This window comes from Somniosus microcephalus, chromosome 5 (genome assembly GCF_052327205.1).
Source record: "Somniosus microcephalus isolate GS21.2 chromosome 5, FLI_Smic_1.0, whole genome shotgun sequence".
Classification (NCBI taxonomy): domain Eukaryota; kingdom Metazoa; phylum Chordata; class Chondrichthyes; order Squaliformes; family Somniosidae; genus Somniosus; species Somniosus microcephalus.
Window position 1 is genome coordinate 283,909,522 of NC_140991.1, and position 72,089 is coordinate 283,981,610.

Genomic DNA, 72,089 nt, shown 5'->3' on the forward strand with positions numbered 1-72,089 from the left:
GCTGGAAGGCCTGGGCCGCATTTTTGAGGCCGAAGGGCATTCGGAGGAACTCGAATAGCCCAAAAGGGGTGATTATGGCCGTCTTGGGGATGTCCGTGGGGTGGACTGGCACCTGATGGTAACCGCGCACCAGGTCGACTTTGGAGGAGACTGAGCGGCCGGCCAGTCTAGCCGAGAAGTCTTGAATGTGCGGTATGGGGTACTGATCCGGCGTGGTGGCGTTGTTTAGGCGCCAGTAGTCCCCGCAGGGGCGCCATCCCCCATCAGGTTTGGTGACGATGTGGAATGGGGAGGCCCAGGGGCTGTTGGAGCGGCGGATGATGCCGAGCTGTTCCATTGTGGCGAACTCAGCCCGCGCGATCTCCAGCTTGGCCGGGTCCAGCCTGTGGGCGTGGGCATACACCGGTGGGCCTGTGGTGGGAATGAAGTGTTCTACCCCGTGCTTAGCAACTTTCGCGGAGAAGGTCGGGTTGGTGAGGGCTGGGAACTCAGCCAGGAGTGCTGAGTAGTCGTCCGTTGAGCGGGCGTGGCACTGCCACGCCATTTCGGCGGGTTGTGGGGGGGCCATGGCGCCCGGGATAGGTGACATGGTGTTCATGTCCACGAGGCGGCGCCGAGGCATGTCGACCAACAGGCCGTGGGTGCACAGGAAATCTGCACCAAGGAGCGGGGAGAGCACCTTAGTGGTGATAAACTCCCAGTGGTAGCGGCAGCCTGTGAGGTAGATGGCGACGGTGCGGGTGCCGTACGTCCGGATGTCGGTGCCGTTGGCGGCAGCCAGCGCAGGGCCGCGGCCGCCTCGCTGGATCTCAAGGGCGGACGCGGGGATGATGCTGTACTGCGCGCCCGTGTCGCATAGGAAACGGCGTCCGGAGGCACTGTCCGTAACATATAGCAGCGCACCTGCTTGCCCCACGGCCATCGTGTAGGCCGGTGTGGGGGCGGTTGGAAATGTGCAGGGATGGCTGCAGCGGCGTGCCCGTGCACCGAACCGGGTATGGAAGTAGCAGTAGCCCTGGGTCGGAGGGCTTGGGGGATGTGGGGGCCTGGGGGGCCTCGTGGCCGAGCTGTGTGGCCGCGCGATAGAGGGTGGAGCGCGCGCCGACGCTGCGGAGGCCAGGTCGGGGGTGACGGCGTGGCTGGAGCCGGCGGACAGGAGCTTATCGGCTTCGTCGGCCAGGTCCTCGAGGTCCGTGAGGCTGGACGCCACGATCGCCGGGCGGATGCTGGGGGGTAGTTGGCGGATAAAGAGCGTGCGGAAGAGGGAGCCGGGCGGTTTCTCGTCGGTCAGAGCAAGCATGTGTGAGAGCAAGTCTGACGGCGTGGAGTCACTGAGGCCCGGGAGGTCGAGGAGGTGGCAGTTGCGCACGAATTGGGAGGCTGTGAATTTTTTAAGGAGCGCGGCCTTGAGATGTGCGTACTTGCCTTCCTCCGAAGGGTTTTGTAGTGTTGTCCAGACTTTCGTGATTGTGGAGCTGCCCAGGGAGGCGAGGAGGTGGTCATACATCATTGCATCGGCGGTGATGCCGCGGAGTCGGAATTGCGATTCGGCTTGAAGGAACCAGGCGGTGGCTAGGTTCTCCCAGAACTCCAGCAGCTTCACAGAAACTGCGTTTGTGTCAGCCATGGTTACGCTTAGGAGTCGTCCTGAGCGTCGGGGTCACCAATGTAGGAGTCTACGTACTCCTAACAAAATATACTGAACTCGGAGAGGTTCAACAGAAAAGGTTTAATTGTTGAGACCGCATGTTGAACACAAAAATGGCGTCAGAGACTACACCAAGTCCGACTGTCTTTCATCAGTCCACAGCTTCAACTGCTCCTCCCCCGCTCTGGGCTTAACTATGTTGCAGATCGAGTTTCTTAAAGGTGTGATCCTTCTTAAAGGCATGACACCTGATTTATAGTCTACGGACCGAAAAGCGGATTGTGTCCTTTCTGTGATCGATACGCCACAGGGGTGAGGATGATGAAAGGTTTGCAAGTGACAAAGAAACAACAGGGAGGGGTGGATATAAGGGACTCGGAGACAATAGAGGGGCACTGGGGAAGCAAAATAATGTGGCACTCAGGAAGCATATGTACGACAAGGTATTAGAGCTCCATCCTCTTCACCCCGTGTCATAACCAAATCCCTCCCCTTATCCACAACCCAAAATCTGCTGCAATCCTTGTCACATCCCATCCAGTTCCACGAGCCAAACGTCAGCCTGCAGCCCTTGAACGAGTCCTCCCTGAGATATCTCCAGCTACCTGCGGCCCGAAAGTTGTCCTACCGCCCTCCACCTTAAAGCAAAGCTACAACTCTGCCTACGTCCCTCCATCACCACCCATACCCTCTGGCCTGTACCCTGGCTGCATCCCCCCCCCCCCTTCACACCTGCCACCTCAAAATGTGCCCTGCGGCCTCCATTGGCGCTCTCCCCTGCCCAAGCAGCGTTCTGCACCCGTCGCCAAAAAACAGGGTCTGTGACCACCTGAGGCTTATCCCGTGTCAAGCCCCCCGCCATCTCACACCCATGGAGAAAGACGAAGAGGGAAGAACATCGCACAGGAAGCACAAAAACAACGAGATGAGGAGACGGAGATGAGCAAAAACAGAACAGAACCAGAGAAGCAAAAACATGACACAGATAGACACAAATGAATAGCAGCCTGAAAACGACAGCCAGAGGAAAAGAAAGAAGAAAGACTTGCATTTATATAGCACCTTTCACGACCACCAGAATATAGAGGACTCACAATTGGGGACAGTGGAATATAGAGGAGACACAATGGGGGACAGCAGGACATAGAAAGAAAAGAAAGACTTGCATTTATATAGCACCTTTCACAACTACCGGACGTCACAAAGTGCTTTACAGCCAATTAAGTACTTTTTGAAGTGTAGTCACTGTTGCAATGTAGGAAACGTGGCAGCCAATTTGTGCACAGCAAGTTCCCACAAACAGCAATGTGATAATGACCAGGTCATCTGTTTTTTAGTGATGTTGATTGAGGGATAAATATTGTCCGGGACACCGGGGATAGCTCCCCTTCTCTTCTTCAAAATAGTGCCAGGGGATCATTTATGTCCACCTGAGAAAGCAGGTTTAACATCTCATCCAAAAGACGCCACCTCCAACAGTGCAGCACTCCCTCAGGAGTGCACTGGGAGTGTCATCCTAGATTTTTATGCTTAAGTCTCTGGTCTGAGACTTGAATCCAGGACCTTCTGACTCAGACGCAAGGGTGCTACCAACTGGGCCACAGCTAACAAGTTGCATCCTCCAACGTCCCATGAGCAACACCACAGGAGATCCGCTAGTAATGTATATAAAAAAAGCTGAAGCTCGATTTTAACCGCAACACTCGTTAAGTTTGGTGGGCGGATTCCGTTAAAAAGCAACTGCATTTTCACATTTCACAATGCAAAAATTGGACATAAACATGTTTGTGTTTTTTTTCATCCTCTTCGACTGATTTTTAAAAAAATACTGAGAATGCACAAAGAACTATAAATAATCAATATTATGCCAAGAGTGAAGCACAAGAACAGGATAACTTTGGTAGCAGTAAGTGCATAATGGGATGGTGAGCATGAAACACATCGACAGACAAATGGCATAGCATTGCAAACCTAAATATAGATTCATGTTTCTGCTGTAGTGACTTCGAACAGAGCTAGCCGTAGATTATTGATGGTGAAAATGTAACTTTTTAAAAAATGAGAGTTGCTGCTCTGAGCAGTTAGTTGTGCATGTGTTATTCTATCCGAAAACAACCAACTTACCAAAAATAAAGTATGTATTGCTGATGAGACAATTCGTCAATAATTCTGTAATTGGAAATAAAAAGTTCTAATTTATAATCATTATGAGTGATTTATGGGCAGAAATAGTACAGTGCCTCCTGGTGGTCAGACTGTGCAATACAGTGACGAGTTTACATAGGCAGTTTCCATTGTAAATATGGATATAGGAATTTATAATAGAAAAAACTGACGCAAAAGTGTGACAAAATTGTGATAACAGGAAGTAAGGTTCTGTAGACAGGAAGTATGTAAAAACATGTAATAAGCTATATACATGTATATTCTTTTTATAGAATGTACAGTATATTTTTTAATTTCTGAAATGTTAGCTTGACAAAGGTAGCACTTGCATACGTCAGATACATTCCACAATATTACAGCTATTAATTTTTAATCTTTTGAGTCGTTTGGTGTACGTTGTACCACATCGCACAGTATTTGCTAAGTTCTCTTCAGGCAGTATTGTAGATGAGGTAGCTCCTCAGTGCAGGTTGTCAGGACTACATCCCGCCCCAGCAGATGCAGTTCAGAACACAATCCGTTGCTCTGCCTTAAGAGCTGCAGCTTCCTCAATGGATATTTTATTGCTCTTCAGACTAATTTGGGACAAACACAAAAAATAAAACACTATGAGATGGCCATTTGTGAAATATTTTCAACCAATAATATTTGCATTCTCTTTCACAACCAGCCACAAACTATAGCCAATATGGAGGATAGGCCCTGTTTTCTCAACCCCCTGACCCTGCCACTCTGTGACTGACCACTGGGGGCGCACGAGAGCAGCCCTTTCCTATGTGTTTCCCTCGCTCAATACTAACTAAAGCACTGAGTGTGAATAATGATGGGAATTGAGTTATTGTACAAGCACCTATGTTGCTGATCTGATTCTGGGTGTGGTTAATGATTTGGGAGCTTAAGAGTTAAAAGGGTGTAGGTGAAGTTGTTTACAGAAGCAGATAGTGGTATGGAAAGTTGAAATACAATGCAGTGGGTGAGATAGAAAGAGAGGGCGTGTGTGAGCGTGTGAGGGATAGAGAATACGTGCAAGAAGGAGAATAAAAGAAAACTGAAGAGAGTATTATAGAGCTAAAATGTAACTGAAGACAAGACTTACTAGAAACTAATGTTGACCGAACATACTTGCTTTGAGAAGTCATGTGGTAAATAATAATGGGGGAGAAATTGGGTGAGTAGCGCCACCTGTTAGCGCCTAAAGAGGCAGTCAGTGGCTGTAGCGCCACTGGCTGCGTCTCCGGCGATATTCAGTAGGGGCGCTAATGGTGGCGTTAGGCATTTGCGCTGTGCCGCCACCGATGACATCATCGGTGTGCGCAGCGCCCCATTCGTGCCCCGTTCGCGATGTTTGGTAGCGAACGCCACAGTTGCGCTGCTCGCTACCCGCGCCCGGTTCACGGGGCCTTACTGTGCCGGCAGCGGCGCAAGTTAAGGTGGAGGTGCGGGGCGGCCGCTTTTTCGGCGGCCGCCTGCCAGAACCTCCGTCCCCGGCCTCCTAACCGCCCCCCCCCCCCGCGGCATTGCCGGCTGTTTCCCGAGAGCCCAGCACTTCTCCTTGGTGCCGGGCTCATTTGCCGGCACTTGCGATCGGGGATCGCGCTGTTGCAGGCACCTCCCCCTTAACAGTGGGAGGAAGGCCTGCAGTACCGCAGCGTGCCGTGCCGCAGCGTGTGGCGCTGCGGCACGTTGTGCTGCGATAATCAGTTTCAGCGCCCTAAGAGGGATGCGGAGTGCCTCGAGCCCCGCCCCGTCTCCCTCGAGGGGCACTGAAACTGAATTTCTGGCGATCGGTATCACTCCGATGGCTGCGCTAAATCCAGCGCTCAGGCAACTTTTGCGCCACTTTGGCGCCCCAACCCAATTTCTAGGCCAATAATGAGTTTTAAACAAATGATAAGGCCAGTTTAAGAGAGAAATAATGAGGCAAATTCATGTGCTGTTTGCCTGAATAAAACCTGGGGTAAACAAGAGACCCCATGTTGTGTGTGACATAAACCACTGCCAATGTACTTGCTGATTGCCAATCAGGACAGAAAATGGAAATTTTCATTAACTCAGAAAAAACCAATGCAGCAGATAGAAATACACTTGAGAAAATGAAGAGTTATTAAGAAAACCACAAGTTACATTTTAACTTGAGGGAGGTATTGAAATGATGTGGGGGGTTTTCTGTAAAAGTGTTTGACAGACTTTATTTTGTTCAGGGAAGGAGAATAATCATGTTCTTTTCGCCATGATGATGTTACACAAGCAATGTGATGATGCATTTGACTCCAATTTACGTCATCACTCTGCACATTTGGGAACAGATGGAGAACTTCTCCAAGCAGTTATTCCTTAAAGATGCTGCTCACTTAACCTGAATGTCACACCTGGTAATATTGTAGTGATGGTGTCACAGCAAGTTTCCCAATCCAACAGTTCAATGATGAGGCCTACAGCTTGTAGGATCAGTGCCGAGAGTGTCAAACTATCCAATCAGGATCTACTGTACATAGGATTACACAGGATATACAGCACAGAAACAGGCCATTCAGCCCAACCAGTCCATGACAGCGTTTATGCTCCACTCGAGCCTCCTCCCGTCTTTCCTCATCTAACTCTATCAGGATAACCCTCCAATCCTTTTGCTCTCATATGCTTATCTAGCCTCCCCTGAAATGCATCTATACTATTCGCTTCAACCACTCCCTGTGGTAGCGAGTTCCACATTCTCACCACTCTCTGGGTAAAGAAGTTTCTTCTGAATTCCCTATTGGATTTCTTGGTTACTATCATATTGATGGCCTTTAGTTTTCCTCTACCCACAAGTGGAAATACTCTCTCTGTGTCTACTCTATCAAAACCTCTCATAATTTGAAAGACCTCTATTAAGTCACCCCTCAGCCTTCTCTTTTCAAGAGAAACATGGCCCAGCTTGTTCATCCTTTCCTGATAGGTATACCCTCACATCTCCATGTCCCTTGATTCCCCTAGAGTCCAAAAATCTATCTATCTCAGCCTTGAATATACTCAAAGACTCAGCATTCACAATGCTCTGGGGCAGAGAATTCCAAAGATTCACAACCCTCTGAGTGAAGAAATTCCTCCTCATCTCAGTCTTAAATGGCCTACCCCTTATCCTGAAACTATGCCTCCTAGTTCTAGACACTCCAGCCAGGGGAAACAACCTCTCAGCATCTACCCTGTCAATCCCCTTCAGAATCTTGTATGTTTCAATGAGATCACCTCTCATTCTTCTAAACTCCAGAGAGTATAGGCCCATTCTACACAATCTCTCCTCATAGGACAGCCCTCTCATCCCAGGAATCAATCTAGTGAACCTTCATTGCACCGCCTCCAAGGCAAGTATATCCTTCCTTAGATAAGGAGACCAGAACTGTGCACAGTACTCCAGGTGTGGTCTCACCAAGGCCCTGTACAATTGTAGCAAGACTTCCTTACTCTTATACTCCAACCCCCTTGCAATAAAGGCCAACATGCCATTTGCCTTCCTTATTGCTTGCTGTTACCTGCATGCCAGCTTTCTGTGTTTCTTGCACGAGGACACCCAAATCTCTCTGAACACCAACATTTGAAAGTTTCTCACCATTTAAAAAATATTCTGTTTTTCAATTCTTCTTACCAAAGTGAATAACCTCACATTTCCCCACATTATACTCCATCTGCCACCTTATTCCCACTCACTTAACCTGTCTATATCCCTTTGCAGGCTCTTTGTGTTCTCCTCACAGCTTACTTTCCCACCTAGCTTTGTATCGGCAGCAAACTTGGATACATTACACTCGGTCCCTTCATCTAAGTCATTAATATAGATTGTAAATAGCTGAGGACCCAAGCACTGATCCCACTAGTTATAGCCTGCCAACCTGAAAAAGATCCGTTTATCCCTACTCTCTGTTTTATCCCATTAGTTTCTCTAGTACATTTTCTCTACTTATATTAATTATGTTAAGTTCCTCACCCTCATTAGACCCTTTATTCATAGAAACATAGAAGATAGGAGCAGGAGTAGGCCATTCAGCCCCTCGAGCCTGCTCCGCCATTCAATGAGATCATGGCTGATCATCCAAACTCAGTACCCTGTCCCTGCTTTCTCTCCATATCCCTTGATCCCTTTAGCCTTAAGAAATATATCTAACTCCTTCTTGAATATATTTAATGAATTGGCCTCAACTGCCTTCTGTGGTAGAGAATTCCACAGGTTCACCACTCTCTGGGTGAAGAAATTCCTCCTCATCTCAGTCCTAAATGCCTTACCCCTTATCCTTAGACTGTGACCCCTAGTTCTGGACTCCCCCACCATTTTTGTTATGCTTTTTGTGTCTTCTACTGTGAAGACAGTCTGCCATTTCCTTATTCCCCATAATAATTTCTTCTGTCTCAGCCTCTAAGGGACCAACGTTTACTTTTGCTACTCTTTTCCTTTTTATATACTTGTAGAAACTCTTACAATCTGTTTTTATATTTCTTGCTAGTTTTCTCTCATTCTGATTTTTCCCTTTTTATCAATTTTTTGGTCAACCTTTGCTGGTTTCTGAAACTCTCCCAATCCTCAGGCTTATTATTATTCTTTGCAACATTATCAGCTTCTTCTTTCAATCTAACGCTATTCTTAACTTCTTTAGTTAGCCACAGTTGGATCACTTTTCCCGTGGAGTTTTTGTTTCTCGATAGAATATATTTTTGTTGAGATTTATGAAATATTTCTTTAAATGCTAGCCATTGCTTATCTACCGTCATACCTTTTAATCTATTTTTCCAATCTACCTTAGCCAATTCACCCCTCATACCTATGTAATTGGCTTTATTTACATTTAAGACTCTAGTTTCGGACTTAGGCAAGTAATTCTCAAAATTAATGTAAAATTCTATCATATTATGATCACTCTGCCCCAGAGGATCCTTTACTATGAGATTGCTAATTAACCCAGTCTCATTACACAATACAAGATCTAAAATAACCTGTTCCCTGGTTGGTTTCATGACATATTGTTCTAGGAAACTGTCCCGAATGCATTCCATGATCTCGTCCTCCAGACTACCCTTGTCAATTTGATTTGTCCAGTCTATATGAAGATTAATGTCCCCAAGATTATTGCATTACCTTTGTTGCAAGCTCCTACTATTTCTTGATTAATATTCTGTCCAATGGTATAGCTACTGTTAGGGTGCCTATATATTACTCCTACCAGTGTTTTCTGCCCCTTGTTATTCCTTATCTCCACCCATACTGATTCTACTTCCTGATCTTCCGAGCTGAGATCCTTTCTCGCTACTGTCCTTATGTCATCCTTTATTACCAGCGCTACTCCCCCTCCTTTTCCATTCTGCCTGTCTTTTCAAAATGTCAAGTACCCTGGAACATTTAGTTCCCAACCTTGGCCACCTTGAAACCATGTCAATGTAATGGCAATTAGATCAAACCCATTTATCTCTATTTGTGCCATTAGTTCGACTATCCTGTTACGAATGCTTCGTGCATTTTGTTGTAATGTGAAGGTGAAATCTCAGTTGTGCATAGACTACAGACACATCATTGTGTCCATTATTGTAATTAAGGGGGAAACCTGCTTTGGAATTCCAGTGACATCATGAAGCTAAGAGTGTGGATTCTGGGTAGAACTCGCCAATCATGAGGTGAGAGGAGAAGGGCATTATGATGTCACAAGAGGAGGAAATTCTCCACAAAATGTCTGTTCCCAGGTTACCTCTAACCAATAGATCTAAATATAAATAATGGGATAACAAAACTGACTAAGAGAAGAACAGATATTTAAATTTAAAATATTTAGAATTATGGGCAATTCATTAGCCTATACTTCCCCTTACCTCTTTCTCCCCAAGTTACAGATTTTAAAATCTTGTCTAAAAAAAAAAAGTTTTCAGCTACAGAGGGAAAATAAAAATGTGCTTTTGATAACTGTCAGCCCCTTAGATAAATTCAGCCATGTGACTAATCTTAGTACAGAGAAAGGGGTAATTCAGCAGTGAAACTACTCGATTGCTTATCAGCATATAGCACAGCTTCTCAGGGCTGTTCTTACCAGATCTCACACATTGAGCTGTTTTCCCTCAATGCTTCAATGAAACTGTTTGCTCCGAGCACTGTAATATTGTTCTTAATCAACCTGAAATAAAACAGTCTTTTAATTTTGTTTTCCACCATTTGATGGTCTGTCTCCCTTGTGGTGGGCTTCACCCACCCACCTGGGCCACAGATTAGATCCTGCAGCTGCTGGCACTGTGATGAACAGGCAGGCAGTATACTGGATAATGTCAGTCATTTCCTTGCCTGAGGTATTCCACTTACGTGGAATTAACTGCAAATCCCACTGCCTCCCACTATGTAACTTTTATATCCCACTGTCACCTATTATAGATTCCCTGCATCCCATATCTTCATTGTGCATGCATTATGGCCCACTAGCCCCATTTTATTTCCTCTATATCCTATTGCCTCCCATTGTGTGACCTCGATATCCCATTGTCCCCAATTGAGTGACCTCGATATCCCACTGTCCCCAATTGTGTGTCCTCTATATCCTGCTGTCCTCCATTCTATAACCTCTATATCCCACTGTCTCATTATCTCTGTAGTCTGCTCCCCAATGTCCTCTCTCTATATCTCACTGCCTTTGGTTCTATACCCATTTTATCTTACTATCATCTAAAGCATATCCTCTAAATATCTTCTGCCCTACCTTACAACAGTGACTTGAATTCAAAAGTACAGTCCCCACCACTTAAAATGCCTATATTTAAATTGGGCAATCACTTAAATCAGCCAAAAAGTGCCACCATTATCAGTCTGTATTAAAATCAATTTTAAAGTTGCCGGTTATAGTGTGTTAAGTGCTCTGTGTATTTCGGGCAGAAACAGGTGGGTTTACTCTCTAGTCCACACCTCGATAAGGTGCACTGAATGCAAGAACAAGCGCAAGTAAATAGCACCTCATTAAGGTCCAATTACCTTTTGCATCTTGTGAACTTTATCCTCTCTAAGCACCATTACAGTTTGCACTAAACACTCCATTTTCTGCAATTCAATAGTGACCTACTACATTTGTGTTCAATAGTAGAGTACTGTAATAGCGCTACCCCTTTAAAGGGGTCAACTCTTTGACAAAGATTTTGACTCAAAACGTTGACTCTATTTCTCTCTCCACGGATGTTGCCTGGCCTGCTGAGTTTTTCCAGCATTTTCTGTTATTTCGGATTTCCAGCATCCGCAGTATTTTGCTATCATATAGCAGGCAAATCGCGTTAGCACGAACGCACTCGCTATAAGCAGTGGGGACTGTACTTCATTGACTGTGAAGCATTTTGGGATATTTGGAGGTCATGAAAGGTGTCACACAAATGCATGTCCTTTCTTGCTTTCCAATCAACAAGATCTCTTTCTCATAGTGCCGTTTTCACAAAAATACATAAAGACCCGACTTAAAGGTATCTGGAACACGTACCACAAAGAATGTAGGCTCCTGTTTACTTTGAGCACATCTGCAAAGCACCTCGCTGCTTCGTCATCCAATTCATTTTCTGTAAGCCTAATTTAGAAAAGTCACATTTCCAGAATATTACTGAACTCTACCATGGCTAGCTGATGTTTGACATTGAGAGTGCTCAAGGGGCTGTAAGCACAACTATTAGGTAAAGTTAGAGAATATTATTAGGAAAATACCATCCCTGAAAGGACAATTTATATTATTCTGCTGCATTTTCTTTCAAAAATATTTTCCCTCTTTTTTTTGTAGATATTCCATTACCAAACACACCTGGAGAAGGGAAAATAGGAACAGGAAGAGGCCATTCAGCCCTCGAGCCTGTTCCGCCATTCTTTTAGATCATTGGCTGATAGGTACCTCAAGTCGTATTTATCTGCCTTTGCTCCATATCTCTCGATACCCTTACCTAACAAAACTCTATGGGGGTAAAATTCGGTTGATTTGCACCTCCTGTTAGCGCCCTAAATGGGCGTTAACGGGGGGCGCAAAGCAACTAGCGCCCGGACATGGCGCCGCTAACGCCTCCTGCAAAATTCAGCGGGAGTTGAACGGCAGCGGTAACCATTAGCGCCCGGCGGCGCTGCGCCTCCGGCGATGACATCATCGCCTTGCGCAGCGCCCCGCTCGCACCCCGGCCTCGATCTTCGGTAGCACCCTCTAACTTATCACCAGACACTATGTCCGACAGGGTCAGGGGGGTGTACATGGGGCCGGGGCGACGCAAATTAAAGGGGTGGAGCTGGGCGGCCATTTTTGTTGTTGGCCACCTGCTAACACCTGCCCCCGCTGCTGTCTCTGGCCTCCTGTGAAGCACCCCCGCGGGGTGCCGGCTGCGCTCCTCTTGAGTGCCGGGCTCTTTTGCCGGCCCTCCGATCCCTGGTGGCCCAGCTGGGCCCCGGGTTGTGCTGCGCTAGGCCCCTCCCCTTTAATAAGGGGGAGGAAGACCTACGTGCCGCGATATTCACTCGCAGCACCCCACGAGGGAGGCGGCGCATTTCCAGTGCTACCCCAAAGGGGACTCGACCCAATTTTGCCCCCTGTCAATCTCAATCTTGAAAATGTCAATTGACCCCCACATCCACAGCCTTCTGGGGGAAGAGAGTTCCAGATTTCCACTAGCCTTTATGTGAAAAAGTGATTTCTGACTCAACTCCTGAATAGCCTAACTATTGTACTGCCTGGTGGAAAAGTACAAAACATAATACTGCAAGTTTGGAGACTCATGCTGTGGGAATTGAAGATGTAAATATTTGCACTCATCGCATCAATGATGTGAACACGCCTGTTGCGTGTTGTACGTGCCGTGACGACATCATGGATTTGATGCGCCCATATCACCGAACTACATTCTGGGAGAGGAACAGGGCAAAAGTTTGTTGTTGTTTTTTTTTAAATTAATAAAGAAATTGTTTTTTAACTACTCCAACATCAAAAAGACTAATCGAGGAATTTATGGTGAAAATTTTTAACTAACAATTTTAATGCTCCTTAAAAATACTGCCAGTCAGGTAAAGGACAGCCAGAGGTACAGTAGGAACATAAGAATAGGAGTAGGCCATTCAAGCCCTCGAGCCTGTTCCGCCATTCAATTAGATCATGACTGATCTACATCTTAACTCCATTTACCTGCCTTGGTTCCATATCTTTAATATCCTTAATACTCTTACCTAACAAAAATCTATCAATCTCAGTTTTGGGTGAATTCCTGATTTCCACTACCCTTTGGTGTGAAGGAAGTTCCTTCTGTTCTGCTCCAATTGCAAGCTTCAGGGCCGACTTCAGAACATCACCCGTTATTGCACCAGCGTGACTATCTTTCATTAGCCATTGAGTGAGACCGCCAACTTTGGGGTCAATTAATGCCAAATTAGTTTTGTGCTGTGGGTCCATGTCCATTAGGAACTAAATTGACACTTGCCCCAAATCATTTTACATAGGCCTCAGCTACCAGAAAGGACTTTCATTCCAGCTGAGCTGAGGGCTTAATCCCACAAAGTACAGAATTAAAACCAATACCAGAGTATCTTCAGGGAGCTGTTGTCTCGTAGTGCTGCAACTAAACTTTTACCTCCCTCTGTGGAAATGCCATTGGCTGCAAGACTGGGGAAAAAATGATGTTGTTAATTAAATGATAAATTGCAGATAATTCACAAAATTACATATCTGCTTTATAGGAGTGCTTTTTAGTCCCACCCAAAAATAGCGATTAAGTATACAGAAAATGTTCGGGTGAAGGTATAATGTGCTGTTGACTTTGTTTTAGCAAATTATTGTCTAAATGCCAGATAGTCGAGACTAGTGGAGCTTTGAGAGAAAATAGGAAGTAATAGGTGATATCTGAGAGAAGGAAGAGCCTTAGAAGACCAGTAGGGAGGGCCGAGGAAGGCGAGATCAGCAGGTAGGGTCAAGGAATGGGGGAACTGAGAGGGACAGGAGACCATCATTATTTTATGCACTGGTTTACACCATTGTATTTTTTAATTATGGTTGCCTAAATAACTTGAATTTCAAAGACTTTCAAACTACCTAAGTATTGTAGAATTCTCTCATTTCTTTATTTGTGGCCTGAGATCTGGACTTTGTGGATGAACTGAGATTTGTGTTGCTCATGTACAATGTCATACTGTGAATATTTATTTAAAAAACTGTTCCATTCCAAAGTCCTGTCAAACTGTACAAGAAATCTGATCGATAAAGGGTATTTTCACCCCTTGTAGATTCATTCGATTTAATTGTTTATAGGCATTGTACTTGCTTGGTTTTCGTCCACCTGTAAATAAATCTGATATTAGTTTAAGCCTGTATGTATTGGTCTGATGGCATGATATTTTCTGCTTTTTAAAGGAGTCAGGTGAACATACGGGCATCTCGTGCAGTCGACTCCAGAGTTAAGGGTAATTTTTAATTCTAGGAAGACTATCTCACTCAGAGCAGGTATAATGGTAACAGTGCAGGTTCCAGATAATAATAATAATAATAATCAACTTTATTGTCATTGTTAGTGCACAAGTGCAGTACAACGAAATGTAGGCTTGCTGATCTCAGGAGACTCGGCTTCTTCATGGAAAACACCTTTTCAGCATGAACATAAGACAGGACTATTGGGAAAAAAGCCCAAGCCGCAACTATACTAATATCACACAGTGCAATTTCTAAGCTTAGAATGTGAACAACACAACAACTTGCATTTATATAGCGCATTTAACGCAGTAAAACATCCCCAGGTGCTTCGCAGGAGCGAAATCAGGCAAAATTTGACACCAAGCCATATATGGTGATATTAGGTAGGATATTAGATATTAGGACAGGAGTTAGGTTTTAAGGAGTGTCTTAAAGAAGAATAAAGAGGTGAAGTGGCGGAAAGGTTTAGGGAGGAAATTGAAGCGTTCAGAAAGGGTCAGAATTTGTTGGAATTTATCAGAAGAGCTAAGTCGGAAAGATAGTGAATGTAAAAGAATACTAGTTAAATACAAACAAAGATGGTCTTCCGGTCTTTTGAGAGTTAATCACTATGGAGATATTAGCATTGATTCATTTTGAGACTTTGTCTGGTTTATGTGATCAAAACCCCCTGTGGAATGTGATTAACTGAGCTCTTTCAAACAAGGATGGTTTCTTAAAGCTTCAGCAAAGGCGACAGCACCCTAGTCTCCAATCTGATTTCCCCACATCCTGTAATTCAATTCAAGACTGACCATCACTGCAGATTCACCTAGAAAACCTTCATTAAGTAATATAAAATGGTCGGCAATTCATTACCTAACCCTGTACTTAAATGAGATACAACGGGTGTTGCATTTTTTTCTCTTTACTGCACTGGGAGTGTCAGCCTAGAATTTGTGCCTCTATATCCTTTTTATAATATGGCGACCAGAATTGTACACAGTACTCCAAGTGTGATCTAACCAAGGTTTGATACAAGTCAGGTTTCAATCCATGATCTGCTGATTCCGAGGCAAGAGTGCTACCACTGAGCCAAGGCTAACACCATTGGAGAATGACAGAAAAGTGCTACAATGAATTTTAGTGGTGGTACCACAGAGCCTTTCTCAGAATATCACCGCAGTTTTTAAAGAGAGGCTATAACACAAGATTTCTGTTTGGTAGTAGATCATTTTACATAGGATTACATAGGATGCACAGCACAGAAATAAGCCATTCGGCCCAACCAGTCCATGCCAGTGTTTAAGCTCCACTCGAGCCCCCTCCCGTCTTTCCTCATCTAACTCTATCAGCATAACCCTCTATTCACTTCTCTCTCATATGTTTATCTAGCCTCCCCTTAAATGCATCGATACTATTCACTTCAACCACTCCCTGTGGTAGCGAGTTCCATATTCTCACCACTCTCCGGGTAAAGAAGTTTCTTCTGAATTCCCTATTTGATTTCTTGGTGACTATCTTATATTGATGGCCTTTAGTTTTGCTCTTCCCCACAAGTGAAAACACTCTCTCTGTGTCTCTGTATCCACTCTATCAAAACCTTTCATAATTTTAAAGACCTCTCAGCCTTCTCTTTTCAAGAGAAAAGAGACCCAGCCTGTTCATCCTTTCCTGATAGGTACAACCTCGCATTTTTGGTATCATCCTTATAAATCTATTTTGCACTCTCTCCAGTGCCTCTATATCCTTTTTATAATATGATGATCAGAATTGTACACAGTACTCCAAGTGTAGTCTAACCAAGGTTTGATACAAGTTTAGTATAACTTCTCTACTTTTCAATTCTATCCCTCTAAAAATAAGCCCTAGTGCTTGGTTTGCTTTTTTTTATGGCCTTGCTAACCTGTGTCGCTACTTTTAGTGATTTGTGTATTTGTACTCCGAGATCCCTTTGCTCTTCGACCCCATTTAGATTCTTAGTTTTCCAAGTAATATATGACCTCCTTATTTTTCTTACCAAAATGTAATACCTCACATTAATCTGTGTTGAAATTCATTTGCCAATTATATGCCCATTCTGCAAGTTTATTAATGTCTTCTTTTAATTTGTTGCAGTCCTCCTCAGTATTGACTATCCCCCCTCCCCCCCCCAATTTTGTGTCATCCGCAAATTTAGAAATTGTGTTTTTGATTCCATAGTCTAAATCGTTAATATAAATTGTGAACAACAGTGGTGCCAGCACTGATCCTTGTGCCTTGTGGGACCCCACTTTCTACCTTCTGCCACTCTGATTAGCTACCCTTTACCCCTACCCTCTGCTTTCTGCCTTGAAGCCAGCTAGTTATCCATTCTGCTACTGGACTCCGCATTCTCTGACCTTGATGAATTGCGGGCAAATAGCTGAATGAAAAATATCTCCGCTAATAATTACACTTGCTTAAGGGTTCCTTCCATTAGATGACAAATAAAGTGGGTGTTAGCCTTGCCTCAGTGGTAGCACTCTCCCCTCTGCATCAGAAGGTCGTGGGTTCAAATCTCACTTCAGAGATTTGAGCACTTAATCCAGGCTGACTTTCCAGTGCAGTACCGAGGAAGTGCTCAGAGGTCCTATCTTTTAGACCATGGCTCCATTTGACCCCTCAGGTTGATATAAAAAATCCCATGGCACTCTTTGAAGAAGAGCAGGGGCGTTCTTCCCAGGGTCCTGGCCAATATTTATCCTTCAACCAACATCACTACAACAGATTATCTGGTCATTTATCTCATTGCTGTTTGTGGGTCCTTGCTGTGATCAAATTAGCTGTCGCGTTTCCTACATTACAACAGTGACTACACTTCAAAATTTATTTCATCAGCTGTAAAGCGCTTTGGGACGTCCTGAGGTGGTGAAAGTTCTTCCTTTCTAATGGCAATTTCAAGTCCAAATAGGTGCCAATTGATTGAGTTATCACTTGTGCAGCCTAACAGATTGCAGATGGGTTGTGTTTTTGCAGTCATGGTTGTATTTTGAGTGCTTTTATTTACACCAATATGTGTACGTAAAATACATTGCACAATTCTGCATTAATGGAGGAGCCTCAGAGCTCGTTGAACTTTTTTCGACATTGAATATGGGTCCTGGGCACCATGCTCCTGGAGGAGACGTGCTGAGCCACCTCCCTCCACACTCTTCTGTAGTTGCACAGCAAAGGCCTCCTGCCACTCTCAGGGTAGAGTATAGATCTTCTGCGCTCCACCGCGCCAACCAGAGCCTCCAAGGCCCACTCGCTGAAGCGCTGAGCTCGTTCTCTCACCCTCTCCATAGTCCTTGGCTGGAAGATTTAGGCACAGGTCTCTCCAGGCTGAGATTCAAGGCTGCAATGAGCAGGGTGTGGTTGGAGAGCAAGATCGGCCCTCCCCTTTAAGAACTGTCCGGCGCCAGTGTGTCTGTGTTCCATCGCTAACTGACATCACCTGCGCCCGCGCTCTGAGTTAGTGCCTCGCTCCTCGGTCTTTGCGCCTTAAGACAGGTGTGCAGCACCTGATTTAGCGCTCCAACCACCTCCAGGGGCGATAAAAGCCAAATTTGCAGTTGGAGGCGATAATTAGCGCCAGGCGCTAAACTTTGCGCATGGCTGATAATCGCGTCCCAAACGGGGCGATACTGAATTTTTCCCCCATAACATTTACTATTTAAGAAATTAAATATTTCAAACTCACTGCTGGTTAACTGTTCATGTTAACACTTGCAAAGGTTAAGTTTCTGGGAATTTCAGAAGTGTTAGATGCCTGTCGTGCATCCTTGGATTTAAATTTTTCCTATAGATCCTATACTCTTCCTGTGTTCTCATTCTGGGATTCTGAGATTCCAATCTCACCGTATCATCACTAGAAGGGGCTGCACAGCAGATAGCAGACACTTCCTGACAATGCAAAGACTAGAAGGCCAAGTTTATTTAGTGCACCTCGAGATATCTGTTTGAAAAGCTGGGGTGCAGCTATTTTGACTATACTCTTTACAAGGGGGAAGCATGCATCATTGCATCAAGTCTTCATATTTATGTTAGGACACAAGAATGACTACTCAGCACACCAATAACAAATCTTCACATGCTGCTTCCCTCTTTATGTAACATTCACTCACAGAGCATGTTTTGCCTTAGAATTCTGTTCCTTGTCTGTATAAATTTAGGCCTCACATTAATCGTCACTCACCAAATTGGGGTTGCTGGAGGCAGCACAATTTTATTGGAAACTTGATGTTCATTGGTAACCCACTTACACTTTCCCCAAGTCTTTCTGTGCTCCCAACACCCACAGTGTCTACTTGTAAGACACCTTTCCATGTCACGTTAGTCTATGAAAATAGGAGGTTATACAACCTGATCTCCGACTATGTGAATAATGTGAGCGCAGACTGATATTTGAAAGTATGCGTGAGTTTCCAAAGTCAGTTTGCTTACGCCAATTTTATGAGACTTGGACATTCATCGATCAGTGTTGAAACATACTGGGCACCAACGTCAGTAATCTGATTCTTGTACAAGCTGGAAAAACAAATACAAATAAAAAAAGTCACACAATAGAAACACTGGAGTCTCACACAGAGAAAATATAGCAGTAACTAGACCATCTGAATCATTGATCGTTTCATGCTCTGTAACTGCAGAAAGAGCAACCTATCTCTGCACCTCCTCCAACCCTCCGAGAACTCTGCATTCCTCCAATTCTGGTCTCTTGTGCATTTCCCACTTCCTTCGCCCTACCATTGATGGCCATGCCTTAAGCTGTCTAGGTCCTAAGCTCTGGAATTCCCTTCCTTAACCTCTTACAACCCCCCCCCCCCCCCCGCACACCACCTTTCTCTCCTTTAAGACGCTCCTTAAAAACGACCTCTTTGGCCAAGAGTTTGGTCAGCTGTCCTAATATCTCTTTATGTGGCTCGGTGTCAAATTTTGTTTGATAATACTCCTGTGAAGCACCTTGGGACGTTTTACTATGTTAAAGGCATTATATAAACACAAGTTGTTGTTAGTTACATCATGACTGTTTCATTTGAACTACATCCCATTGTATATTCATGGCACGTTGCATTGAGCTAGTAATGAGATAATAAACTGAAGGCAGATCTTCTAACAGAGTGAAGACTGAAAAATGTCTCTTAAGGAAATACAAAGCTTTGTGAAAATACATTTGTTTCAAACATATTGTAAACAACATAAGTTGTGTCTACTTGCTGTCACCATAGCAATAATTATTCACGGCTATATTCCTCCCCAGAGAGCTGGCACGGGTTCGACGGGCCGAATGGCCCCCTTCTGTGCTGTAACCATTCTATGATCCTATGATTCAAGTTAACAGAGGTTTTCCAAAAATGTTTTCATGAAGACAGTACCCCTTTAATGATGGTTAACCAGGCAATCAAGAGCTTCTATCATATCTGTGTTATTCTAACAAAAAAAAGCCTCAATTTTAAAGTCTTTCTTCATATTTATATTTCCTTATACTGTACCAGACAGCCTCACAGTGAATCGGCATGGTACCCGCTCCAAAGCCTCAATATCCTTCCTATATTGTGGAGCCCAGTACTCTAATTGAGGTCTTACTAGTATTTTATAAAGGCTCAACCGTACCTATTGGCTTTTACATTCTATACCTCTTGTGGTAAAACCCAGAATTCTATTATTTTTGTTTACAGCCTTATCAATCTGAGGTGCTGCCTTTAATGTCCTGTGAACCTGTACCCACAAATCACTCTGCTCTTCCACAGCACCGAGCCTACTCCCATTCACAGTAAAATTAGTGCCGTTATTTTTTTAACCAAAATATACTACCTCACACTTACTGACATTGAAATCCATCTCGCACTTTTTAGACCATTTCTCCATTTTATCAGTATTCATTTGCTCTTCGGAAGAATTTTTTCTTCTTCCTATTTTGGTGTCGACTGTAAATTTCAATATTACTCCCTCTAGGTCTCCATTTAAATCATTGATTATATATAGCGAATAGAAATATATTATAAAATAAAACATCCATGTCACATGCATCCATATATACACTACATAATGAAATGTAAACATCTTTTATTGAAACACTTGTTACACATTGATAATATCTATACACAGTAAACAATAAATTATCCATCTGTCTCAGTACTTCCTAAGATTCAAGGGAAGAATAGAATCTGTAGTACGTTTTTATCTTGCTAACTTACCCAAGAAATTGAACAATTTTGTACTTTTTAAGTTCTTCAGTTAGCACTTGAACACCATCATCTGTGATTTGGTTTGCATTCAACCTGAATAAAGTCACAATAGGAGATATTAGAATGATTGAGGTAAAGCGAGACCTCGTCTGCCCTCTCAGATGAACGTAAAATATCCCATGACACTATTTCAAAGAAGAGCAGGGGAGCTGTCCATGGTATTCTGGCCAATACTTAGCCCACAAACAACATCATTAAAACAGATTATCTGGTTATTTATCTCATTGCTGTTCGTGGGACCTTGCTGTGCACAAATTGGCTGCCACATTACAACAGTGCCTACCCTTCAAAAGTAATTCATTGGCTGCAAAGTGCTTCAGGACATCCTGAGGCCGTGAAAGGCCCTATATAAATGCAAGTTTTTTCTTTTGTAGAGCTAAGAAGACGATTCAGATAGTTTGAGGATACTGCAAAGAAGCTTTGAAGAAATTCCGCTGTTCACCAGATAAAGCCGGATAAGCCAAATGGCAGGTTCACACTAAGTACAGAATTCAACCAAATTCCAGAATGTGTTATGGCACTTTCTGACTGCACTGGGGTTCAAGGTTAACCTGAGTCTTTATCACTCACGAGGGTCTCTGCGGCTTCCTCCCACAAAAGAAATTACACCTAAAAACTCTTAATCCAAGTGACCAAGAAAGTGGGGAGCAAATTTCAAATGCTGCTTGACCCCTTTCCGTTGAAAACTCACCCACCTGTTGGCCGCCTGATGCGATTTTCAGGTGAGCTGGCAAATGGGTAGCTAGTAATCCCACCCAAAACCTACTTGACTTTGCAAATCAGTGTCATCTGCCGATTGTAGGATCTGTTTGCAATACCAGTTCGAGGAGCAGGTGACGTCTACGCTCCACCCACATATCCTCCCCATAATTAAGACCGCCTATTTCCACCTCCATAACATCGCCCGTCTCCGCCCCTGCCTCAGCTCATCTGCTGCTGAAACCCTCATCCATGCCTTTGTTACCTCTAGACTTGACTATTCCAATGTTCTCCTGGCCGGCCTCCCACGTTCTACCCTATGTAAATTTGAGGTCCTCCTAACTCGCACCAAGTCCCGTTCACCCATCACCCCTGTGCTCACTGGCCTACATTGGCTCCCGATTAAGCAACGCCTCGATTTTAAAATTCTCATCTTTGTTTTCAAATCCCTGCATGGCCTCGCCCCTCCCTATCTCTGTAATCTCCTTCAGCTCCACAACCCCTCAAGATATCTGCGCTCCTCTAATTCTGGCTTTTTGAGCATCCCTGATTTTAATCGCTCAACCATTGGTGGCTGTGCCTTAGCTGTTAAGGCCCTGAGCTCAGGAAATCCCTCCCTAAACCTCTCCATCTCACTACCTCTCTTTCCTCCTTTAAGACACTTCTTGAAACCTACATCTTTGACCAAGCATTTGGTCATCTACCCTAATTTCTCCTCATGTGGCTCGGTGTCAAATTTTGTTTTATTACACTCCTGTGAAGTGCCTTGGGACGTTTTACTACGTTAAAGACGCTATATAAATACAAGTTGTTGTTGGTACTCAGGCTTGGGTGGTCTATCCGGTGGTCCTTTAAGGGATCAATGGAGGCCGCTCACAAAATGGTCATTAAACATTTTTCTGTGTATTTTTGTGGGGCCTGGGGAGTATTGTTAGTCAGAGTTAATCATCTTCCGAATATTAGGCTGGCATATCACAAGGGGCATAAAATCGATGCAGATCTACTTTGACAGTACAGATCCTTTCATCAGAGAAAGCTTATTATCTTTTTTCTAAATTAATTCTCGGGATATGGATGTCACTGGCAAAGCCGACATTTATTACCCATCACGAGCTTGATACAACTAGATGGCTTGCTTGGTATGTAAAAAGAAAAAGAAAAAGATTAGTGAAGACAAATGTAGGTCCCTTACAATCAGAAACGGGATAATTTATAATGGGGAACAAGGAAATGGCAAAGCAATTAAACAAATACTTTGGTTCTGTCTTCACGGAAGAGGACACAAATAACTTCCCAGAAATGCTAGAGAACCAACGGGGAAAAATTTAGTATCGCCCCATTTGAGGCACCATTATCAGCCATGTGCAAAGTTTAGTGCCTGGCGCTAATTATCGCCTCTGACGGCAAACTTGGCTTTTATCGTGATTGGAGCGCTAAATCAGGCACTTCACACCTGTCTTAAGGCACAAAGGCCAAGGAGCGAGGCGCTACCTCAGAGCGCTGGCAAAGCAAGGAAGGGCAAATCAAAATGAACCTGCAAAGTGCTGCTCAGTACCCAAAACTCCTTCACTCAGTGTTGAATCTCTCCAGAAGTCTCTCTCTCACTCAGAATGCATGGTGCAAAAATGTCACCAACAAAAAAAGGCAGGAAGCAGTCGCCTTTAAATAGCGCTCCCCCAGTCCCTTTCTGACTGCAAAACGCTTCCCTCAACCTGTTGTTGCTAGTGGCAGGCGGTAAGGCAGGGGGCACCACTCAATATCCGGTCCTGGGCGTGACTGGGGCGTTGCGCACTCGACTGACGTCACAATCTGCCGGCGCAGGAGATCGTGGCGGTAGTGTTTAGCGCCGCCACAAAACGTCTAGTTAATTTTGCGAGTGGCGCAAACATCGCTACACCTGGGTGCTAGTTGCTTTGTGCCCCATTAGCGCCCTCTTAAGGCGCTAACGGGAGGTGCAAACAACTGAATTTTTCCCCCCCAATGGTCTAGTGAGAAGGAGGAATTAAAGGAAATTAGTATTAGTAAAAAAATAGTGCTGGAGAAATTAATGGGACTGAAAGCTGATAAATACCCAGGGCCTGATAATCTGCATCCCAGAGTACTAAAAGAGGTAGCCATGGAAATAGTGGATGCATTGGCTGTCATCTTCCAAAATTCTATAGATTATGGAACAGTTCCTGTAAATTGGAGGGTGGCAAATGTAACCCCACTATTTAAAAAAGGAGTGAGAGAGAAAACAGGGAACTACAGACCAGTTAGCCTAACATCAGTAGTAGGGAAAATGCTAGAGACTATTATAAAGAATGTGATAACAGGACACTTAGAAAATATCAACGGGATTAGACAAAATCAACATGGATTTATGAAAGGGAAATTGTGTTTGACAAACCTACTGGAGTTTTTTTGAGGATGTAACTGGTAGAATAGATAAGGGAGAACAAGTGTATGTGGTGTATTTGGATTTTCAGAAGGCCTTTGATAAAGTCCCACATAAGAGGTTAGTGTGCAAAATTAAAGCACATGGGATTGGGGGTAATATATTGGCATGGATTGAGAATTGGTTAACAGACAGGAAACAGAGAGTAGGAATAAATGGGTCTTTTTCGGGGTGGCAGGCGGTGACTAGTGGGGTACCGCAGGGATCAGTGCTTGGGCCCCAGCTATTCACAATGGCCCGGATATTCCGATCTCTACGGGAGGGTACACACCCATAGGGACATCAGAAATGCCAGTTTCAGGCATGCACAGCACATGCGCTGAAAACCAGCATTTCCAATCTGTCAATAATGCTCTTGACAGATCGGACGCCTGTCCTGGAGAAGGGCCTCTGCGGGCGGATAGTTATGCTTTCTGGAGAACCTTTGCCTGCAGAAAACCCTTAGAAATCTTATGCCTGGTAAAAGCAGGGGTAAGGCCTGCTTTTACCAGGATAAGAATTGAAAAACGTTTAAAAAAAAATTTCAGTCATTTATCATTTAAAAATACTTTAAAAAAGGTAAGTTTATTTTTAGCCTTGTAAAAAATTTTAATTATTTTTTTCAAAAAATTAAATTTTTGTTTAAAATATTTAATTTATTGTAATTTCAACTAATTTTAAAAATGTGATTAAAAAAAAAAAATATTTAATGTTTTGAAGTGTTTTTGGGGTGATCTCCATCCATATATTTGACAGGTCTATCTGTCAAGTGTATGAAGGGAGATTCCCTTCTTTGATTGGCTCCCCATGGCCCACGTGATCCCAGGGACGCTTGTGAACCGCATGCACCCCTGGGATACGTAGGCCCTGCGCATTTGGAGTTCGAGATCCCAGCATCAGAACTGTACGCATCTCGGGAGCCCTCAGGTAAGTGCGTAGATTCTTTCCAGATCGGAGGCTTCCACACGCGGGAAGCCTCCAATCGGAAAATATGGCCCAATATATATCAATGATTTGGATGAGGGAACCAAATGTAATATTTCCAAGTTTGCTGACGACACGAAACTAGGTGGGATTGTGAGTTGTGAGGAGGACACAAAGAGGCTTCAAGGCGATTTAGACAAGTTGAGTGAGTGGGCAAATACATGGCAGATGCAGTATAACGTGGATAAATGTGAAGTTATCCACTTTGGTAGGAAAAACAGAGAGGTAGAGTATTATTTAAATGGTAATAGATTGGGAAATGTTGATATACAAAGGGACCTGGGTGTCCTTGTACACCAGTCACTGAAAGCAAACATGCAGGTGCAGCAAGCAGTTAGGAAGGCAAATGTTGGCCTTCATTGCAAGAGGATTTGAGTACAGGAGCAAGGATGTCTTACTACAGTTGTACAGGGCCTTGGTGAGACCACACCTGGAGTACTATGTGCAGTTTTGGTCTCCTTACCTAAGAAAGGATATATTTGCCATAGAGGGAGTGCAGCGAAGGTTCACCAGACTGATTCCTGGAATGGCAGGACTGTTGCATGAGGAGAGATTGGGTTGACTAGGCCTGTATTCACTAGAGTTTAGAAGAATGAGAGGGGATCTCATTGAAACATATAAAATTCTGACAGGGCTAGACTACTGGATGCAGGGAGGATGTTTCCCCTGGCTGAGGGGGTCTAGAACGAGGGGTCAGAGTCTCAGGATACGGGGTAGGACATTTAGGGCTGAGATGAGGAGAAATTTCTTCACTCAGAGAGTGGTGAACCTGTGGAATTCTCTACCACAGAAGGCTGTGGAGGCCAAGTCACTGAATATATTTAAGAAGGAGATAGATCGATTTCTAGACACAAAAGACATCAAGGGATATGGGGAGAGAGCGGGAATATGGTATTGAGATAAAGGATCAGCCATGATCATATTGAATGGCGGAGCAGGCTCAAAGGGCCGAATGACCTACCCCTGCTCCTATGTTTCTTGGTCACTTCAGAGGGCAGTTAAGAGTCAATCACGTTGGTGTGGGATTGGTGTCACATATAGGCCAGAACGGGTAAAGATGACCTTAGTAAACCAGTTGGGTTTTTATGACAATCCAATTGCTTCATGATCACTTTTACTGTAAAGTAAGTTTTCAGCTTTTTATTTCCAGGTTTTCTTTAACTGAATTCAGATTCTCAAACTAACACGGTGGGATTTGAGCTCAGATTCTCTAGAGTATTAGTCTAGGTCTCTGGATTTCTGGCCCAGTAACATAACCATTACATGACTGTACCCCATGTTACCCTCTAGGCACAGTTAATTCTTGACAAAACGAATTCAGTGACAGATTTCCTTGTTTGTTCAGTTGAAAGAAAGACTTGCATTTCTATGGGTCAGGCAGCATCTGTGGAGAGAGAAACAGAGTTAACGTCAGAACTGGCGAAGGGTTATCAACCTGAAACGTTGGGCTCGATTTTGCCAGGCCTGAGGAGGCGGGATTGGAGGCATGTGAGTTGTAAAAATTCCCAAGAAATGGCGGGCGGCTCCGATCCAGCCTCCATCCCGCCTCCGAGCAATTTTCCCACATTCGTGGTTTCAGACCCCTTTCCATCCCGCCTCCAATAGGCCCTTAAGGCCTTTAACTACCAGTTAATTGCCTCTATAATCCATTTTGAGAGGACTTTCTGATTTTCCCACTTTTCCCACGTGCTGCACGCCTCCTCTGGAACACGCCAGTTAATCCTGACAGCCTCACAAGTGGATTGCTTACTAACAGCTGCAGCTCCACCATTAAAAAGGAGTTTTCACAAATTATCATTTGCAGGTGGCAGAACTTTGTTGTCTCAGGTCTGGCGGAACTTTTAGCAGGCCTACTCATTGTTGTGGAAGTTTGGAGCCTGACACCCATCTCCAGTGTGACCCCCTGGGAACCCCCTCTCCCCACCTTGACTGAGCACTTCCTCAACTGAGGTATATACCAGAAGCATGGGAACATTTATTCCCTTTCCTCCTGGACATCAGAATCGGACGAAGACCAGCCGCGGCACCAGCAGAACCCTGGACAACAGCACAACCAACAGCAGGAGCAACAACACAAGCGCCAAGCTGCTGCTCGCCCACCTGAAGCTGCACAGGCCAGAAGGCGCCAGCGCGCAACCACATTGCTGCCCGGGATGCAAGGGACGCACTCATGTTGGCCAGATTTGCTTAGCCTGCACAATCAAACACTTTTGCCTCGCACCTTCTTATCAGAGCATCGACAATGGACAAGAACCTATGGATTCCTATCACTCTGACCACCATACTGACAATTGCAACTCATCCTAAGCCCTTGGTGTGGAAGTCCCATTTGTGAAATGACACAGGCCACAACTTCAACAGTTTGTCATCAAATCGGATTATCATAACAATTGAAGGATGGCTTGTCAAAAATCAATACAACAGAACACCCAAGTGACTACCCTTGTGACTACTTGTGCTTTATCTTCCTCTTACGCATGCTCCTACGTGGTGCTTCCCCTGTGGCTTCAGCAGATGTGGAGGCCACCTTGCTCACTTTCTTGCTGCTCCTGTCTCGACACCTTTGGCGGCTGTCCTCTGGGGTTGCAAACCTGTGAGGACTCGGCACAGTCTGCTGCTCCTGCAGCTGTGTAGGGGATGAGACGCCCCTCTCAGTTGGGTGAGGACTGTGGTGGGGCTCTGACCGAGGGCTTTGTAGTGGCATGGTCGTGTGAGCACTTGAAGAGGAGCCCCCACTTCCTTGTTGTCAGCCACCAACATCCCTTTCATGGGTCAGCCCCACTTCAGAGCTAGCAAGTAGCTTGACAGCACCTTGCTGCACTTCAGGGGGGCCACGAGGACCCGTTTCTGCACTGGAAGTCCTACTCCACAGGACTTCCATGAAGGTCTGGTTTCTCTGCTCAATAGCTGACCATCGCTCCTCAAGAGATGTCAGTCTATTCTGAACAATGACCATGTTTTTAATACCCTGGCGACTTAGCTCCTCCAAGGCCGTTGCCATCCTTTCCTCTACCATAGTCATCCTTACCACGGAGGTAGCCATCCTTACCACGGAGGTTGCCATCCTTTCCGTGGTGATGCGTTCATGTGCCAATGCCTCCACAAAGGCTTTGCTCATGTTCGTGATGGACTCCTCCATTCGCTCCACACTCGCAGCGACCCTGGAGCCAAAACCTGCCAGAGACTCCTGCACCTGTTCCTGGAGTTCCAGCACCGCTCTCCTTCTGGATGGACCCGGAGGCACAGGGTTGACATGCAGCTGAGCTTAGCTGGGAGAGTCCTGCGCTTTCCGACGAGGACTCGCCACTGCTGTCCCTGTCTCCACCATCTGCTGATGCTCACTTGTGATCTGTGATACACCAGCTGACAACACAACTCTATCTCACAAAGGTCCCACCGAGGTGTGATTGTCCGCACTGGTGCTGGGTGCGCTGAATTCTGCTGACGGTGCGCCCTCAAAGGTTGCAGCTCCCTCTGAGGAGTCTTGAGGCTCAGGCTGTTCCTCCCGGATAGTGGGGACGGGGGCACTCGATGGTCCTGTGGAGGAGTAAGGAAAGAGTTAGAGATGTGAGGTAAAGGTTGCATGTACATTGAATTGTGCAGATGATCATAATTCAATCTGTTAGAGCATCAGAATCATTTTCAGTCACTCATGCAATGTCAATGAGAGAGATGCTGTCACCAGCTTGCTATGATGCACCCGTCTGTCCGTCCCCCACTTGCGAATCGTCCTCCGCTCCGGCGATCTCCAGGGCTGCCTCCTCCAAAGTGGTGAGCTGGGCTACTGAGGCTGGCCCTCCTCCTGTCCTCGCTCTTTCCCTCTTATTGTGGGCTCTCTTTTCCTGCAATGAGAGACAAAAGTGGAGTTTGAGTGAGAATGAAGGAGTGAGTGGAGAGAATCCATAGCATAGATGCTTAGAAGGAGACAAAGGGCTCTCCCTGTGTGTTGTAAGTTGTTGTCATAGCATCACAGTGATAGGGAGTGTGAGGGCTGCATGGTCGAATAGTTAAGTGAATGTGACCATAGAGAGAGAGGGAATGGGTAAGGGTGCAGGGATGTAAGGGTCAAGTGGGATGTGGAGGAAGAGGTTGGCAAAGCAGAGTGCTGGTGAGGAGAAGCGATGGGGATCAGATTGGGAATGTCATACTCACTTTTCTTGTACGGAGAAGGTCATGAAACCTCTTCCTGCACAGCAGCCAGGTTCTGCTGCTCATCGAGATGGAGTTGACCTCCTGGGCCACTTGCAGCCACACAGCTTTAGTCTGCTGGGGAGGCTTTTTCCTCCCTGAGGAAGGGAAGAGCACCTCGTTATTTGATCTTGCTCCCTCCACCAGAGCTTGGAGGGGGGCCTCATCGAATCTTGGAGCACACTTTGTTCTACTGGTGGACACAATTGGTGTAGGAAGTGCTCAGAACAATGGGCATAAAGTTTAAAGGCTGAAAAAGAAGCAAGGCTGCTTGCAGGCCTTAAATAAGCAGCATTGATGATGTCATCGGAGGCGACTTTCTGTATGAAAAGGCTCATTGGGCCAGGGGTTCCCACACGCTGGAAACCAAGTGCCCAATTAGGGCAAAATCGCACTTTTGTCCCGCTTCACATCGGAGGGAAAGCAGTGAGTGAGGATGACATAAAAAACCTGCAAAAGGACATAGACAGGCTAAGTGAGTGGGCAGAGATTTGGCAGATGCAATATAATGTTGGAAAGTGTGAGGTTATGCACTTTGGCAGAAAAAATCAAAGAGCAAGTTATTATCTAAATGAAGAAAAACTGCAAAGTGCTACAGTACAAAGGAATCTGGGGGTCCTGGTGCATGAAACACAAAAAGTTAGTATGCAGGTGCAGCAGGTGATCAGGAAGGCCAATGGAATCTTGGCTTTTATTGTGAGGGGGATGGAGTATAAAAACAGGGAAGTCTTGCTGCAGTTATACAGGGTATTGGTGAGGCCACACCTGGAATACTGCGTGCAGTTTTGGTTTCCATATTTAAGAAAAGATATACTTGCTCTCGAGGCGGTTCAGAGAAGGTTCACTCGGTTGATTCCGGAGATGAGGGGGTTGACTTATGAGGAAAGGTTGAGTAGGTTGGGCCTCTACTCATTGGAGTTCAGAAGAATGAGAGGCGATCTTATCGAAACATATAAGATTATGAGGGGGCTTGATCGGGTGGATGCGGTGAGGATGTTTCCACTGATGGGTGAGACTAGAACTAGGGGGCATAATCTAAGAATAAGGGGCTGCCCTTTCAAAACTGAGATGAGGAGAAACTTCTTCACTCAGAGGGTAGTAAATCTATGGAATTTGCTACCCCAGAGAGCTGCGGAAGCTGCAACATTAAATAAATTTAAAATGTAGATAGACAGTTTCCTAGCAGATAAGGGAATTAGGGGTTACGGGGAGAGGGCAGGGAAGTGGACGCGAGTCTAGATTCGGATCAGCCATGATCCTATTGAATGGCGGAGCAGGCCCGAGGGGCCGTATAGCCTACTCCTGCTCCTACTTCTTATGTTCTTATGTTCTTATTGAGTCGGGATCCTGACACGACGACCACCTGACACGCCCCCAGCCCACCCCCAATGACAAACTCCAGCCCGTTAACTCTGTTTCTCTCGCCACAGATGTTGCCTGACCTGCTGAGTATTTCCAGCATTTTCTGTTTTTATTTCAGATTTCCAGCATCCACAGTATTTTGCTTTTGTACTTGCATTTCTATAGTGCCTTTCACGGCCACCGGACCTCCCAAAGCACTTTACAGCCAATGATGTACTTTTTTTGAAGTGTAGTCACTGTTGTTATGTAGGAAGTTGAATAAATCCCCCAGAAGAGTCTTCTTTAAATCTCCTACCTGTTTAGGACTCTAATATCTATAGAGAACTGAAAACTAACAATTACATTCCACTTCTTCCAAGTATTCGTGGATGCACTCACACACACAGGTACGCACACTGAAAAGATAGGAGGTAGGAGTTTAAAGTGTTTATAAATCTTACCCAATGATGCAAAGCTTACTGAAACAAGGAATTAGTTCTTTCACTCCGTAGTCGTTGATGTTGTTATTGTCTAGTTCAAGTGCGATTGTTTTCTGAAGATCACGTAAAATAAATGTGATTGCACTGCAGTCAGCTGAGTAGACATTGCAATAAGTTAACTTTATACAATCTTTGCAAATCCCCTTGGCAGCAAGTCTGGCTACTTCTTTACTCTGCACTTCAAATATGCACCTCAACAACCATATGAAGCGTGGAACAGCACGCATCTGATAGAAATCTTTGATCATGTATGTTTCCACGCAGCCAACAAGGTAGGACTTCAATGCCGATCTCTTCTTTTGAACTTTTCTTTGGCAAGTCAAGTGATTCAATAAGTCCATTTTGGCTTTGGAAAGCAAACCACAAAGGAAGAAAACAGTTAGCTGAAAATGCTCTCTGAACTCAAGCAAGTATTCTCTGGAGCTCCTCTTCGAATATAGACATGGGACTGAAGGACTGAGTTGCTGTCTTCCAGGTGGAACACGCCCAGCGAAAAACTTAATGGTTTCCCTCGCACTGATTTCCTCATCTACAACCAAGGAGAATGCAGTGAAAAATGACTGGAGGGTCAAATGAAGGAACTCATAAGTCGATTGGTTCCCACATCCGTCGTAATGGCCTGCAGTTTTGACAAAGCCCAACTGTCAATCCTCCTCCGAGATGTCAGCCGCTGAGATTTGCTCCTGACTAAAGATGAATTTGCTGTTTTCAATCCCCTCTTTTGCCAATTTGCCCAGTCTCATTAACGCGCCCTTCTTTGCTTTGAAGGTCTCTCTTTGACTATTGTTTCTTCCTTGGAAGAGCGGTTTAGAAAAACCTCCAACATCAACAGGTAGATGTCAGTCAGCGTAACATAATCCGACAAGCGCCGGGAGCTACACGTGGACTGAAAGTGTTCGTAACATTTAAAAATAATCCAGCAAAACAACGGCACTGAACATAGACTGCACAGGTGAGGGTTCGCCTCCAGCTGGGTCAAAACCAAAGTTTGATGGGCCTCGTTTTTGAAGAACTTCTTCAAATACCGCAGCAAATGGTCCTTGGAAAAGCCCTTCAGTGTCACTCTCTTTCTCACCATTCCCATCGGTAGGTTTGTGCCAGTTCTTGCTGTCAATATTTTTTTGGAACCTTTTAATAACTTTCCTTGGAGAAGATTCATCAACAGGGCCACAGGATGCATGGGGTCAAAGGGCGAAGAGATGTCCGGGATGTCATTAAAGTCACAGTCCACATTAATTTCATCAAACCCATCCAGTGTGAAGAGAACAGAAGCTGGGTGCTGCCGGATGTAACTGAATATCTCATCAGCGTCTTTGTCAGGGTAACAGTTGTACTTGAACAGTAGATCTCTGAGAGAGATCTTGTCTTCCTCCTTAAAGCTATTGAAAATTCGACATCTAAATTTGAAGAAGAATTTAACACCAATGGACAGCTCTCCCTTGGACCACAAGTTCTGAAGTCTCTGGAGCAGTATGGTCTTACCAACCCCAGCGTCTCCAGTTACAAACACCGTTTCTGCATCTTCATTGATGACTCCCGTGTCACTGAACAAATCCGCCAAATGGGAGATGTTTCCTTGGGTTTCATTGACTGCATTGATTGATTCAATAGGAGTCTCAGTGTAAGTATCGTCCAGCAAGGTGTCTTCTTTCTGGACATACGAAGTGACAAACTTTGTTTCTCTTTTCAATTGACGTCGAAGTTTTTCTGAATACTGACAAACTGAATGTAGAAATCAGAAGTTTGAAATAAATTTTCATATTCATATTGGAATATATATTCTTTATTTATACGTGCCTTATGCCACATTGTATACTTTAGGTCCCCTACTTCTGCTACACTTCCTCCCTCAAATAATGAGAATGATAGGCCAGGGATCTCCATACCTTCTTGTCTTTGTAGACATATATATCAGTTTCATTAATAACATAATTACTTACCAGCATCTGTGAGAATTACTGATTTTCTCAGTAAGTGTTCAGACGGTTGATACTGAATTTCCTTTATCCAATCCTGGAGTTCTGGATAAACCTCCTTAGCCAGGTATATCACATGTACAAAATATTCAGCAGCTTCATGTCCTTTGCTGTATATTATGTCAAGGATTTCACGCACCTAAGGAAAATGTATCAACAAACTTAATATTACCACCAACAAGCCAAGTTTCAAGATGGTGTATAATGTGCCAAGGGGTTATAATATTCGAGAAATCGTCCAGAATCTCTGCCATCCACACCCTGTCCCACACCATGCACTGTTTCCCCATTACTCCCAATCCTGCTGATCTACACTGATTCCCCAACACATGACTTTCAAATGCTTGTCCTTATCTACAGCCCCCATTCCCATGGCCTTGCCATACCTTACCTCTTCTCCAGTCTTTCATTCCTGTGTCTTCCAGTCCTCTAACTCGTGCCTTCTGTAGATACCTCTTTCCCTCTGTTCAACCCCTGGTAACAAAGTGTTCGGCCATCTCGACCCTACTTACTAGAAACCTCTCTCGAAACCCCTCAGTAGCTTTATCTCCCATTTTGCCTTTAAAAACCTTCTCAAAACCCTCATGTTTGACCAAGCCTTCAGCCATCTCTCTTAACTTTCCGGCTAAGGCTCAGCGGCCTTTCCTTTTCTTCTCCTGCCTTGAAATTTCAATTTTTTCATGCTAAAGGTTCTCTATAAATGCACGTTCTTAAGATTTAGAGACTAGCTGATCTCTTGTGACATTGCTGGCGGGTAAGTCTGAGGCCGGGAGCACAGTTGTGATGTTTGGTTGCAAAGATGGAGCTGTGTTTAACGCAGCCTGTCTCTTTAAGATCACGACTCAAATACAGCCCCCACCGTTTATAGCGGGCGCATGGGCGTTAATGTGGTTTGGGTTAAGTCTGCTCATTTCGATCTCAATGTTAAGTCTCCTCATTCTGTTGCTCTAATAGGCTGAAGCTAGCTAACATACTTTCGACAGGCTAAAATCGAACAATAGTCAGGCGCTAAGGATTAAACGGCAGCCTATGAACCCACAACCAATTTTGATTGTGCTTCCCCTCTTCCCCTTACGGCTCTATTTTGATGCCTTTGATGGATCCAATTACCAAGACAAAGAGCAGATTTCACAAATACAGGGGATTAATGAGGTGCAATTTTGGTGAACCTACTGAACTTCCCACAATAGTTGGCAGGTTTAATACGTTATAAGCGGTGCCTTTGTATTTGACTCCTATGGTGATGGCAAACAGTTAGTGCCATTTGCCCCATATAGGGGGCAGCCTGCGATAAATGTGGACAGTGTAAGTGGCGGGGACTGTATCTCCCAATAGGGAAGTGGTCTAGACAGGCACATCCTGAGAAAAATTACAAGCTGATTGTCGAGTGAAGTTGCTGTATTTTGGCCACTGCCTGTGAATCCCCAGCTCCTCCCTTTGGGGGAGAGGCCAGGCTATCAAGATCAGAAAAACCAGCAGAAAATGATGGGCTTTCTTTCTCTTTTTATACACTTTATATACTCTGAAATGTGATTTCTGCAGTGTGACTGGATTTAAGACTTCTGAGTATACATTAAAGAATTTTCGGGAGTGATTGTCAGGCAGTCATACTATCAAAAAGGTGAAATAATGCCATAACCCCCAGAAGATTGAACGATTTATGATGGTATTGTGAAGCTTGGGCGAGATTGTAGCCTTGAAGTCACTCGGATATATTTATCTTGTTTTTTAATATAAACTTTTAAGGACAGCACTAGCACCAACCCAGGTTAGAATAACAATTATAATTTGTTGCCGGTTATCATGTCCATTAGGAATGTGATTTAGATTTTCCATTTAAAGGAGGAGATGAGTGTAGGGGAGAACAATGTTTAAAGAGAAAGAAAGAACTTGTATTTATATAGTGCCTTTCACATCCTCAGGATGTCCCAAAGCACTTTACAGCAAATTAAGTGTTTTTGATATGTAGCCACTGTTGTAACATAGGCAAATTTGCACACAGCAAAGTCTCACAAACAGCAAGAAAATAAATGACCACATAATCTGTTTTTGGAATGTTGATCCTTAGGGGGAGAAATTGGGTTGCTTTGCACCTCCTGTTAGTGCCCCCGGGTGGGCAAGGCCCCTAGACTGGGTGCGGCACCACTAACGTCTCCCACAAAATTCAGCGGGAGGTTAGCAGTGGTGGTAACTGTTGTGTATGTAATATGTGTGCTACTTTGAACCTATGGACAGGACTGCACTACTTGTAGGGCGTAGTGATACGCAGTACCACTCCTGGCCATGGGGTATAAATAGTACTGTGGGTACTGATCTCCCCTCAGTTCCCGCCTGTGGGCATGAAGTAAAGACCTATGTATAGTCCCTACCTCCAACCAGTAAAGACCTGTTTTATTGTTACTGATTAAGTCTGAGTATTAATTACCTGAACAACTCACAGATTTAACACTGGCGACGAGTCTGATTCGGACCCTGCAGCAGTCACTCCACGGCAGCTTCGTCCACAGCCAGGACGTTGCAGAGAGGTTTCCACCCTCTCCACCCCACTGGAAGACATCCTGACCTCGGAGCCTCCATCGGCGACCGTCAGCTTCTTCTCCAGCTTGGTGGTGGGTAAGCCGTTGTCTGAGCCGGGCAGCGACGCGACAGGCAGTCGACTGCGTTGGCCGCACGAACGGGGCTGGGGGAGCAGGAGGAATAGGGCGCGAGAGCCGCTTCGAGCGGGAGGCGTTTCAACAGAGCGATCGCATCTCCTGATAAGAGCCGAGAGCCGCTTCGCGATCCAGCGATCGCATCCGCTGATAAGGGCCGCACTCGGGCGATCGCGGCGAAGATAAGGGCCGCACTCGGGGGCTGAAGGGAGACGGCGTTGGGGGACGGGTGAAGACCGCCAAGCGCGGGAAAACCGCCATTTTGTGGGCGGAGGACGACGGCAAGAGTGGGAAGCCGCCATCTTGGATAGCAGTAAAGAAAAGAAAATCTGAGAAATTGCAAATCTACAATGCCTAAACACGGGAATATTAGCACCTTTGATAGTGACCTCGAAGATTGGGCCATATATGTTGAAAGAGTAAAAAATTATTGTAAGGCCAATAAAATTCGTGACCAAGATAAAGCTCTAACATTATTAAATTTAATGGGTGCGAAGACATACGGGCAATTGAAACACCTGTTATCACCAGATGAACCGGCGGATAAGACGTTCGATGAGATTGTTACTGTCCTGAAAGATCATCTAAACCCCACACCGCTGATGCTAGCGGAACGATTTAAATTTTACGACAGAAGGCAGCTACAGCATGAAAGCAATGCTGAATATTTGCTGGAATTGCGTAAATTAGCGAAATATTGCCAGTTTGGAACAGGACTGACAGAGGCACTTCGAGACAAATTTGTGTGTGGTTTATTTAAACAGGATACACAAAAGCGACTGCTCGAGGAGAATGAGCTGACGCTTGAGAAGGCGGTCACTATGGCAGCAGCACACGAAGCCGCAGCGAGAGGCACGGCAGTAATGCAGCTACGGTCACCGGAGCTCAGTGCACACAAATTGGGTGTGAGTTCTGGCAAATGTTATCGTTGTGGAAAGACAACGCATGATCAGAACCAGTGTTGGTTTAAAAACCAAGAATGTAGAACTTGTGGTAGGCTTGGACATATAGCTAGAGTATGCAGGTCAGCGAAGAAGACCAGCAACAAGAAGTCACCGCAAGGAAAATACGCAAAGGTACACAAGGTGACCGAACAGGAGTCTGATTCAGACGCTAGCAGTAATGAACTGGCTAGCTTAAGCTGTAATGAACTGGCTAGCTTAAGAGTACTCAACGCTGGTAAGGGTGCAGACCTCCAGACAATTTGGGTCACTCTTCAGATAGAAGGAGTCCAAGTAAAACTGGAATTGGACACTGGATCGGCATTGACGGTCATAAATAAGAAAGATTACGGAAAGTTATTCCAACATATTCCCCTACAGGATACGGGGATTATATTGGAAACATACACGGGGCAAAGAGTGTACCCCATCGGGAAAATAGAGGTTGCAGTGGTCCACAAGGGCGAAGACAGTCAAATAATGGACTTATATGTGATATCTGAAGGAGGTCCTCCACTACTAGGACGGGAGTGGATTAGGAAAATGAATATGGACTGGCATTTCCTACAAACAATAACGAGTGAGAACTCGGTGAAGATAGTCGGCCCAGACTCTGGAACGGATGATGGTAAGCCCAACTCAGGTGCAAAAGACAAAGTTTCAGCACAGAATTCCACTGAGCAACAACAACAACATAGTTTAACTGTGGATTCTGAGTCTGGCAAGTCTACTGATGTGCCCATTTCTGAGGGACACCGGGCTCGAACTCAACTCCATTTCAAACTACAACAGCAATTAGAACAAATGCTTCGCCGTTTTGAGCAAGAGTTGAATGCAACGAAAGAGTTCTTTGATATAGAGTTGGAGAATCTGGAAAGACAACAGAAGCAGCTGATGGAGAAAATGGAGCAGGAGCACACAAAACGTCTGATGTCAGAGGAGTTAACGGTCAGCCAACTCCTGCATATGCTGAAGGACAGGACTCTGAAATGGGAAAAACTTGAACATGAACTTCAATATTCAAACGAAAGGGGTTCGGAGCTCTCAAAGGTTATTGGAAGAGCTGAGGTGGCAACACAGACTGAGATGACTGCAACAGAGCAGCCCTTGGATGCCAAAAGTACGCTGACTCACGTCAACGTAGAACAACAGACCGCTGAAACAGCTGCTCTGGTAGAGGGATTGCATAGTCCGATCAATCAATCTCCAAAGGAAGTTGAAGTATTAAAATCACAAATGAGGTCACTAGTAAACGACTTGCTGAAAGCCCAGAAAAAGCTGGATGCAGAGGTACACATGAAGAAGTCTCTTCAGGAAAGATGTCTGGATTTGGAACAAGAGCTGGCTAACGTCCAGCTGGGTATGGAGGAAATAGAAGACCCTCTCGCTGGCCTAGATCAGGACGACACCGAATATTACTATGTCCTGTCCTGCCCAACTTGTAACTTCGACTCCCACCATACAGAAATCATGGAGGAGCACCGAAAGTCTACGGAACATCGGGAGAAGGTGGCTCTACTACGGAAAAAGGAGGAAGAGAAGGAGGAACTGCGCATGCAGCTGGCAGCTGACAGTGGAGCCCAGAGAGTCTCCAAGAAGCAGAAAAGGAAAAGTCAAAACAGAAGATGACCCATCTGAACCATTATTACCTCTACCAGATCACACACGTGGTCCCTCCGAACGGAGCCAATTCAGTTCGGAAGTTCAAACTGTTAAATCCATGGAAGGACTATTGAATGAGTCACTCCAGCAACGTGAACCGACTACACCACAGAGATTGAATCTGTGAACTGTTTTCCGCAGAGACTGAATCTGTGATCTGTTTTGACATGAAGTTATCTATGTATCTATGTTATTCTGTTATGTAAACCTGAAGTTATATATGTATATAGGTTATTACGTTATGTTAAATGGGGAGATGACTGTAAAGCTAAGAAGGGAGGAATGTTGTGTATGTAATATGTGTGCTACTTTGAACCTATGGACAGGACTGCACTACTTGTAGGGCGTAGTGATACGCAGTACCACTCCTGGCCATGGGGTATAAATAGTACTGTGGGTACTGATCTCCCCTCAGTTCCCGCCTGTGGGCATGAAGTAAAGACCTATGTATAGTCCCTACCTCCAACCAGTAAAGACCTGTTTTATTGTTACTGATTAAGTCTGAGTATTAATTACCTGAACAACTCACAGATTTAACAGTAACCTCTGGCGATGACTCTGGCCGGGCGGCCATTTTTTTTTCAGGCCGCCTGCCAGCACCTGCCCCCTTCCGCTTCTTCATGCAGGGTGCTGGCCACAGTCAGTCAGCCCGCCATTCCTCTTGAGTGCCGGGCAGTTTTCCTGGCACCCTACTCCCCGGTGGTCCAGCAGGGTCCCGGTGCGCATAGCGTTAGGCCCCTCCCCTTTAATCAGGGGAGGGAGGCCTGTAATACCGCGGCGCTGTTGCACGTAGCGCCACGATATTGAATGGTAGCGCCCCAGGAAGGAGGGGGAGTGCTTCCAGCAGCCTCCTGCTTGAGGTGCTACTACTCAATTTACGGTGCAGGGGCGCTAATTTTTTCGGGGCGCTAGCGCCCCAGCGAAGTTAGCATCCCAAAGGGGGTGCGACCGAATTTTTCCCCCTTACTCTGTTCCCTGGTTTCTCATTCAATTTTTTTGATATCCCTCACCCCTTCTACAACATGTTTTCTTTTTATCTCTCACAGCCTCATGGCCTTTTCCTTCCCCCTTTTTCTCCTCTGATAATATTTTCTCACTATTTACTTCAGCAAATCCTTCTGTTTCTATTCCAAAAGCTTTGTTAATCGTACTCTCCGCCTCTCTGGTCTCAAGCCGAGACTTTCTCCGGACCCTATCTGCACCTGTGGTTAAAGCCAACAGCAAATGGTGTGACTGAAATTACAGCAGTTTAACATCAGGCTAGGGCTCGGAAACACACTGGACGGCATCCAGGTGAGAATGCTGGGCTCACAGCTCGGTTGGATTTTGCCAGCGCTGAAGCCACCCAATTGGTATGCAGGAAGCCCACCTGGATGGCAAACCGCAGGATTCCCAGCAGAGTGTTTGCTCACCAATGAGGTCCCATTACCAGAGACGCGAGCAGATAATCCAGGCTGACACTTCAGTGAAGTACTGAGGGAGTGCTGCACTCTCGTGGGTGCCATCTTTCAGATGAGATGTTAAACCGAGGCCCCGTCTGCCCTCTTAGGTGGATGTAAAAGATCCCATGGCACTATTTCGAAGAAGAGCAGGGAAGTTCTCCTAGTCAATATTTATCCCTCAACCAAGATCACAAAAACATTGGCCCAGATTTTGCGGGTCTGATGATGGCATACGCAGCGTCCTCGGAATGTCCCGCTGTGCATGCGTGAAAACCCGGAACTTGCAATCTGTCATGGTTCGCCTTGACAGGTCGTCCGCATGCACCCCAAAAACACTTTCGCTGGTGCAGAGTTGGGCTATTTGCCCAACTACTGCCCAGCAAATGCCCATGAAAGCCCTACGCCTGGTAAAAGCAGGCATAGGGCTTGCTTTTATCAGCATAAGAGTTAAAATACATGTTAAATTAAAATGTAAAAAATGATTAAAATATACAAAAACATTTAAAATTAGGTCATGTAAATTTTGGCTCGGATTAAAATGTTAAAAAAAAAATTTTTTTTTAATTAAAATTTTATTTTAAATGCTTAAGTAAAGGGAATTTTAATTAATATTTAACAGGGGAATATTTATTTTTATTAGAATGGTGTTAATTATTTATTTATTTGGGGATTTCTCATAAGCTTACGGGAATCCCCTTTTCTAATTGGTTGACCTGGCCCACTCTTCCGAACCACCTGCTTCCCCTGGGATCCGTGGGCCTTTACGCAGGCCTATGCCTGTTGGCCCAGGACCCGAAGACTCCGAAGCCCGGGAGCCAGCAGATACTTTTGAATTTTTTTGGGGGGTCGGAAGCGTACGCCGGCGGTACGCCTCCGACCGCAAATTTTGGCCCAGTATCTGGTCATTATCTCATTTCTACTTGTGGGACCTTGCTGTGCGCAAATTGGCTGCTGCGTTTCCACCATTACACTTCAAGAGTACTTCATTGGCTGTAAAGTGCTTTGGGACATCCTGAGGTTGTGAAAGGCGCTATGTAAATGCAGGTTCTTCTTTTAATAATGCCAGGGCAGTAGTTTCTATCTAAAATGGCAGGTCTCCATAGGGAGTAGAAAAGTTAAGTTAAATATTTCCTGCCAGACTGGAAATTTCTTCATAGTTTAAAAAAAAATTAAGCAATCTTCACTTCTCCTTTGATAAAGAAGTTGAACCTCAGTGGCACAGGAAATGTTAAACGGAGTGCGTACTACCGAGGAAAGCTTTTTCAATACAAAGGACTTCCTCCTTTTACTGTTTTCCACGAATTATATTTCATACACATTCATTGAAATAAAAAGTGTCCTAGTGGTCAGGAATAACCCTACTGCTCAGCATCTGTTCAGGAGGCTCAATATTCCCAGCCACGAAGATTAACTCCACGAAGATTAACTGGACTAATTTTAGTTTGACTTCCTGATTACCATGCAAAAAAAAGGGAAATAAAATACACGGTTCCCACGGGGACGATGCGGAACCGTGCCTGAGAATATGAGCGCCAAGTGCCGCACAGTGCAGGGATTCCGGTTAATTCGGCTCAGTAACACTGATGTGGGGAAAAACATGGAACATAGGCGTAGGTCATTCAGCCCCTCGAGCCTGCTCCGCCATTCAATTAGATCATGGCAGATCTGCACCTCAACTCCATTTACTCACCTTGGTGCCATATCCCTTGATACCCTTACCTAACAAAAATCTAGCGATCTCAGTCGTGAAAGCTCCAATTAACCCCCAGCACCCACAGCCTTTTGGTGGAGCAAGTTCCAGATTTCACTCCTGAATGACCTAGCTCTAATTTTAAAATTATTTCCCCTCGTTCTTGATTCCCCCCACTGTAGTGTATGTACCCGTCTACCTTTAAGGGAACGATTGAGTGTAACCGTTCACCTTTAAGAGAACTACTTTAGGTGTGGCACTATTTGATTGGCTTCTGTATACGGTAATACCGACAGTGACCACACCAGTATATAAGTGATGTTACAGGATAACTAGGGCAGATTCGCCCTGACCTCTGAATAGTAAAGACCTGTTTGTTTGTACTTCAAAAGTCTGTGTATTTATTTACTGCACAACCCACAGACTTTACAGTGGCGACGAGTCCGATCGTACCCTGCGGCAAGAATAGCAAAATAACAAAGAGCGTCGAAGAGAGGCAACCGCCCTCATCGTGCTACCAAAAGAAAACACGAGGCTACAACAACAGAAAGGTGGTACTTTACAGAAGCTGGAAGACTAGCAACAAAAGCTTCATCAGCAACAGGCACTGATTACCCTGCTACCACGGTGTGGAGTGAGCCGACCAGCAAGAAACAAGGCGGCCGAAGAGACTGTGAGTAGGGGAAGGGGTAGAAGTATCCGGAGGAGAAGGGCAGAGCACTCGACCTCGGTCGAGGGGGAGCTGTACCGGCCAAAAGTCGGGTCCAACGGCGTCGGGTGACAGCCGGACCGCGATCGGCGGGAAAAATCCGGGCAGCGACCGCAGCCACGAAGCGCTGAACCTGCGAGTAGGCGCGGGAGGAGAAACCCAGCCGCAGCCGGGGAGGGAAACACCGGTCTGCGAGAGGGCTGGGGAGGCGAACGGGAACCGTGCGGGTGAGAGCCGGGTGCGGAGTGAGAGACTGCGAGGAGCCAGTCCAGCGGCTGAGCTGTTCCCCACCAACGGGGTACTCAGAGCCAGCAAAACTGAACGTGCGGGAGTGGGAGAGCGAACAGGAGCCGAGAACGGGGAGAGAGACTGCGCGAGAGCCAGTCCAGCGGCTGAACTGTTCTCCACCTACGGAGTACCCAGAGCCGGTAGAACCGAACGTGCGGGAGAGGGAGAGACAGAGCCGAGCACGGGGAGAGAGAGACTGCGCGAGAGCCAGTCCAGCGGCTGAACTGTCCTCCGTTAACGGGGTGTACCCAGCGCCGGTAGAGCCGTGCGGGCGGGAGGAAAAGACAGAGCCGAGTAAGGGGAGCTGTGCGAGAGCCAGCCCAGCGGCTGAACCTGTCCGCTGTGGGGAAAGCGTACCCCTTACACCAGGGAGAAACGCGGAAAGCCGCCATTAGGCGGAGAAGACGACAGAGGCGGGAAACCGCCATTGAAGTGGGCGGGGAGAGAAAGGAAGAGCGGGAAACCGCCATTTTCGCGGGAAAAGAACCGCCATCTTAACTGCCATTGAAGTGGGCAGAGAGAGAGAGAGAGAGAGAGAAGGGAAGAGCGGGAAACCGCCATTTTCGCAGGGAAACCGCCATTTTAGAAAAAAAAAAGATAATAAGTAATACTTAAAGAAACACGGTGCTGCTTCAAAGAAAGAAAGATGCCTAAGCGAGGGAATATTAACGATTTTAATTCTGAAATAGAAGACTGGGCCACGTACGTGGAACGCATAGAGATCTATTGCGAAGCCAACAAAATAGAGGAAGACGACAAGGCGATAACATTGCTAAACTCGATGGGGGCAAAAACATATGGGCTCTTGAAGCATCTAATAGCACCAGCTAAACCAGCGGATCAGACCTTCGAAGAAATTGTGGCTGTGCTGAAGGACCACTTGAACCCCACACCGTTGATGTTGGCTGAGCGATTCAAATTCTACGCAAGAACGCAGAGGAAAGACGAAAGCAATGCGGAATACTTGGTCGAACTGCGTAGGCTAGCGAAATACTGCCAGTTCGGAGGGAATCTGACAGAGGCACTGCGGGACAAGTTCGTATGCGGATTGTCCAAAGAAGGAACGCAGAAGCGACTACTGGAAGAAAACGACCTCACACTGGACAGGGCTGTCCTCATAGCTGCACCACACGAAGCCGCAGCGAAAGGAATGGCCGAAATGCAGCTAAAGGCAGCGGCACTCGGGGTGGACCAAATTACTTCGAGCACAACAAAATGCTACCATTGTGGGAAGACCACGCACGACCAGAATCACTGCTGGTTTAAGAACCAAGAGTGTCGGAAATGTGGCAAACTGGGTCACATCGCGAAGGTATGCAGGTCCGGGAAAAAGACCAACAATCAACGGAAGCCACCACAAGAAAAGTACAACAAGGTACACAAGGTGGCTGAAAAGAGTTCAGACGAACAGAATTCAGACTCAGACCCAAACAACCAGGAGCTGGGTAGTCTGAAGATCCACAATGTGGGGAAAGAAACTGATCTACAAACGATTTGGGTCGTACTAAAAATAGCTGGAGTCCAAGTATGAATGGAGCTGGACACTGGATCAGCTCTATCAGTCATCAACCGAAGGGACTACCACCGGCTGTTCTCTCACATACCTTTGAGAAATACCAAGTTCGTATTACAGACATACACGGGGCATAATGTATACCCCATGGGGAAAATAAGAGTCAAGGTGAGAGATAGAGGGAAAGAACACCCAAGAATGAATTTGTACGTATTACCTGAGGGAGGACCACCACTTCTAGGATGGGAGTGGATTAAGAAAATAGACATGGAATGGCACTACCTAAAAGCCATAATGAAGGAGGATTCGGTGCAAGCTATCAGCTCAGATTCTGAGATGGATGACGATAAGACCAATTCAAATATGCATGGCAAGGCTAAAGGGGACTTGCCGACGATGGGGAAGGAAACAAAGACATGCAGAAAGACTTATGTCACCAAGAAGAATAAAGTTACAGAGCAGAACTCCAGGTTGACAGAGAATTCTGAGCCTGTTCAAGCTAAGGATTCATCCACGACGGAAGAACACTGAGCTCGGACTCAAACTTATGTCAAAGTACGACAACAATTAGAACAGTGGAGTGACCGTCTCGTACAAGAGATGAAAAATATGGAAAAGTTCTGGGACACTGAATGGGAGAACCTGGAAAGACAACAGAGACAGCTAGCTCGAGAAAAGAGCGACCATAGAGCCATCGTGGCCAAGTACCGATCACATCTCCCTGAAACTGTTCAGGAACTAGACTATTTACAGAACGACCTAAAGGAAGAGGAATCTTCAGGAAGCCAGGATTTTATCCCAGTTCATCTCTACGACTCGTTGCAAGCAGAGTGTAACAAGTTGAAGGAACAGTATGAACGGGCCCAGACTACAATCCTGGAAGGGGTTAACTCGGCAACCTCCGAAAAGCTAGTTTTAGTGAAAGCATATGAACAACTAAAGTTTGAACATGAGCGAGAATTACAAAGGCTGCAGGAAATGTTTGACGAGCTCCAGGCCAAGACAGACTCATCGGTAGAGATTCCATCCGTAGATGGAAAATTAGAGGTGGAAGACATAGCAGAACGTGAAATTCAAGATGTCCAAGAACTCGTTAAATTATTGAAGGAAACCCAAGACAAATATGAGGCGGCAATGGCAGAGGTCCAACAACTTGAAGAACATATTCAACTAGGAATCCGGGCAGTGGAAGGAAAGGCCAATGGAAGGAACACAGAGACTGTAGGAATGGCCCCTGATCAGGAGTTAGAGAACACCAAGGCGCAATTTCTTCGAGCGCTTAAAACCAAAGGACCGGAGGAAAGGAAGGTGAAAACATTGGAGGGGAAGGTGGATGAAATGGAGAAGGCGCTAATCCACAGTGTCCCCGTAGAAGAGTTAACGGCCAGCCAACTCTTATACACGCTGAGGGACAAGACTCCAAAATGGGAACACGAGTTTCAGGTTTCAAAGGGAAAGAATCCGGAGCTTCCAAAAGTCACGGAGAGAGCTGAGGGGGCAACACAGCTTGCACATGGATGTCAAAAGTATGCTGAATTACGTCAAGGGGAACAGAAGAATGCGGAAACAGCTACTTCAGTAGAAGGATTAAATAGCCTGATAACGGAATCCCCGATGGAAGGGAAGGTATTGAACTCACAAATGAGGCCAGGCGTGAAGGAATGGCAGACATCCCAGGAAGAGCGGGATGAATATGAATGCTTGAAGAAATCTTTTCAAGAAAGATGGTCAGAGAAGGAGCCACCGTCGGCTAACGTCCAGTTGGATAAGAAGGAAGTAGAAGGGCCCCTCACTGGCCTAACTCAGGACGACCCCGAATACTATCATGACCTATTGAGTGACACTGAATATTACGAGGATCTGGTCTGCCCAGTTTGTGATGAAAACTCCCAAAGTACAGAAATCCGCATGAAGCACTTAAGGTCTAATGAACAGAGAGTTGGTGGCGCTACAGATGGCCGCAGAGAAAGGAGCTCCGAGAGTTTCAAAAAGGCAGAAAAGAAAAAGAAGAAGCAGGAGATAATAACTGTCTAAAATACTATCATCTCAGGCGGGACACCATGAAAGGAGCTAAATTAGTTGAAAACCCAAAAATTATCAAGACAGCCAGTTGGTTGTAAAAGTCCGCACTGCTGGTTCAACAGGACGGAAGGTCAAGCTGTTACGTTAAGAAAAAGGCTATGGAGGAGTCACGCTAGCCATGTGAACCGGCTACACCAAAGAGATGCTGTTCGGAATGAGTCAAGATCAGAGACTGAATCTATGAACTGTTTCCGCAGAGACTGAACCTGTGAACTGTTCCCACCGAAAGTATATCTGTAAACTGTTTTATATGACGTTGACTCCACCGGAATTATCTCTGTAAATTGTTTGTTCTCCACCGAGAGTATATCTGTAAATTGTTATGTGAAGTTGAAGATATGTATGTTTAACGGGGACCCTGTAAGTAATAAGCTAAAAAGGGAGGATTGTAGTGTATGTACCCGTCTACCTTTAAGGGAACGATTGAGTGTAACCGTTCACCTTTAAGAGAACTACTTTAGGTGTGGCACTATTTGATTGGCTTCTGTATACGGTAATACCGACAGTGACCACACCAGTATATAAGTGATGTTACAGGATAACTAGGGCAGATTCGCCCTGACCTCTGAATAGTAAAGACCTGTTTGTTTGTACTTCAAAAGTCTGTGTATTTATTTACTGCACAACCCACAGACTTTACACCCACCAGAGGAAATAGATTCTCTGTAACCTATCAAGTCCTTTTGACATTTTAAATCCCTTGATTAGATAACCCCTCAATCATCTAAACTCAAGGGAATACAAGTTTATGCAACCTGTCCTCATAATTTAACCCTCTAAACCTCGGTATCGTTCTGGTGAATCAACTCTGCACCCCTCCAAGGCCAATATATCCTTCCTGCGGTGCGGTGCCAAAACTGAACGCAGTCCTCCAGATGGGGTCTAACCAAGGCTCTATACAACAAGGCTCTATATAACGGAGATGGTTGCTGCAAAAGGGAGAAATGGGGACATTTTTGGCTGAGTCCACACTGTCACATGAAAGGAAACTGCTCTATTCTAGTGGAGACTCGCTGATTTGCCAGCCTTTGTACCTGGTCATGTCGAATTCTATTCTTCCGCACGAGTTCCTTATCTTCCGGCGTGAAGTATCCAGACTGTAGCAGGTTATCCAGGATGCACTCAGTGTTTTTCATTCCATTCACTAACTCCACTCGATGCACCGTGAGGAGGTCGAGGTAAGAGGCAACTGGTTCTTTATGGGCTGCTGCCTCTTCCATATTAAATGCTGATCTGTTTCATTTTCTTCTTCCCTGGTATTTTAAGCAGCAGACTGATATCCTCCTTAATTCTTTAAAAGCTGTTTTTTATAGGGTTAAGCAATCACGGTGCATTGATTCCTCAAATCAAACCTCTACCAAACAGCCGGCCTTCGATCTAACTACAAAACTTCACATCTCCTTATATGTAATCAGAGACTTCCTCAATGGGTTGACTCACTTCCGACACGGTAATACCCTATGCTTTTACATAACTTACATTTTTAAGAGACTTGAGCACATAATCCAGATTGACACTCCAGTGCTGTAAAGAGGGAGTGCTGCACTGTCGGAGGTGCCACCTTTCAGATGAAGTGTTAAACCAAGGCCCCATCTGCCCCCTCAGGTGGACGTTAAAAAATCACGTGGCACTATTTCGAAGGCAAATGTAGTCACTGTTGTAATATAGGCAACGCAGCAAACAGCAGTGAGATAATGACCAGAAAATTTGTTTTAGTGATGTGAGTTGAGGGATAAATATTGGCCCAGGACATTGGGAGAACTCCCTCGCTCTCTGTGGGACCTTGCTGTGCACAAATTGGCTGCTGCGTTTCTTACATTACAACAGCGACTACATTTGTCTTCTTCGAAATAGTGCCATGGGATCTTTTACATTCATCTGACAAGGCAGTTGGGGTTATGGTTCAACGTCTCATCCAAAAGACAGCACATCTGACAGTGCAGCACTCCCTCAGTACTACATTGGAATGTCTGCCTAGATTACGTGCTCAAGTCTCTGGAGCAGGACTTGAACCCACAACCTTCTTACTCAGTGGCGCGAATGCGACCCACTGAGCTCTGGCTGCATTTTGTTGGAAGATGAAATATAAAATTTATGCAACACATTATCAAGTTTGTAATGTGCTCAACACACGGACACGGGATGTATTCCAGCCATCAACACGAGGCTTCTTTATTCCTTTCCTTTCCCTGTTTACTCCCCGTTGCCCCCTACCGGGGCGGAGGGTAACTATCACCACATCTCCCTTTCTAAACAGACTCTGAATACTATTCCTTTACTATTAACATTTCAAATGACCTTCTTTCAAATCATTACTTTTTTACTGTGCTTAAGAAATAACAAACTCTAACAAACATAACATCTCTAATGCACAATGTATCTCTTTTTTGTTTTGTTTTTAGAGAAACACGAATAATGCAAGCAGAGTAAGCTTGGAGGGGCAAGGTGAGTGCCTGAACCCTCCACCAAGTACCTCGGGTATTATTCTGACCCAATGAGGTGTCTTGGTTCTTAAGCTATTCATGTTACAAAGTCCTGGAGGTATGAAGGAGGATTGCGGACCCTTTCAGGGTATCGTCTGGAACCCGATGGAGGTGGGGTATCCCCTGTGGGTGGAGGAGACGGAGGTGGGGTATCCCCTGTGGGTGGAGGAGTTCCAGGACCTGCATCCCCATTGTAGTCATCGGGAATGGAAGGCTCATCAGCAGCGTCTGGGAGCTGCTGGGTAAGTGCGAGGTGTCTGCGGTTCCAGCGAACAATCTGGCCCTGGATATCAACCAGATACGATCTTGGGGTGTTGGCCTGTCCTTGCACAATGCCTCTTTTGTGGGAGTCACGTATCCACACATAGTCACCTGGAAGGAGTGGACACAAGGGCTTAGCTCTGTGGCGACTGTTAAAGTTGGCCTGTTGTCTTAGTTTAGATTGTTTGCCCTTGTCTGTAAAATTCTGGAGGTCGGGCCAGCCTGGGGTCAGGAGTGATGGCATAGTTGGCACGGTTGTACGAAGTTTTCTGCCTTGTAGCAACTCAGCAGGGCTGAATCCGCTAGAAAGAGGTGTGGAGCGGTATGCAAGGAGTGCCTGGTATGGGTCAGGTGACTTTTTAAAAAGCTGTTTGGCTGTCTGGACAGCGCACTCGGCAGCCCCATTGCTTTGAGGATACAGAGGGCTGGATGTGACATGGGTGAAGTCCCAGCTGTCGGCAAATGAGCGAAAGGTGTCCAAGGCAAATTGGGGGCCATTATCTGTTCGGACCAGCAGGGGGACCCCTAAGCGAGCAAAGCAGGATTTCATACATTCAACGACTGCATGTGAGGCGGTGGAGAGGAGCTTGATAACTTCAATGAACTTAGAGAAGTAGTCAAACATTACCAGGTAAGTTGAGTTATCCAAATGAAATAGATCAGCCCCAACCTTCTGCCATGGGCCCTCAGGAGTGTCATCTGGAATCAATGGCTCTGGTGGTTGTTGTCTCATTTGGGCGCAGCTTGGGCATTGTTGTACTTTACGTTGTAGTTGACCGCTTAATCCAGGCCACCAGACAGAACACCTGGCTCGTGCTCTGCATTTTGTGATCCCTTGATGGCCATCATGCAGTTTGTCCAGAATGTCTTTCTGCATTGATGCTGGAATGACCAACCGGCACCCTTGTAGCAGCAATCCTTGTGCAATAGTGAGGCCACCTGAAACGGCCGCGTAAGGTCTAAGAGCATTGTCAAGTTTCGCATGATCTGGCCAGCCCTCACGGCAGTATGCGAAGACCTGACGAAGTAGTTCATCCGTTTCCTGTTCTTGACGAAGTGCAGCCAGGTGTTTCTCGGTAATGGGCAGTGCAGTGAGTATTGAGTGTACATAATTCTCTATGCACTGCACCTCAGGGGAATCATCCACCGGCGGCTGGTAGGGAGCCCTGGAGAGGACGTCGGCAGTTGCTAGGCTCTTCCCTGGCACATGTGATATAGTGAAGTGAAAGTGCATGAGTCGCATCGGAAAGCACTGAATGCAGGGGGACAACTCGTCCAGGTTTTTAGATCCCAATAGTGTAAGGAGGGGCTTGTGATCTGTTTCGACCTGGAATGTCATGCCTATTAGGAAGTCTCTATAGCGCTCACACGCCCATGTAATGGCCAGGGCCTCTTTTTCAATCTGCGCATAGCGCTGCTCTGTTTTTGAAAGGGCTCGTGAAGCATAGGCTATAGGGCACCAGTCAGTGTCAGGTCTCTTTTGTAAAAGGACTGCACCCAAGCCAAACGATGAGGCATCAGCTGACACTTTAGTGAGTGCATTGGGGTCATACAGTGCAAGGCCTGGCGGGGTGGTTAGCTCCATCTTTATCTCAGTGAAAGCTTGGGACTGCTGGGGTCCCCAATACCATGAGGTCTGCCTGTTGAGGAGATCCCGGAGTGGCTTGGTTTTATCGGCTAGATGGGGTATGTATTTGCCCAAGTGATTGACCAGGCCCATGAAGCAGCATATTTCAGATACATTCCTTGGCGCGGCCATGTGTGCAAGGGCCTTGACTTTGTCAGGGTCTGCTCTGACACCGGTCCCATCGATGACCTGGCCGAGAAATTTCACCTGCATTTTGGCGAATTCACATTTGGAGTTAAGAGTAAGTCCAGCTTGCTGTAGTTTACTGAGAATTGCAAAAAGTCACTGATCGTGCTGTTCTTGGGTTGCGCCAAACACCAACACATCATCCATTTGGCATAAGACACCATCAAGTCCCTCAAGGAGGTGGGACATGCGGCGCTGGAAATGCTCAGGGGCGGAGGATATTCCAAAGAGCAGTCTGTGGAAACAGTAACGTCCGAATGGCGTGATGAACATGGTGAGACATTTTGACTCCTCTGACAAGGGTATTTGCCAGAAACCAGATTGAGCGTCAAGCTTTGTAAAAACCTTTGCATCTTTCAGCTGCCCCAGAGTGTGCTCTACGCAGGGTAAGTGATGCAGCTCTCTACAGACACTTTCATTGAGTTTTGTTAGGTCTACGCAGATTCTGATTTTTTCGTTGGGTTTTGGGACTACAACCATTCCGGAGCACCAGGCTGTGGGTTCCTCAACTCTTGCAATTATCCCCAGTTGCCTCATGTGGGTGAGTTCCTCCTTAACTTTGGACATAAGGGGGAGCGAGACACGTCGGGGTGTAGAGAGAGCAAAAGGTTTAGCATCCGGCTTGAGGTGAATGTGATACTCCTCTTGAAGTCGCCCAATGCCTTGAAACAGTCTGGGGAACCGCTGTCTGACCTCCCGTTCGAGGTCCGCAGATACTCTCTCTGCTACTTGTGGGTCCAACCTGGACACCAGACGCAGGGAAATGATGGCGGGGCGACCGAGGAGCGCTGTTCATAGACCGCGTACCACATACACGTCCTGTTTTGTAGACCGTGGACCACGGGTCAGGGTAGCTGAAAATTTTCCTCTGACATTCAACGGGACTTGACCAGGCCCCTGAAGAATCTTAGTGGTGCTCTGAAGAGCCTCTTGACCTAGGTCGTTTTAGAGGCACTCCGGGATGACAGTGACATCAGCCCCTGTATCGATTTTGAATTCAGTCATGTGACCACACAGGCTTAGGGTGATGGTCCACGGCTGGTCCTGCCCATCTCCAATTGACCCCAGGAACGCTATCTCATTGTCGTCGTCCTCTGATATTTCAGCAACCGCAGGTGTGGATCGGCAAACTGCAGCAAAATGTCCCTTTTTCTGGCAATTCCTGCAGCTAACATCTTTGGCTGGACAGATTTGTCTATTGTGTGTACTCCGGCCACAGCATCTGCAACTCCGCTTTTGTGGTTGGAAATGTGTTCCAGTTTGAGTTCCAGTGCGAGGCCTCTGTACATATTCATGTGAGTCAGTTTGTCTTGATTTGGTAGAAAAATGTTTTTGGGGGGCTGATTGTCAGGGGGCACTTATGGTTTCAATGGACTCCTCCTCCTCATTACTATCTTTCTGAAGCATTGATTGCTGTTTCTTTATTGCTTCACTTTGGAAAACCTGTGTTTTTGCTTTGTCAACTGTGAGGTCTGGATCCATCTGTAATTTTTCAGAGTTTAAGATCCCTTAGTCCAACAGCCAATCTGTCACGAATTAGTTCGTCCCACATAGCTCCATATTCACAGTGTTCTATAAGCTCATATAGCGTTTTGATGAAGCTATCACCCGATTCCCCTCTCTCCTGCACGTGCCTATGGAATCTTGCGCGTTCGAATATCAAATTCCTCCGCTGGATGAAATGATTAGACAACTCCGTTTTAACTGTGTCATAGCTTTTCAGTTGATCAGCCGTAATATTCCTGCACCGGACGATCGCTTCAGCCTCCGCTCCCATGGAATATAATAGCGTGTTGACCTGTTTTTCCTGTGACTGTTTATCAAGGCCTGAAGCCTGTCTGAAGCGTTCAAATCTGCTGAGCCACAGCGGCCACTCTTCCGGCCATGTAAAATCAAATTCGGAGGGGGGAGAAATCTGAAAGAATGCAGGACTTTGAGTGGCCATGATAGTAAGCAACGTGGGGTAAGTACACTTTTTTTTTCAGTCTCTTTTGTTTATCTCTGTCCTGGCTAACTAGCTACTATGCTACACCCGTATCGTAAACTTTCACTCACCGGGAGCTGACTGGTTTCACCGGGAAAGTTAGTTCCATTGACGCGGACAGTCTTTAACATGGGTATTTCGGGTACTTGCCACTTCTGTCACCATGTAATGTGCTCAACACACGGACACGGGATGTATTCCTTCAACCATCAACACGAGGCTTCTTTATTCTTTTCCTTTCTCTGTTTACTCTCCGTCGCTCCCTACCGGGGCGGAGGGTAACTATCACCACAAAGTTCTCCTCTTTAACGGGGAAGGGGCGACTAATCCAAACTGATACTCTGTTGAGGGATGGATCATGCTAGGTTAAGGCCACGGATCCTGGGAGTTGAGGCCAAGGATCATGGGAGTTGAGGCCAAGGATCCTGGGAGTTGAGGCCAAGGATCATGGGAGTTGAGGCCAAGGATCCTGGGAGTTGAGGCCAAGGATCCTGGGAGTTGAGGCCAAGGATCCTGGGAGTTGAGGCCAAGGATCCTGGGAGTTGAGGCCAAGGATCCTGGGAGTTGAGGCCACGGATCCTGGGAGTTGAGGCCAAGGATCCTGGGAGTTTAGGGTCCAGGCCAAAAATCATGGCTTGGACCAAAAGGAAACAATTTTTTTTTAAGTGTTTACATGCATCTAATTTCCTTCTATTGGGGGCAGGGGGGACCTGGGCAGGAATTTTCCGGGGTGGTAGTGGGCGCAATTGGTGGCGGGTCAGATGGGAAAGTTGTTATTTTTGGCAGCGGGTCGGGAACTCACTGTCATCTCGCTCCCACGCGCCTTTCCCCCAGGCGCGTCTCTCATCGCGGAGCCGACCCGACTGGCAGCGGCGGGCAACCCAATTGAAATCATTCTCAGGTAGTTTACAGCCACTTAAGAGCCTTTTTCCCACTACATTTTAAATTTTCCTGCATGGCCACGGGATTCACACAGCTCGGGAATCACATCTGTCATCCTGAGGCGGGAGTTCCGTGGCCATTGCTCCAGCTGATTACTTGACAGTATGAAATGTACAGTAAAAGCTCCCAACTGACAGATGATCACTTTCCTCAGGCAGAAGCTGTTGCTCAGTCCATTTCCAGCACAGATTCTGCAGGCTGCAAGTCTTTCCAGCAAAGTCTCCATCCAGTCTCACCTCATTGGAAGAACTCTCTCACCATTGACAGAATGCTTCTGTCATCTGTACTTCACGTGCCATCTATTCCATCAAAATGGGTGCCCTTTATACTGTCTCCCCTTGGTCCTCAGAATCGGACCACAATCAGCCCCAACACCAGCAGCACCAGGCACACCAGCACCAACAACAACACCAACCTTCTCCGCAATCACCTGATGCTGCACAGGACACAGGCATCAGCACCCGAGCACATTGCTGCCCGGGAGGCCAGGGATGGCCACAGCATGGCCAGATTTAGTTAACTTTATGCTGTACACCCATATGGCTGCTGTTGTGTATGTACCTTTAAGAGAAGAACTGATTTTATACTGCAGTACCGGCAGTGACCACCCCTGTATAAAAGGCCCTAGCAGGCTTCTGTACTTCAGTCTGACGTTACCCTACCTGTTTAATTGTTCTCCCGAAGTCCGTGTATTATTGAGGCGCGGACTTTACAGAGGCAACGAGCAAGTTCGAACTCACCTGCAGTACTGCATCACCTCACGGGGACCTTTCCCTGAGAAGAAGTTTCTTGGAGGTCGAAGTCAGAGCAACGGGCGTCGACCGCGGGCAACCGCCCAAGGATCCATCGGTGTTCGGAGAATTGCGGGAGAGGCTGTGGAGAGCTGAGCTTGGCTCCCCAGTCAAGGCGTTCCAGCAAATCGTGCTGGTAGCAGGTAGTGCGCTGACCCTTCCGGACTGCGGCGGGCTCGAGCTCGATCGAGCAGCTCTGCAAAAGGGGCTGCGCAGCGTCGCTGGGAGGAAAGAGAGAGAGGGTGGAGCGCACAGGGTGCGGTCGGTGCTCAAGAACCGGGCAGCGGAGAGAAAGTAAACGAGGGGAATGAAAAGTGAGATGCGCCGAAGCCGCGGGTCGCCGCCATTACCCTGTAGAACGCTAGGAGCAGCGTGGCAGCAAGGGGAAGAAGGAAAAGCGCGGGAGGCGCCATTTTATTCCATTGGGGAAGAAGGAAAAGCGCAGGAGGCGCCATTTTATTCCATTGGGGAAGAAGAAAAAGTGCGGGAGTCGCCATTTTAAATCACCCAAGATGCCGAAAAGTGGCAGTATCACTGCTTTCGACAACGAGGTAGAAGACTGGACCACGTATGTGGAAAGAATTGAAGTGTGCTGCAAGGCAAATGAGGTGGCCGATGGAAAGAAGGCGCCGGTATTATTAAATTTGATAGGCGCGAGAATGTATGGCCTATTGCAGGATTTAATTACCCCAGCTAAACCAATGGAGAAAAGTTTTGAGGAGATTGTTAATATCTTACAAGAACACCTAAACCCTACACCGCTGCTGATAGCAGAAAGATTCAAGTTCCATAAAAGAAACCAGCACAAAGATGAGAGCAATGCTGACTATCTTACGGAACTACGCAAGTTATCGAAGCACTGCCAGTTCGGAGCAGGACTGGCAGACACTTTAAGGGATAAGTTTGTCTGCGGGCTCCAGAGTGAAGGAACCAAGAAACGACTACTTTCGGAAAAGGACCTGACGCTAGAACAGGCTTTCAGCGTGGCAGTATCCTATGAAGCAGCAGCACGGGGAGCTGCGGAAATACAACAGAAACCACAAGAATACAGCGCTAACAAAATGGCGTATGGAGCAGAAAAGTGCTATCGCTGCGGCAGAACAACCCATGATCAGAAGGACTGCTGGGTTAAGGACAAAGTATGCAGGCAATGCGGGAAAATGGGACATATAGCAAGAGTCTGCAGGTCGGGAAAGAAAACCAACACTACAAGAACTACTAAGGAAAAGTACAAGAAAGTAAAAAAAATGACAGACAGTAGTTCGGAAGATCAGGAGAGTGATAACGACTCCGGGAGCAGGAGATTAAGTTGTCTAAAGTTACACAACGTGATCGCAAAGGAGGATCACCGAACCATTTGGGTCACCCTCATGATAGCAGGGTCCCAAGTAAAGATGGAATTGGATACAGGATCAGCCCTAACTGTCATGAATCGACGAGACTATGAGCGGCTATTCTCACACATACCCTTAAAGGACACGTCCATTGTATTGAAGACATACACGGGGCAAAAAGTCTACCCCAGAGGAAAAATAAGGGTGCCAGTTAAATATAACGGCAAGGAAACACAGAAACTGTATCTATATATACTACAAGATGGAGGACCACCATTATTGGGACGTGAATGGATCCGAAAAATACAATTGGATTGGCATTCCATTCAGGCGCTAACTGTGACTGACAAAAAGGATGATGACATCGCACCTGGACGTCTGTCACAAATTCTAACTGACGTGAAAGAGGTGCTCCAACAAGGACTTGGGACTCTAAAAGGAGTAAAGGCAACGATAAAAATCGAAGATAATGCAAACCCAAAATTTTTTAAGGCCAGACCGGTGCCCTACGCGATCTGCCCAGCCGTCGAAGCAGAACTGGAGAGTCTGGAGCGTTCGGGTGTGCTGTCCAAGGTGGATTGGAGCGAGTGGGCCACACCCATCGTTCCTGTAATGAAGAAATCATTGAGCAGCACGCCTGGGGAGCCGAAGAAGGTTCGCATCTGTGGGGACTTCAAGGTAACTGTGAACCCAGTCCTGCACACAGTACAATATCCACTTCCACGGATAGAAGATATTTTCGCCTCACTATCTGGAGGGAAACGCTTTACGAAGATTGATCTGGCCCAAGCGTATCTACAAATGGAGGTGGAAGAAGCATCTAGGAAATACCTCACGATAAACACTCACAAAGGCCTTTACCAGTACAATCGACTGGTATTCGGGGTAGCATCAGCCTCGGCTATTTGGCAGAGGGCAATGGAACAAATCCTGCAAAGGGATCCCAGGGACCCAGTGTTATTTGGATGACATCCTGGTGACGGGCGAAAATGACAGTGAACACCTTGCCAACCTGGAGCAGGTGCTCACTAGATTGCAGGAATATGGGCTACGAGCCAACTGCCCCAAATGCGAGTTCTTCAGGAGACAAATCTCGTATTGTGGCCACATGATTGATGAGGAAGGGTTGCATAAGTCGCCGGACAAGATTGAGGCTGTAGTCAAGGCTCCAGCACCGGAAAATGTGTCGCAACTGAGGTCGTTTCTCGGGCTGGTGAACTACTACCATAAGCTCTTGCCGAATTTATCTACAATTCTGCACCCACTGAACGCCCTGCTGCAAACTGGAGTAACATGGAAATGGAGTGATGAGTGTAAGCATGCCTTTCAGAAATGTAAATGCCTAATCACTTCAAAAGAAGTATTGGCCCACTACAATCCAACACTACCGATTCGGTTGGCATGTGATGCGTCTCCCTACGGCATCGGAGCGGTGCTGTCACACAAATTCCCTGATGGTTCAGAGAGGCCAATAGCCTTTGCGTCGCGCTCGTTAACCTCAGCCGAGCGTAATTACGCCCAGATTGACAGGGAGGCCCTCAGCCTGGTGTGGGGGGTGAAGAAGTTCAATCACTATCTGCACGGGCAGAAATTCACCCTACTGACTGATCATCAGCCCCTGGTCTCCATTTTTAACCCAAAGAAGGGCGTTCTGATGATGACGGCGCAACGGCTGCAAAGATGGTCACTTTTTCTAGGGGCACATCAGTACGACATAGAATACAAGGGTACGAAGCAGCATGGAAACGCTGATGGGCTGTCGCGCCTACCGTTGCCTATGGTAGAGGAAGCACCTGCAGTGGACCCTGTTGAGATATTCCATGCGACCATAGTCGAATGTCTGCCTGTTACAAACTCAAGTATAGAGAAGGAAACCCGAAATGACCCGACACTCTCTCGGGTCTATGATTTGACGGTGAAGGGATGGCCAGCACATGGCGACTCACTGTTGCCAGCATTCTCGCCAAGGAGAGAACAGCTGTCAGTGTGCCGGGGGACCTTGATGTGTGGATCCCGAGTGGTAATTCCACCCAAGTTGAGAGATAGAGTGCTCAATGAGCTTCATGAAGGTCATCTGGGAGGGGTAAAAATGAAAAGCCTAGCCAGGGCTTATGTGTGGTGGCCGGGAATCGATAAACAAATAGCTGCTCAGGATGCCAGAAAGTCCAAAATGCACCACCACAGGCCCCTCTACACCCATGGGAGTGGCCCTCATCTCCATGGCAACGGGTACACATTGATTTTGCTGGTCCATTTATGGACTCAATGTTTCTAATCGCCGTGGACGCCCATTCGAAATGGCCAGAGGTCATCAAAATGTCCTCCACCACCACCACGGAAAAAACTATTGCAGTCCTACGGACCATCTTCACCAGGAATGGCTTGCCAGAACAGATTTGCTCCGACAATGGGCCACAATTTGTGTCTGAGGATTTTCAGAGGTTTCTGAGGAATAATGGGGTGAAACATTACACATCTGCCCCATATCATCCAGCCACAAATGGATTGGCTGAAAGGTTTATTCAGACCTTTAAAAAGGCAATAAAGGCGATGTATAACGACGACATACCACTACAACACAAGATAGATAATTTCTTGTTTGCTTACCGGAATGCGACACATGCAGTCACCAACCAAGCTCCAGCCATAATGTTCTTCAACCGAAGGCTAAGATGTCGCCTGGATTTGCTCAAACCAAACATAAGACGAGATGTTGAGGATAAGCAATTCCAGCACATCAACGAGACGCCAACCAGGAGCTTCAAGATAGGACAACCAGTCTTGGCCCGCGACTACCGAACAGAAAAATGGCAGCCAGGAACGATATGCACACAGCAGGGACCACTAATGTACACAGTGGACGTTGGAGAGAGCATCATGAGACGCCATGCTGACCAGATTCTAGAGTAACAGGAACAAGCCAAACCTATACCACGAGCATGTGCACCTGGTAATGAGCCCGAAGTACAGATTGCGTCTACCTCAGAAGCAGTGGTATTGGAAGCTGATGAACCAACCAATGGCAACGAGCCAGAATCGACTCCACCGCAAGAACAGGATACTCGAGAAAGGCACTATCCAGTCAGGATTAGGAAGCCTCCTCAAAGACTGAACTTATAAATGATTATTTCAGTTGATGTATATAGTACCGAGAAAATTGTAATTGTAATGAGTTATTATTTAGTTGTTAAATGAATGTTATGCACTGTTTATCTAAAAGGGGAGGAATTGTTGTGTATGTACTTTTAAGAGAAGAACTGATTTTATACTGCAGTACCGGCAGTGACCACCCCTGTATAAAAGGCCCTAGCAGGCTTCTGTACTTCAGTCTGACGTTACCCTCTGTTCCAGCATTTCCTGCCTGTGCAGCTGCCTCAGTCAGCAGGAGGAGAAGGAGCAGACAAACCAGGAGAGTGGAGAGTGTAAAGTGGTGGTCTCCTGACCAGGAAGAGGAGGATATCATTAGACCACCACGACCTCCACCTCCACCATCATCACAGCTACTGAGGTGCCTGGAGAGAGAGGACAGAGGAGGAGAAGGAGAAGGGAGGCCAGCAACAACACCAACCAGGGGAGAGGCCTTTCCCATTACTGCCTCCCCAAATTGGCCTCCATTCCAGGAGAGAGGGGAGAGAAACAACCAACAACTACCAACTGTTTGGAAGGAGGGAAGAACAACAGCATCTTTCAGGTGGGTGTTATTTGGTGCACTCTCCCAAAGACTTTGTATTTTAGGTGGGGGGAGAAAAGAAGAAAAAAGGGCCGGATCATCAAGGGGTGTGTGTGTGTGTGTGGCTCTTGTAAAACACTAGGCCACACACACCACTAATTAAGCACCCCTTCCTATTGCCTGACCTGGGATAGCTGGAGCTGCCTAGGTGATCAGCCCAATTGTACATCGTTAAGACCTGGTGTGGGACTGAGCCTGGGGCGTCTCCAGCTTTCCCAGGTGAAGACATCTTCTCCCCCTGCTAGAAGACCACCTTCAAAGACTTTAATTTTTCATCGGAGAGTGCACCCCTGCCGATACCCACCCACCCACCATCCTGAGTGGCGACCCTGCATTTGCGGCCTCCCTCCTTCCCACCCCCCCTCTCTCTCTCTTTTTATCTTTCTCTGCCTTTCTCTCTGAGGCACCTCATTTCATCCTTAATTATAAATTGCCTATTGAGCAGAGGGGAGAAGGCCCCTCTCCCAATTTCAATCAATAAGGGGGAGAGGTGTGCCTTCAATTTAAACAGCTCCCTCTGCTGAAGGGAGGGCTTTTTAACCCGAGGCCATTAACACCTTCAGGCCTGTGACTTGGGGTGAGTGTAGCCCTTTTTTAGAAAACACCCCAGAATGGCGACTGCATCTTCGCCGGTGGCGGGGCAAGCCAGGACTTATGCGGGAGTGGCAGCCACAGCCACAGCTGCTCCCGCTGCTTCTGCTGCCCCGTCACCATTCAGATTATTAACAAAAAAGCTTGGGGTGAAGAGCTACACTCACCCCACTATGACCATTGAGGCCTGCGTTAAAGCCATGGCTGGGGTTGTCGGCCCCTCAGCCATCGTCGCGGCCTCAAAAATGTATGGGAAGGCTGTGTTCTTCCTGGGGTCGGAGCGGGCGGTGTCCCTGGCTGTCACCAAGGGGCTCACCGTGGGCGGGACCTTCCTGCCGGTGGACCCCCTCGAGGCCACCGCGCAGAGGGTGGTTATTTCGAACGTCCCACCCTATGTTCCTGGTGAGCTCCTCCTTCCCCATCTACATCAACTTGGGGAGGTGAGGTCGGGGATCACACCCATCCCGCTCGGCTTCCGGGAGGTCAGCCTTCGCCACGTCTTCTCCTTCCGGCGCCAGCTGTTCATCCAGCTGGCGCGGGAGGAGGACACTGACGGGGCATTCATCGTCCACCACGAGGGGACCGCCTATCGCGTCTTCTGGACGTCGGACGGTGTGCGGTGCCACGCCTGCAAGGAGGTGGGGCACATCCGGAAAAACTGCCCCGCCTCCAAGGCCGCCGGATCATCTCGTGCGGCCGAGGCTGGCGCCGCCGACGCTCCTTCCCCCGGATCTGCCCGCGCGTCAGGAACGTCTGATGCGCGGTCGACGTCGGGGGCCGATGCGACCAAGGCCTCCGGCGGGGGGGAGGGAGCGTGTCCGGCCGGAAAGAAGGCACGGCGGAAAAATAAACACCTTAGGGCGGGTCCCCCCGTGGATGGCCAGCCCTTGCCCCTTGAGCCCCTTACACCCGCGCTCCTCGCGGAGTTAATCGGGGCAGACGCGAGCGGGAGGGGCCTCGTGCCCGAGCCTGTGGCCGCAACCGCCGTCGCGGAAACGCCATTACCTGCGGCCGGGCTCGGGCCCGAGGAGCCCAACAAACCTGCTCCACCGGAGGGAGCTGAGGAGGAGGCCTCTGCAGTCATGGAGGTCTCCCTCGCTCCCTCCGTGCTAAAAAGAAGGCGCGACCCCCTGGAAGAGGAGGAGGACCGGGAGGAGGAAGGTCCCTCCGAGCAGGGGAATCGTCGCCTGCCGCGGGTACTGCGCACCCCCCCGCCCCGCTGTCGTCATCACCAGCGATCGGCAGGGGTCGCCTGTCCCTCGGGAGGCTGAGGCAGATGTGTCTGTCCGACACGTACCTCCCAGGGATGGGGACGAGACCCTGCCCGTGGGGGGGGTTGCGGAACAACCCGCGGCGGAAATTGATATTCTATCCGTGCCGTTACCCCTCGCCGGGTCGGGCGGCCTGGGGTCTGGGTCGGGCGAGCTCGAGGATAATGAGCTCGCCCAATGCGACCCAGACATCTCCCAGGGGCTGCTCGACCTGGTAGAGGATTTCATTCAAAATACCCCATCCGCTGGGTCGGAGGTTGGTGGTGGGGAGGAGGATGGCCCCCTGGCTGCGTCTCTGGTGCCGGACGTACTGGAGGAGCTGGGAATTGTTCTCTCCCCGGTTTCTCCGGTCATTCCGGCGTCTGGGGCGGAGGGGAGCTCTGAACCGCCGCCGTCTTCTGGTCCAGCACCCCTAGAGGAGCCCAGGGAGAAATCCTCTGCCGCCGATCCTGGGGGTGGGATCCGGGCAGAGGCGGGGCTGGCTGGTGCGGCCGAGCCGTTCGCTTCGCACTGCGCGGCGGACGGGTCGGCCGCTGGTGACGACCCCCTGGAGGAGGACGGGGACTCGGTGATGGGCACAGAGGACGATTCGGACTCCAGCGCCGACGAGGCAGTGGATGACCTCGTGCCCCTTGCCGAGTCTCCCCTCATTCCCGTAAGGGAACTCCGGGATTTTATGGCCACGTGCCTGGGTCAGCGCAATAAGGTCCGGCTGGCCCTCGACAGGTGGTCGGAGCTGGCGCTGCTCATCGTATCCGTCCGCGCCGCCGTTAAGATCATGGGCGCGGACGAGGGTGTGGACCCGCTCGAGCTGCGTCGGCTCAGAACGTTTCTCACTGGGATGCTGAGGAAGTGGCGGCTGACCAGCAGCTGTGCTTCCTCCCCCCATTAGGTGCAGGTAGAGGTTGCACTATGCTTCTGACATGAAGATAACCATAGCCAGCCTCAACATCAACGGCAGCAGGGAGGCGCGTCGCAGATTCAATAACTTCTCGGTCCTTCGGGACGGGAAGTATGCGGTGTGCTTCCTGCAAGAAACCCACACCGTTCCGGGAGACGAAGCCACGTGGCTCCTGGAGTGGCAAGGAGGGGTCAGCATGAGTCACCTCTCCAACAATTCCAGCGGGGTGGCTATCTTGCTGGCCCCGCATTTTCAGCCGGAGATCTTGGGGCTCAAGGAGCACATGCCGGGCCGCTTGCTCCAGGTCACTGTTCGCCTGGGGGGCGTGCCGCTCCATCTAGTGAACGTGTACGCCCCTCAGACCGGTGCACAGCAAGTGCGCTTCTTCGAAGAAGTGTCCGCTCTTTTGGGCTCCGTCGACGTGGGCGAGTGCGTCATCCTCAGGGGGGATTTTAACTGCACCCTCGAGGCGAGGGACCGTTCGGGTCCCCCGCGAAGCCCGGCGGCGATGGAGAAGTTGAGGGACCTGGTTGGGTCCTTCGACTTGGTGGACGTCTGGCGAAATCTCCACCCCGACTCCAGCGCCTTCACTAGCCTGAGGTCTGGGGGAGGAAGGTCCAGAATCGACCGCCTTTACATTTCTCGGGCGTACGTCTCCTGCGTTCCGGCGGCTTCCATGCGGCCGGTGCCGTGCACGGACCACCACCTGGTGTGGGCGGAGCTCGCTCCGCTGCGCGCGCGGGGGGGGGTCCGCGTACTGGCATTTTAACAACCTGCTGCTGGAGGATGCGCGGTTCCGGGATTCATTTCGTCTGTTCTGGGCCGACTGGAGAAGGAAGCGGGGGGGCTTCCCCTCCTTGAAGCTATGGTGGGATGTGGGCAAGGCTCACATCCGTCTCTTCTGTCAGGAGTACGCGAAGGGGTCGACCAAAAGGCAGGAGGCCCGGGTCGGGCGGTTGGAGAAGGAGGTGCTCGACCTGGAGTCCCGTCTCGGTCAGGTCGTCGAGGAGCCGGCCCTGCGGAAGGTGTACGAAGAGAAGAAGGGCACACTGAAGGACCTGCAGCTCGTCAGGTCCCGAGGCGCGTATGTGAGGTCGCGGATCCAGCTCCTGCGGGACCTGGACCGCGGCTCCCCCTTCTTCTACTCGCTGGAAAAAAGACGAGGGGTCCGTAAGCAGCTCTTGGGGCTGCTGGCCGACGACGGATCTCTGGTCTCGGATCCGGAGGGAATCAGCGCGGAGACCCGCGCCTACTACAGGGCTCTCTTCTCTCCAGATCCGTCCAGCGAGGATGCGCGCAGAGTTTTGTGGGAGGACCTGCCGAAGGTCAGCCCGGAGGGCGCCGAAAAATTGGACGCTCCGCTAAGCCTGGCGGAGCTGACCGGCGCCCTCTGCCAGCTCTCTAGGGGAAAGTCCCCGGGGCTGGACGGGCTGACCGTGGAGTTCCACAGGGCGTTCTGGGACGTCTTGGGGGGCGACTACGCGCGGGTCCTGGGGGAAAGTTTGGCGACCGGGGAGATGCCCCTCTCTTGGCGCAGGGCGGTCATTGTCTTGCGGCCTAAGAAGGGTGATCTCCGCCTCCTTAAGAACTGGCGCCCGGTCTCCCTCCTCAGCACGGACTATAAAATCTTTGCCAGGGCCATGTCTGCTCGCCTTGGCACCGTGCTGGCCCACATGATCCACCCCGACCAGTCCTACACCGTCCCGGGCCGTACCATCCACGATAACATCCATCTGGTCCGGGACCTGGTCCGCCACTCCCAGAGGGCTGGTCTGTCGGTCGCCTTCCTTTCCCTCAATCAGGAGAAGGTGTTCGACAGGGTGGATCACGAGTATCTCTTCGGGACTGTGCGCGCATTCGGGTTCGGGAAGCATTTCGTCGCCCGGATCTGACTTCTGTACGCCGCCGCGGAGTGTCTGATTAAAGTTAACGGGTCCTTGACGGCGCCCCTTCGCTTCGGGAGGGGGGTGCATCAGGGATGCCCCATGTCCGGTCAGTTATATGCCATTTGCGTGGAGCCTTTCCTGCGCCTCTTGCGGAAGAGGTTGACGGGACTGGCTCTGCAAGGGCCGGGCATGGAGGTGGTCCTCTCGGCTTACGCCGATGACGTGCTCCTCACGGTCACGGATCCCGCTGACTTGCGGAGGATGCAGGAATGCCAGCAGATTTACTCGGACGCACCTCCTCTATTTGGGAGTCTACCTTAGCCCTGCCGAGGACGCCTGGCCGGCGAACTGGCAAGAGCTGGAGGCCAAAGTCACCGCTCGCCTAGGACGCTGGACAGGACTGCTCCGAGTGTTGTCCTACAGGGGTCGAGCGCTGGTCATAAACCAGCTGGTGGCCACCATGCTGTGGTACCGGTTGGTCACTTTGATCCCTCCCCCTGCGTTTGTCGCCAAGATTCAGAAGAAGCTCATCGACTTCTTCTGGGACAAAAGGAAGCACTGGGTCTCTGCTGCGGTTCTGTGTCTCCCGCTTAGGGAGGGCGGTCAGGCGCTGGTGTGCCTTCGCACCCAGGCTGCGCCTTTCCGTCTTCAGATGCTGCAGAGATACCTGTACGTCGAGAATCCTCCGAGATGGTGTGCGCTGGAGACGTTTTTCTTCCGCCAGCTGCACGGCCTTAATTACGACACGCAGCTCATGTTTGCGAAAGTGGGCAGCAGGCGTGCCGGCCTGCGGGAGCTGCCTGTCTTCTACCAGGAACTACTATGGGTTTGGAACTACATCGCTTCCAGGCGGAGCTCTCCCCCGTCAGGAGCGGCGGCTCTCCTTCGGGAGCCGCTGCTCAGGAATCCGCACCTCCATGAACATGGGTTCGGGCGGCTGACGGAGGGCAGGGCTGTGGCTGGCAAGGTGACCAGAGTCGGGGACCTGCTCGATGGCGGAGGAGCGGGCTGGATGGCGCCGGAGGAGCTGGCACGGCGCCTGTCCTGGGCCAACGTCTGGCTTGCGGTCGAAGCCATCGAATCGGTGAAAGCGGCACTGGGCCCCGACTCCACTAGGTGTATCGAGGCGGCTCAAGCATGTGGGGCGATCCCGTCCGAGCTTACCCCCGTTCGGACGGAATTCCTCATCGGCGCCCGGCCCCGAAACTCCCCTCGGGAACCGGCGTCTCACAACTTGAGCCGTCTCGAGGAAATACCCTCCGTGCCTTTTCATTCCGCGCGGAGGGGTTTCCTGTACGGGCTGCTCCTGCACACTCTCCATTTTGCCATCTTCGTCTACCGTCCGGACACGCCTTGGCGTAGCATCTTGCCAACTGGCGGTGGCGGAGGTCCCCAATGGAGGGCTCTCTACGCGGGAGTCCTCCCTTGTTCCATCGGGGACTTGGCCTGGAGGGTGTTGCACGGAGCGGTCCCGTGCAATAAGGTTTTAAGTAGGTTCACGTACTCCCAGGCCGCCTGCATTTTTTGCGGCCTGGAGGAGTCAGTGTTTCACGTTTATATGGCGTGTGAGAGGTTGCAGCCCCTCTTTCACTACTTGAAGGGGCTGCTCCTCAATTTTTGGTTGCACTTCAGTCCCACGCTCTTGATCTACGGTCACCCGGTGCGGAAGGGAGCGGACAGGTTGGAGGACCTCCTTGTGGGCCTGCTCCTGGGCCTGGCTAAAAGAGCCATCAATTGGTCCAGGCAGCGGGCGGTCGAGGGGGTCATCCAGCCGGATTGCCTGCCTCTCTTCCGCGGCCATGTTCGTGCCCGGGTGGCCCTGGAGATGGAGCACGCGGTGTCCGCCAGTGCGCTTGAGTATTTCCGCGACCGGTGGGCGCCGCGGGGACTGGAGTGCATCATCAACCCGGATAACCAAATTTTAATATGATTTGTTAAGTTTTAGTTGAACTTTTGTTTACAGTCAATTTGGTTTTTTTTTTGGTACGAACAAAAAGAGTACACTCTGTTCCAGCATTTCCTGCCTGTGCAGCTGCCTCAGTCAGCAGGAGGAGAAGTAGCAGACAAACCAGGAGAGTGGAGAGTGTAAAGTGGTGGTCTCCTGACCAGGAAGAGGAGGATATCGTTAGACCACCACCACCTCCACCTCCACCATCATCACAGCAACTGAGGTGCCTGGAGAGAGAGGACAGAGGAAGAGAAGGAGAAGGAGAAGGGAGGCCAGCAACAACACCAACCAGGGGAGGGGCCTTTCCCATTACTACCTCCCCAAATTGGCCTCCATTCCAGGAGAGAGGGGAGAGAAACAACCAACAACTACCAACTGTTTGGAAGGAGGGAAGAACAACAGCATCTTTCAGGTGGGTGTTATTTGGTGCACTCTCCCAAAGACTTTGTATTTTAGGTGGGGGGAGAAAAGAAGAAAAAAGGGCCGGATCATCAAGGGGTGTGTGTGTGTGTGGCTCTTGTAAAACACTAGGCCACACACACCACTAATTAAGCATCCCTTCCTATTGCCTGACCTGGGATAGCTGGAGCTGCCTAGGTGATCAGCCCAATTGTACATCGTTAAGACCTGGTGTGGGACTGAGCCTGGGGCGTCTCCAGCTTTCCCAGGTGAAGACATCTTCTCCCCCTGCTAGAAGACCACCTTCAAAGACTTTAATTTTTCATCGGAGAGTGCACCCCTGCCGATACCCACCCACCCACCAACCATCCTGAGTGGCGACCCTGCCTTTGCGGCCTCCATCCTTCCCACCACCCACCCCCCCTCTCTCTCTCTCTTTGTCTTTCTCTGCCTTTCTCTCTGAGGCACCTCATTTCATCTTTAATTATTAATTGCCTATTGAGCAGAGGAGAGAGGGCCCCTCTCCCAATTTCAATCAATAAGGGGGAGAGGTGTGCCTTCAATTTAAGCAGCTCCCTCTGCTCAATTGAGGACCAAAAAAAATACCTGAGGCCACATTAACACCTTCAGGCCTGTGACTTGGGGTGAGTGGCCCTGACAATAAATCCCCAAAAAACCAAAGTCCTTGTGTTCCAGCAAAGATCCAAACATCAGGGACCCAAAATAAATTTCACAGTAGGAACAACCAAAATTGAACAAACCACTAACTACACATACTTGGGCTTAAAAATCAGTTCTACGGGAAACTTCAAACTGGCTGTGAATGAACTGAAAGAGAAAGCAAGAAGGGCTTTCGATGCCATCAAAAAATCAATCCAAATAGAAATCCCAATTAGCATTTGGCTCAAAATTTTCAAATCAGTAATTGAACCAATTGCACTCTATGGCAGTGAGGTATGGGGACCGCTAACTCAACAAGAATTTGCAAAATGGGACAAATACCCAATTGAGATCCTACATGCAGAATTCTGTAAAAGTATCCTCCGGACTCAAAGGAAAACAGTAAACAATGCATGCAGGGCGGAACTAGGCCAATATCCATTAATAATCACTATCCAAAAAAGAACCACCAAATTTTGGAATCACCTACAAATGAGCAATCCCCAATGCTATCACTACGACGCCCTGAAATGCCAAGAGCTGACCATAAAGAAGAATACCCTCAGTCAACTAGTCCTGGGACTCAGTGAAGTAACTACTAACAATACTAACAATAACCAGCCCCAGGACAGTGACAGGGTAACACAAAGAATTCGACCCAACACAATCGTCGCTAAGCAAAAGGAAAAATATCTGACATATTGGGCAGAAACAACAAAAACCCAAAGCAAACTCAATTGCTACTTGGCCCTAAACAGACAATACAACATAGCTGATTACCTGACCATGGTAAAGGATAACAAACTGAGAAGAACCTTGACAAGGTACAGACTTAGCGAACATAGCCTAGCGATCGAAAAAGGCAGACACAGGCAGACCAGGCTGCCAAGAGAGGACAGGATATGCTCTCACTGCAGTCAGGGAGTGGTGGAGACAGAGATGCACTTCCTCACAGCTTGTGGAAAATATCAGGGCATCAGGGAGAATTTCTACCAAAAATTCTCACAAATATGCCCTGATTTCAGAAATCTGAATGACAACCAAAAACTCCCATTCCTACTGGGAGAGGAGAGAAGCTGTATAACACTGGCGGCACACTATGTTACAGCTTGCCATGAACAGAGGGACAACCAGTAAACTAAGAAAAGAATATATATAAACAATGCGAATGTATATTTATACACTCAGGGATATACCTGTTTATACACTGTATGAATAGAACTGCGTTTATGTGCTAAACCATAAATGTATTTTGATGCTTTGGCAACATAAGATGTAACTTATCATGCCAATAAAGCGATTTGAATTGTGAATTGTGAATTGTGAGTGTAGCCCTTTTTTAGAAAACACCCCAGAATGGCGACTGCGTCTTCGCCAGTGACGGGGCCAGCCAATAAGTATGCGGGAGTGGCAGCCACAGCCACAGCTGCTCCCACTGCTTCTGCTGCCCCGTCACCATTCAGACTAATAACAAAAAAGCTTGGGGTGAAGAGCTACACTCACCCCACTATGACCATTGAGGCCTGCGTAAAAGCCATGGTTGGGGTTGTCGGCCCCTCAGCCATCATCGCGGCCTCAAAAATGTATGGGAAGGCTGTGTTCTTCCTGGGGTCGGAGCAGGCGGTGTCCCTGGCTGTCACCAAGGGGCTCACCGTGGGCGGGACCTTCCTGCCGGTGGACCCCCTCGAGGCCACCACGCAGAGGGTGGTTATTTCGAACGTCCCGCCCTATGTTCCTGGTGAGCTCCTCCTTCCCCATCTACATCAACTTGGGGAGGTGAGGTCGGGGATCACACCCATCCCGCTCGGCTTCCGGGAGGCCAGCCTTCACCACGTCTTCTCCTTCCAGCGCCAGCTGTTCATCCAGCTGGCGCGGGAGGAGGACACTGACGGGGCATTCGTCATCCACCACGAGGGGACCGCCTATCGCCTCTTCTGGACGTCGGACGGTGTGCGGTGCCACGCTTGCAAGGAGGTGGGGCACATCCGGAAAAACTGCCCCGCCTCCAAGGCCGCTGGATCATCTCGTGCGGCCGAGGCTGGCGCCGCCAACGCTCCTCCCCCCGGATCTGCCCGCGCGTCGGGAACGTCTGATGCGCGGTCGACGTCGGGGGCCGATGCCACCAAGGCCTCCGGCAGGGGGGAGGGAGCGTGTCCGGCCGGAAAGAAGGCGCGGCGGAAAAATAAACACCTTAGGGCGGGTCCCCCCGTGGATGGCCAGCCCTTGCCCCTTGAGCCCCTTACACCCACGCTCCTCGCGGACTTAATCGGGGCAGACGCGAGCGGGAGGGGCCTCGTGCCCGAGCCTGTGGCCGCAACCGCCGTCGCGGAAACGCCATTACCTGCGGCCGGGCTCGGGCCCGAGGAGCCCAACAAACCTGCTCCGCCGGAGGGAGCTGAGGAGGAGGCCTCTGCAGTCATGGAGGTCTCCCTCGCTCCCTCCGTGCTAAAAAGAAGGTGCTACCCCCTGGAAGAGGAGGAGGACCGGGAGGAGGAAGGTCCCTCCGAGCAGGGTGAGTCGTCGCCCGCCGCGGGTACTGCGCCCCCCCCCCCCGCTGTCGTCATCACCAGCGATCGGCAGGGGTCGCCTGTCCCTCGGGAGGCTGAGGCAGATGTGTCTGTCCGACGCGTGCCTCCCGGGGATGGGGACGAGACCCTGCCCGTGGGGGGGGGTCGCGGAAGAACCCGCGGCGGTAATTGAAATTGACCTTCTATCGGTGCCGTTACCCCTCGTCGGGTCGGGCGGCCTGGGGTCTGGGTCGGGCGAGCTCGAGGATAATGAGCTCGCCCAATGCGACCCGGACATCTCCCAGGGGCTGCTTGTCCTGGTAGAGCTTTTAATTCAAAACCCCCCATCCGCTGGGTCGGAGGTTGGTGGCGGGGAAGAGGATGGCCCCCTGGCTGCGTCTCTGGTGCCGGACGTACTGGAGGAGCTGGGAATTGTTCTCTCCCCGGTTTCTCCGGTCATTCCGGTGTCTGAGGCGGAGGGGAGCTCTGAACCGCCGCCGTCTTCTGGCCCAGCACCCCTAGAGGAGCCCAGGGAGAAATCCTCTGCCGCCGATCCTGGGGGTGGGATCCGGGCGGAGGCGGGGCTGGCTGGCGCGGCCGAGCCGTTCGCTTCGCACTGCGCGGCGGACGGGTCGGCCGCTGGTGACGACCCCCTGGAGGAGGATGGGGACTCGGTGATGGGCACGGAGGACGATTCGGACTCCAGCGCCGATGAGGCGATGGATGACCTCGTGCCCCTTGCCGAGTCTCCCCTCATTCCCGTAAGGGAACTCCGGGATTTTATGACCACGTGCCTGGGTCGGCGCAATAAGGTCTGGCTGGCCCTCGACAGGTGGTCGGAGCTGGCGCTGCTCATCGTATCCGTCCGCGCCGCCGTTAAGATCATGGGCGCGGACGAGGGTGTGAACCCGCTCGAGCTGCGTCGGCTCACAACGTTTCTCACTGGGCTGCTGAGGAAGTGGCGGCTGACCGGCGGCTGCGCTTCCTCCCCCCGTTAGGTGTAGGTAGAGGTTGCACTATGCTTCTGACATGAAGATAACCATAGCCAGCCTCAACATCAACGGCAGCAGGGAGGCGCGCCGCAGATTCAATAACTTCTCGGTCCTTCGGGACGGGAAGTATGCGGTGTGCTTCCTGCAAGAAACCCACACCGTTCCGGGAGACGAAGCCACGTGGCTCCTGGAGTGGCAAGGAGGGGTCAGCATGAGTCACCTCTCCAACAATTCCAGCGGGGTGGCTATCTTGCTGGCCCCGCATTTTCAGCCGGAGATCTTGGGGGTTGTAGGGGGTTTCTCTTGCTCGTTCTGGTCTCCTACCAGGCTTCGTGCAATAATTACCCTTGAGTGGTTCGACCCACTCTCCCCTACGGTTCTAGACCTTGGACTTAGGTGCAGGGAACTGTAGTGCAGAGAAAGACTCAATAGACCAGGTTGAATAGCACGAAATGGATGCTTTTATTATTAAACAGTTTGCAGCATTATAAAATACATGTCATAAGCACAAATTAAAGCAACTACAAGCATGCACATATCTATAAACTTAATTCCATGGAAATGGGAAACACACGGCACATCGAAAAAGGGGGAACACATTACGATTACCCTTACTCCCTCCCCTATACCTAGACTAAGTTTCGACCTGAGGAACTTGGAATCATGCTCACCACTTTCAGATTCGCAAAATAGGGGGTTCGCAGCCTTTTGGCACAGCTTTCCGTCACCACGTGGATTTGGAAACTTCTGGCGCAGCTTGTTTTTCTCTCTCTCTCTCTCTCTCTCAGGCGAGGAGGCAGTGGACACAGCCTTGATGAGCGCTCGTCATGACTGAAATCAGTTGAAACCTGCTGGATAACTGGATGCACATGGGAGAGTCCGTTTATTTCTCTTTCCCGCCTGGCTTAGGCTTTTCCAGAGGGTGTCTTCTCCTTCGGCCTGGGTCGTCGATGATCTCCCGACAAAAGTACCCGGGCCACCCTCCTTCGTCTTCCCGTTGTGGCTGAACCTTGCCTGGCCGAACACCGACCACGCTGCCTTAACCGAAGAGTTCATCCCGAAACGTGAATCTGAAGCGAAGCGCCGAAGCGTACTCCCAAGCGTTGAAGAAGATAAAAACCGAAGTGAAGTCCGAAGCGAAGCGTAGCGTCGAGGTGAAGCGAACTGATGGACTTTTCAATCCATAGTTATACCCTTTTGGGACAGTCTTATCTCCCGCCAGATCATAGTCCAGTCTTTGTAATATTTTTGGCAGGCAGAAATCTCTGCAGGGGCGCTTTGTCTTGTAACGGGAGCCGGTGATAGCTTAACTGGCCTTCCTGGCCGATAATGTCTTTTACTTTGTCACCGTAACTCGGTTTGCATATTGATCGGTCTGGAGATTGCCCTTGATGGCTGTTAAACGGTTTTTCCTTTGAACAGTAAATGGGTTTAAGTGTTCATTCAATTGTCTGCCCATATCTTGATGGGCCCCATCCTGTTGCCTGAAACTGTCTTGTACTTAGAATCCAATTGAATATATATGCCCATTTCCCTGAGTTTCGGTTTCCCGATACTGGCTTTCGCAGGCTTACTGTTCTCAATCCACAAGCCTGTCTGGCTTGCAGTAACAGAAATCAAATGGTCCAAGAAACTGATCACGAGGTCCGGCGGCCATTTTGTATGCCCCTTTTTATCAAAGGGTTTTCTGTATAAGCTTCTTTTGGTCAATAAAGCTGTATTATTAATCCTGTTTTCTTGCGTGATTATTTAATGAAAATTTCCGAATCTTACAGGGTCAAGGAGCACGTGCCGGGCCGCTTGCTCCAGGTCACTGTTCGCCTGGGGGGCGTGCCGCTCCATCTAGTGAACGTGTATGTCCCTCAGACCGGTGCGCAGCAAGTGTGCTTCTTCGAAGAAGTGTCCGCTCTGTTGGGCTCCGTCGACGTGGGCGAGTGCGTCATCCTCGGGGGGGATTTTAACTGCACCCTCGAGGCGAGGGACCGTTCGGGTCCCCCGCGAAGCCCGGCGGCGATGGAAAAGTTGAGGGACCTGGTTGGGTCCTTCGACTTGGTGGACGTCTGG

At 48.2% G+C, this 72,089-nt stretch overlaps 1 pseudogene; it reads right to left on the reverse strand.

Moving 5' to 3' along the window:
• Positions 1 to 4,057: 4,057 nt before the first annotated feature.
• Positions 4,058 to 46,752, reverse strand: LOC147117779 (nucleotide-binding oligomerization domain-containing protein 1-like; annotated as a pseudogene).
• Between the last annotated feature and the right edge of the window lie 25,337 nt (positions 46,753 to 72,089).